Genomic DNA, 53,130 nt, shown 5'->3' with positions numbered 1-53,130 from the left:
GAGTATTTAAGTTGTTATATTTATTGATTTTGATTAAAAGAATTCACCCTGTGTACGGGGCATGATAGTAGGCCCTAGGAGTTCAGGAAATCTTGATGATTCTCTTATAAAAACCCTTATAAAAATCTTGATGATTTGAATAATGCTGAATACTTTCCCCTTCAAAAAGACCAAGGAACATGAAGCATTTTGGGGGAGCCAGTAATATTATTAAAACTTTAAGAAAACTGTTCATCGGCCAGGACTTACTGCTCTCTCCCCACCCCTCCACACAAAAAAAATTTAAGAAATAATATTACGTAGTATAGAATTATAATTCTACACTCAAATATCCTTAATATTTGCGATCCCCCACCCCAAAACACTCAAACATCTTTTGGAAGTAACATGCTAATTTCTAAAAATCTAAATCAATTATTTCTGTTCACGTACACTGCTGACACCATCTCGATAAGCCTATGATAGAAAATGACAAAATGAGATTTAAGTTTCTTTTTTCTTTGACCGACTAAAGAACAAAACAACTCTCTCTTACCCAATCTTCCATTTTTTTTTTTTTTACTCTTTTTATGTTCTTCACGGCATGGATACTGTTTTGAAATTGGAAAATTATAGAATTGTTGGCTTGCTAACAGCCATATGGGAGGAAATGAGTCTGATAGAGTTCAAGTGAAAAGTTCAAATGGATTTTAATAATTTAGTTTATTGTTAGATAACTATTTTATATGATTAATGTTAAATGTCGATATCAATCAGTTCTTTTGATTACTATTCATCCATACATACGATACATTTTAACAATCTTTAATTAATTTTACACACCAAATTTTAGTTTCAACCTTGCCTCAAAGTATGTTATAAATTAGTATCAGAGAATGTCATATAACATAACATAATGTCATATAACATAATATGGTGAAATTCGGGCTGTTCTCCAATATGCAATCAATGCACAGTACGTAGCCTGCAGCAGGTGGTCAGCACCAAATTAGATCTCTGGGGAAGACGACTTGACATTCTCCCGCATCGAAGCCTAATTAAAATATGTACTCATGATGTACCAAAGCCATTCTCTATCTCTATCTCTCTCTATGTATAAATATATTAATTGCCTTGACTAAAGATCAGGGTCGACTAGTACGTACTAGTATATATCTCGTGCAAATTAACACGTACATTGAAAAGTGAGCCAACTCCCAATGCTGCATTATGCATGGAGTGCACGCTACGAAAATGCAGTCAAATACATAACCCATGAAAGAAAAGGAGAGCCCCGTGATGAAAGATCTACGATCGATGCAGATTCACATGCTTTCTTCCTCTATTCACACATACATGCATATAATATTAAAATATATATATATACATGTAAAACATATTCTATAAAGTTATGTCAAAGTAACAGACATCTGATCATCAGTAATAACTTTTCAAAATGCGCATAGTACCCTTAATATTTAATATTGCAATTCAATTTGATTAATGCTGTTGGAAAAAGTTAAAAGAAAAATTAAGATTTATGATCAAATTAGTAGGTCATGGCGCTGACTTGATCTTTCAAACTACAGCTACTGTTCACACTAAATCAGATAGCTAGGGTATGCAACTTTTGCTTGTTGTAAATATGAAAGAAGCATAAATAGCTAGGAAATTAGGAGATAATGCCCTCCTGAGCCTCATCAATTGATATAATTCCTTTCTCCTGGCGGCCTACTTCGGAAGAAAAACAAATCAGAAAACAAAAACAAGCTGCAGACAACGTAGTATAATAATAGAGCATAAATTAAATGAAGAAAATCTTGTGGAACATAGGGCCGGCCGGGTGGTACGTAATATGCATTAAGTAACATTCAAGAAAGGAGAAGATTTTCAGAACCCAGAAGTTTTACGGCCCTCTGACTTCATCTATATTGTTGTTTGATAATTACTACCACCCGTATTTTCCTTCATTACAAGACCAACATTCATATATAGTATGATCGTACTCAAAGCTAGCTATCCTTTTTTATCAATAAGCTTGGCGAATTAGGAGACAAAAACTGTAACAAAAATCGCGAGAAGAAACATAGAAAGAAAGTGCAGATCAACAAAATATAGACCACGAGACGAACCCATATTCCTGATCATCTGGTTCGAGTGTCCGTCCACGGGGCAGGCCGAAATGTACATTGTTCCCTAAGGATTCGATGCAGAAAGATCGCAGTAGATGTCGGCTGAGTCGGGGTATTCATTGTGGCAAGGAGATGAACCTGATGGAGGGACAAAACCCTTTGGGAGCATGACTTCAAAAGGCCTGGTTTTCACGTTCTTGATCATGTTCTGTGATGATCTCCTCATGATCATCTTCCTTCTGTTCTTGGTGATCGGGTAGTCATGTTTGTTCAAGACTAAACCGTTGGTGTTCTTGATGTAGAACACAGCTTGGTACTTGGAGTTGGGAGGAGCTCTGACTTGGATTTGATGGGAGGAGGAGGCGGAAGAAGCTGGGGAAGGAAAAAAGATGGTATTGAGGAGGAGAAAAAGGAAGAGAAAGGTGCATGAGCACTTGAAGTTTTCACCCAAACCCATGAGGGATCGATCGATATAGTTAGCTTGGGCTATGGTGCATAATTTGTAGAGTAACTATGAAAGGGAAGTGCACTGAGATTAAGAACGGGACGTTATTTCCAAGAGGGTTATATATTGTGGGTTGTTTTGAGAGAAAAGAGAGAGTACGTGGATGTTCTGATCGGATTATCAGAATCTCTTAAGGTCGTCTATATTGATTTTTCTAACCGGAGGCGTAATGATACCTAACTTTCAATTTTTTAAGGAAAACTCTATTTGCAATCTGCTGGGAACCCCGCATAAACTGTAACGTTCTGTTTCTGAAGATCCAGAGAATTAGTTCTTAATACTTGATATCAACTTAAATAACACAACTATCAAATCCAAAAATCTCATAAAATATTAATTCATTTAATCAGTTCAAATATCTAAGTTCTTCCATGGGGACAATAAAGAAATTCTCAATAACATAAATTAGAAATTCTCCAAAAACTTGAAAATATCCTCAACTTATTAAATCAAAATACCCGAAAAATAAATCGGTTTACTAACTACTGCTCTCAAATTAGCACTTGTACCCTCAGACACTTATTCCACTACGATCATCACACATTGCTAAACTTTCTACTCTCGTTCTCCAGTTGAACCATCAAAGTTATTTGAAAAATATATGGACATAAGGGGTGAGTTATCAATAACTTAGTAAGGAGATGACATATACTAGTGTGTAAACATGAGCATTTACAGAAATCAGAATGCAGACAAAATATTTTCATTTTCAAAGTGCAGAAGCAGAACGTGTTATCAAAATATCAGAGCGAAAATTTATACATAATTTCATTAAAAAATATCCTTTAGCATGGCATAAATTATCATCATCACCATCAGAACATCATATCAGAACAGAGGCCATGTTTAATCCCCGTGGTAGGGTTGTGCATCTACAGATAGCCAAACAGAACTTAAATCACTCTGTCACCAATGTGTGCACTCAAAACAGAGACCACTACTATAACCCGTGACAGGACTATATCCACTATTATTACCCGTGGTTAGGCCGTATCCACTACTATAACCCGTGGTTGGGCTGTATACACTATTGTAACCCATGGTTAGGCCGTATGCCACTATTATCACTTGTGGCAGGGCCATAACTGAACAGAACGGAAACAGAATCAAATTTAGAATCAAAGAGTCATGCTAAAGGTTTTCAAAAATCACGTCTTATCTAAATAGAGTACTAAACAAAATCTTCAGAACAGAACAAAATCATATCACAACATAATTTATGCACAAATTTCATATTCGCTCTCTTTTTCAAAGTTCAGAAACAGAATGTCAAAACTAAGCTCATGTCTACACCAGTCATGACAGAAAATACTTTCTTCTTAAACAGAATCTCATGAACAATGCAGAACAAATAACTGAGGTAGTTCAACTTTCTTTTCATAACCAAATATGTATATTTTCCAAAAAATTCAACCTCAGCTCATTTTATTTTAATGCAAAGTCTAGCATAGGAACTCCGCTTACCTGGATTTCTTAACTTTTCAGAATTTTTCTCAAAATGTCGAACAATAATTAATCGTCATCTATAAAATAATCACGTAATTCTCATAAATTTCCAATTATTCACGTATTTCGATATTTAAGCCTAAGCTTCTAAAATAACCTATTTAATTCCTCAAACCCTAAAATTACAAATCATCACTTTCTAAAATCGTCAATGTTGATTTAATAATTATGACTAAAACATTTAAAAGACAGACCTATTTATTATTGAAAACCAACTATAAAGTTTAATACTGGATAGTATAATTATCCCAAAATATTTTAAATTAAACCATAACTATTTTTCAAATAGACTAAATCATATCTAAAGTGTAAAAACAACATTATTCCAATATTATTTACTCTTAAAATAAATCTTTACTTAATAATATGTTAAAATACTTAAGTGATTTTCTGTAATCATAATTAAAATGTTCAAAATAAAATTTTACACTTAATGTAAAAATAATAGGCTACCATTAGTAGAATTTACAAATTCTATTTATTTTCTACAAAATTTCTTATACCTCCTGCATAAACCATGTAAAAACAGATTTAATATGAACAAAAATTTCAAATTGAAACCATCCAATAATAAGGGTAAAATTGTAATTCCATATCCAAATACTATGCAAAATCTAAGTTTACGTAGAATTTAAAGAAAACGTTTCTTGCAATCTCGGTGCAACAGTCGGCGAGGACAAGGGTGCGAGGTACTCACCGCGAAGGGAGGAGCTCCGTGCGATGCGACAAAGAAGGTTACGGTGGTGATCACAGGGAGCACTGGAAGACACAGAGAGAGAGAGAGAGAGAAATACTGTGAGAGAGGGACAAAGTCAAGATATAAAGAATGAAAAATGGCGTGTGCATGGAGGTGTTACCGAGAGAGAGAGAGAGAGAGAGAGAGAGAGAGAGAGAGAGAGGGCGGTGGTTGAGGCAGCAAGGTGCATATCAGTGGCTAAGGTGGTTCTGATCCATGGCCATGAACGAAGGTGGTGTGGTGGCTGTGGTTCACAGTGTCGTCCAAAAATGCTCTATTTTTCAGACCCAAAACAGAGGAGTTTCGATTCACTCCGCAGATGGTTGTTCTCGACACTTTGGTGGTGGTGCAACGCTGTACGGCGGAGGAGCTGGACTTCCAGTGATGGTCAAGTGGAGGTGACACACAGCGAGGTCGAGTTGCGATTCGTGGAGATGCAATGTGCACGAGTTGCGTCGGTTTTACTTGGAGATGGAGGTGGCAGTGCAAAGGAGTTTGATGTGAACATACAAGGATGTAGGTTACGACAGTGCGGTGGTTGAGGCTTACGTTCGTGTGGTCTAGGCAGCGGCGTCACGGAAAATACAACCGTGTTGTGTTACGGCTTGGCCAGTGATTGGGTGTTGCACGGCTGCGCTGAAGGGAAGGCTCACAGTGAGGAGAAGAAGTGGCTACAGAGGGGAAGAGGTTGGGCAGTGGGGGTGATTCACGGTGGCAGCCCAAGCCTAGCGGTTGGATGCGAACATGCTGACGGCAGTGAACGAGAGGGAGTTAAAGTGGTGTGGAGGTGCAAAAAGGCACGTTGCGGCAACCCTAATCTAAGAGTTTCTTCATGCAATAGTGAAAAAGAGATGAAGCCCTAGGCGACAGTGCGTGAAAGCGTATAAAGTGGATATATATATATATATATATGTGTGTGTGATGAAAATCCTAAGGAAACACCGAGATGAAAAAAAATGCAAGCCACGGACGTGAGGGAAAAAGATAGCGGAGAAAATAGACGAAAAGAAAGAAAAAGAAAAAAAAACGTGCATGAACTGCGAAGTTAACGTGTGAAAATAAAATATAAATAAATAAAATGAGCTTGACTGAGTCCGGGTGTTACATAACCTGTGCAATAAAAAATTTTATTCTCTCTCTTTATTTTGTTCCCTCTTTCTCTTTCTCTATCAATTTTTTTTTTCTGAAAAACTCTATATGCAGGCCGAAGAAGACCTAGCATGACCAGCTAGAAAGTGATATAAGGCATTTTGGGGAGCTCGAAAAATGGGATGTATCTGAGTGGGACAAATGAAGAGAAATTTTGTGCGTTGAAATCATTGAATGAAAACGGTGGCGGAGGAGTGCAGATCATGCACATATTTCTCTCCCCCAGGGATACATTGATCTCATGCCTCTATAGATGTTTGCTTCTCTGTTTATTTCCATATCATGGTTAGGAAAAAAATGGTCTTTTGTCAAAATCCCTCGTTGAGAATTGCTACACCATCCATGTAAATATTATGGAGGATGTACCTGCACATGGAGAAGATTGCTATGTGATGCTTCATGTGGCCTTGAACTCAGCTTTCTATGCTCTTGTACAACCAAAATGTAAGTCTTTGTTTGTATGTATGTCATATGAGTTAAAAGAGCTTTCTATTTGAAAAATAGATTACAAGTTTCGTCTAATAGATTATAAGATAGACAAGTTTCAAAAAGATTAGAAGTTTCGTGCAAATCCTTTGTAAAAAAAAAAATGGATTCCACTAAAAGAGATATATATATATATATATTACACTTTTTGAGGTATGGTTCATTTTTTTACAAAAAGATTGAGCATGATTTGTCTATTTAAGCCTTGTAAAAATCAAGATTTCTTAGATAAATATTTGGTTTAGATAAAAATTTTATAAAACTGGATTTATAAATTGGTGTGGCTTAAGATTATAAATTCTTTTATTATAAAGTAAATTTAATATTTCATATTAAATCATATCAATATATAAGTTCATTTTTATAAAATATTTGTATACATTGACATCACACTTCTCTTTACAAAGATAAAAGAAGCCAGCTAGAAGGAAAAAATTATTAGAAAATTTAAAAGTATGGATGAAGTCATACTCTGATTCTATCAGTATCACTTCATATCAAATGGTTAAAATAAGTATTACTTTTAAGAATAATAATATGCGTAAAATTATATAATTATTTACAATTCTTTTATTAGCTTATTTTAATTGGCGATATTATGGATAAGGTAAACATATCACGCGTTGGTTCTACGAATGTAACACCCAAGCCCAAGTCCCGGCCCACGGAGAAGCCCATGCATCCCTCTTGAAGAAATGGCGTTGTTTTGTAATTAGTTTTTTTTTTTCTGTATTCTGTAATTAACTTATGTTTATATATTAGTATATGTTTACTGCTTATATATAACTGAATTGTCGATAACTCACTCAATTAATTTCAATATTTTCATATGATTTTGATGGTTCAGTTGGGAATCAAAAATAAGAACATAGTGGATTAAGTACCAAAAGTTGCTATGGATTATTGGAGTCTAATTTGGAAAGTTTTTCTGTTTTTTTAATTAGTATTTTGGAACCTTGATGACTTTATTAGACTTTACGGAGTTTTTTATTATTATTATATGTTGGAGAATTTCAGTGATAATTGTGGAAGAATGTATACTTTTGATTAAAGGAGTTTATGTGGTAGAGTTGTTTTCTTGTGTTATTTGGAGCCTATAGATATATAATTGTTTGGATGTGATCTTTTATGACAGGAACTAACTTTCTGATCGTCTGGATACGGGCCGTTACAACAAAATTACCTAATAATTACTCAACTAGAAGGGGTTTCAAATGTTGGGCTAATTATGATTTTATTTTTGTGGTATTTTTTGTTTTTTATTTTAGAATTGACAAGATCAGAAGCCCCATAGTCTGCACTACAAATACAAGGAAATGATAACAAACCTCAAATGGAAGTGAGTTGCTTCTAATTACAATTTGTTCTTTTTTAATGCCTAAGTCAATATAATAAGTACATGAAATGTAATTATAAAGTTGGGAAACTGATCATGATCATGAGCAAGAACATTAAGGAATAATAGATTGATCCCATACAATATTATACCATGAGGCATCATGCTCATCCATTCTGAATGGATTGATGCCATGAGCCATTTACATATTTTTGTCAAAACGCACCCTTTACCCTTCATTGTGATTGCATATAGTGATACGTACTGCGTAAAGGAACTGAAGAATTGCACCTGGAGGTCACACGATCGGTCTACGACTCGTCAGGATGGGCCCTCACCAAAGCTATCAACATCTCTAAACGGGCCTCCTCCCTCCGATTTAGTGTAAGTTACAGACTCTCTGAGGAAGGGAGGAACCACCAGAATGTCTGAACGGGATACTCCTTGTGGGTGACCTCCCCCTTGGGGTACTCCAAGTCCAAGCCCGACATGAAGAAAAACTTTCGTGACCATTCCTTTATGCTCGAGTGACCCTGCTTGAGTGAAGCGATCTTCCAGCCAGGAGCCCTGGACTGGAAACTGCAGATGTTCCCCAGCTGGCAGTTGATGCAATACTCCTCAGCAGTCTCACAAAGTGTCATCCAGAAGATGACGCAGCTAGATATCCAGAAGTCGCCAAACGTTGGGATGGAGCTGCGCCTAGGCCAACCCAAGGTAATTAAGAACCTCGCGAACCGGATGGCAGAATGGAAGGTGAAGACCATTGGCAAAAATCAATTGGAAAAGGGCCCTCGTGACGCCGTGCCATTAGGATTCACCATGTGCCCAAAAGGAATCTCCAAAATGACGGAGGGGGAAATTTTGGCACGAAACGCCCTGAGGTCATCACCAGAGAAGGAGGAAACCCAGCATTTCCCTCCAAAATACGGAGCAATGGCGTCAGCCTTGGGTGCCATGTCAGTAGTGAGAAGCGATAGGAAAATAAGAAGTGGAGGAAGGTCGCAGTGGAGGAAGAAGAACGAGACGGTGGCAGAAGAGAAATGAAAGGCCTGAGAAAGAGAGTGAGGCACGACGGCTGGAGAAGGAACTGGGAGAAATGGCAGGAACACAAAGAACGGTGGAAGGAAGAAATGGAGGAAGAAGAAGGAGAAGTGTGCTTTATATAGCAGAGAAAGGTTGGAGAGTGCGCTGGAAACGAAGCGTTCATTGAATGGGCAGATGGCCTTAGGAACTTAAATCAGCGAAAGCCAAACAGGTGGCCTCAAGAACTCAACTGGCGGACGGCCCATTAAAGACAAAAGACGGAAGGGAAACGGGAACAGGCAAAAAGTACTCATCAAACTGACAAATGGCCTCAGGAACTTGAAGCGACGGAAGCCAAACGGGCGGCACCATTATTAGGGGTGTTTTGAATTCCCACCACATGTATGTGATAGGAATTCGCGGGGTACCATGGGGGGCCCATCTCAGAAGGGCCCAGGCCAAAAGAGATCAAGCTACGAGAACCCCAGGCCCTCGAACAAAACCCTGACGTGGGCTAGAAGCCCAGATCGAGAGACTGCCCACCGAGCCCACAACCATAAACCTATCCGGAAAGGCTTTGGCACTAAGCTCAAATGCGCCAAAAGCCCCGTCTTGGGACTCAGTGACCTACCGATCCCTGCCATAAGGTACCGTACAAAATACCCCACTGTACACAGACGGTTGGACGTGCCCAATCGTTGGTGCATCAGACCCAAGGCACGTCGTATTCAATGAGTGTGACAGGAGACCCGACACGCAACGGTGCACTGCCAGAGTACGCAAGACGACTAGGCCACGACCTGACACCATGTCTTGGCAAGATGGTGGCAGTGGGTTTGACCGAGCACGACCTGACATGCCACGACCTCCCTCAGCAGTCTAAGCCACAAACTGACACACTCTCACGGCGAGGGGAGGAGTGACAACCTGACACTCCACGACCTCCCTTGGCAGTAGAGTCCAAATCAGGTATAAATAACAGACATCCCTCCTATGAAAATGCTCTCTGAAGCTTTTACCATTCTCTCTAGTTCTTTAAACTTTTCCCATCACACGAGAATTCTTCACTTACTTTGGCATCGGAGTGACCCCAGAAGTCACCAGAGTCTTTTCTCCCTCTCAATTGTAGGTATCGAGTGAGTTTGGTTGTTGTGGAGTTGCTTGAGCTATGAAACACGACATCAACACATACTCAATAAGAAATTATCATTGTATTTTTATATGCATTGTGAGAGACAGTTGGAGTAATGATTGGATCCGATCTGAAAACTAATTAGGATTAGAAATTTTTAAGTTTATATTTCCTATTTTAGCGTTTTAGTAATAATCTTATACAGTCTAGCTTATCTTAAAAAGTCTATAACTAATAGATGGCAACATGTGATTGGAGCGTGTAAAACCAATGTCCTAACCAAACGTGCTTTCAGAAACTACATAACCAATCCTCATATTCTATGGTAGCATGTTATGACATTAAGCTTAATCACTATGCATCTACAATTTATAATATTTAAAATATAGATGGTGTGTTACTCTTGTCCTATTACAGATCATCAATTTTAATTATATCCCAGTGCTCAGAGTGACAAATACTTAATCTGTCACAATGCATTGCCCCTGGAATCGAATTTCGTGCCCAAAGTTGAAATCGGATCTCGTCCAAGCCCGGTACACAATTTTCACAAGCAACTGAGATCTGGAAGTAAGATATTTGATGTGATGGAGTCTCTAGAAGTAAAGTGTACTTGAAGTGCGATGAAAGACAATGAAGAGGTTGGACTTACTGAAGCCGTGAGGCCCATTGGCCAGGCATTTTACCTCTTTTATAATGTAGCAAAACTTGTTATTTTACTAGAAACCTTTAGTTGTTATTGGGTACTGGGCTTACTCCCATAGCATTAGAATGTGGTTGCAGCTTGTTTATTTTGTTGTTAGTTTATTAGTCCAAGCCCATTACATGGGAAATTCTATTAGAGCCTCTACGATATATGTACAAAGCATTTTTCGACTTTAAAAGTTTATCCAAAACGTAAAAGAACCTTCTATTTACTTCTCACGTCTTCTTCTTCATAGAGGTTCTCACCCTCGAAGTGAGCTTTTCTAATTATTTCATTCAAATCCATTACATGTTTGTTACAGCAATTCTCAGAGGCAATGCCTCTCTCTCTCTCTCTACATTTGTGTCTTCAGGCTAGACCTGAGTAGAGCAAATTGCATAACCCTAGCCGATGATCTGGATCATGTCGTCTAAGGGCAGGTTTGGTAACCAAAACAAAACACAAAATTCTCATCTCATCTCATCTCATTATTACACATTTTTCAAATTTCCATACAAAATATAATAAACAATTCAATTTTTTCAAATCCCAATACACTTTTTTCAAATCTCAAAACAATAATAATATTAAAACATAATATTTTAAACTTCAAAACAAAACACAAAATTATCATCTCATCCCCCAAACCTGCCTTCTACCTTAGTCCATGAAAGATGTTAACTTAGAGAATGCCAAGTTCCGCCACTGAGAATTATGCAAGGTTTTAGGATCTATCTTTCTTTTCTTTTCTTTTCTTTGTGTGCTTCTTTTTATCTACTATGAGGTTTTGACTCATTCCTAGAAGTCTTGCATTTGGTTTATGATGTTTTACATCAAATTATGGTGCCTATTGCTAGCTTGAATTTTGAATGTAAGGCGTGGTAGTTAATAAACATTTATTTTTCCTGGTTCTTCTGAATTGTTTGTTTAGTATTAGAATTGGTTTTCTCTATTGACTTACTATGCAAGACAACATCAGCTCTATGCAAGACAATCTTTGGGTGTGCCGCATATTGCCTACTTAGGCCACCTGATTTATGCCCAAGGAGAAAGAACTGAACTGGACAAGTTGCAAGCCATGAAAGAATGGCCTCTTCCTAATTCCCCCAAGGCGAGGGGATTTTAAGGATTAACAAGCTACTATAGAAGATTCATTAAGGGATATGGAGGGATTTCTTCACCCCTCATAGAAATGTTAAGAAAAAAAAATAACTTGCATTGGATTGAAGAATCCAAGGTTGCAATCCATCAGTTGAAGAAAGTTGTCATGCAACCCCCGGTTCTTGCCCTATCAGAATTTTCCACTCCTTTCACTATTGAATGTGATGCATCAAGAACAACTATCAATGTAGTGTTAATGCACAGGGAAGACCTCTGGCCTTTTACAGCCAAACTCTAAAGGGAAGGACTCGAGGGATGTCCACTTATGAGTAGAAGCTCTTTGCACTTGTCTCAACAAGGCTCAAATGAAAGCCCTATCTACTGGACAAACCTTTGTGATTAGAACTAATCTGCAGAGCTTGAAATACCTACTTGATCGAAAAACGGGCACACTTGTGCAACATAATGGATCACTAAACTCCTCGGGATGATTTTATGGTAGAGTATAAAAATTGGACTGAGAATAGGGTACCTGGCGGCCTGTCCAAAAGGGAAAGTGAATAGGAATGTTATTTGTCCCTAATTACTTTTCCTTCTGTGAGTTTGGTGGAGGACTTAAAAGTAGCCTATGCTAGTAATGAACATCTGACAAAGGTTCATCATCACCCAATCCTGTGCGAACTAAATACCACCAGTATACTTTATGAGGGGAGAACTATTCTTGTACAAGAACAAATTTGTACCCAATCAGGAAGAATTCAAGAATAAAGTATTAGAGTTAATGCATAGTAGTTCATGGGGCAAACACTTAAGCTATGACAAAACAATACACATAGTAAGGAGGGATTTTTATTGACTTGGTCTCAAGAAGAATATTAAGCAGTTTATCAAAAAATGTGACTTATGCCAGAGGGTTAAGGTAGACAATACTCTTCCAAGTGGGTTGCTACAACCACTTCCTATTCACCTCCAACTTTGGACATATATTACCAGGGACATCATAAAAGGACTACCTAATTCAAATGGCTTTAACAATTTATGGGTGGTTGTAGACAGGCTCACCAAGTACAGTCAGGGTTGTAACCGATCCAGTTCAGTCCAGTTTTGTACATTTTTTAGAACCAAACCGATATACACTGGTTTTGAAAATTTAAAAATCGATATTGGACCGATTCACTATCGAAATCGGAATGGTCCGGTCCCATTTTTTCGATTTTACAAATTATCAATGTTAGTAATAATATGATGTTTACATATACTAAACTATTAGTCTATTTATAAATGAGTATAAATACATTATTTTATAAGAATTAACACATACTAGTATAGTATTAAATTTAACTATAGTCTATATAAGTTCTAGACTTTTTATATGGATATATGATCAAATCTGTAAAAATATATTTACAAAATAATATATATTATAATTTATTATGTCAAAAATGTATTTATCCTTGATATATATATATATATATATATATATATATATATCAAAAGTAAGTTTATATTAATAACTTAATATTAATATTTATGTTATATTAATTTTATATTATAAGATTAATATACTTGAATAATAAGATTAGAATTTTATGTTATATTAATTAATAATTTAGCATATAATATATATAATATAACATAAAAAAAATTTAAAATATATATACCATTCTGGTTCGATTTAAACCGGTTTTCAAAATATGAAAATCGGTACAACACCAATTTATGACCGGTTTTACTTCTTAAGAACCGATACCGCACCGGACCACTTACAAACCCAATCAAACCAATCGATTCGGTCCAGCCCGGTCCAGTTCAACCAGTTTTTTTTTTCTTACAACCCTAAGTACAATCATTTCAATCTCCTAAAACACCTTTACACAACCAAGACAATGGTTGAACTTTTCCTTCTGAATGTGTTCAAACATCACAGGTTGCCTATCTCAATCATATTAGATCGAGATAGTACATTTACAGATGATCGACCTAAGGATTGGTCTTCATTTGTATCATTAGTTGAATGATGGTATAACTCCACCCAACACCTATCAAGAAAGCTTACCACATTTGAAGCCTTATATGGGTATCCCCCTTCTCGGCTACTCAACTATGTACTGGGAACAGCCTGCTTAGAGGTTGTGGAAACCAACCATGATCCCGAAATCAATAACCACAAATCTTACATCACAACCTACATCAGGCATAGGAACATATGAAGAAATACGCAGATTAAAGGAGGAAGTAACAAGAATTTGAGATTGGGGACTGGGGACTAGGTATACCTTCGGCTTCAACCATATCAGCAAATTTTAGTAGCTCATCGACACAACCTCAATCTTGCCCCCACGACATTTAAGCTCCTTCAAGATTTTACATAACGTTGGCATCACGCATACAAGTTAGGACTACCCCCGTCAGCCCAAATACACCCTACCTTCCATGTCTCTCAACTCAAGAAAAAGTTGGGTGTTAAGTTTATAATCGTGCATGTGCTACCCCCAGTGGATGCTCTAGGGATTAGGGGTGCTACCCACCCCTACTGGGCGGGGCCACCCCCTCCCCGCACCCTCCCCGCATGGGACGGGGGGTGGGGTTTTCACCCCCGTCCCCCCAGGGATGCTGGGGCGAGGAGCGAGGCGGATACCCAATCTGCCCCGCCTCCGTTCACTTAAAAAATATACTACATTTCACTAGATTTAAAAATTATTCCTAAGTCCAAAAGTGATTAAAAATACATTTTTAGACCCAAATTGTAAATTTAAAATTTGTAAATATGATTATATTTTAAAAACTATGTAATTTTTAAATATACTAGTGCATATTTTGTATAAGTTGTAGTGTATTAGTTTTTAAATTTGTTAGTGCATACTTTCTAAACAAGTCTAATAAATTGTAATATATATTTATATATACATAATTTGTAAAATATAAATATATATTTATGTTTATATAATATATATATAAAAATGTAAGCAGGGGCGGGGCGGGGGAAATGCTAGGCTTGGTTGGGCCCTCCCCACCCCCCGCTAGGGGCTCTAGAAGTGGGGTGGGGCAACGGGGTGCGAGGCCCCGCTGCCCACCCCTACTAGGGATTCTTAAGCCAGAACTTGAAGACGTTTTGGGGGTGCCGTATGAAGAAAACCTAGAACCAAGCACGAGACAAAGAATGCAAAGATGCGACTTGGGAACCTTACTCTCATCAGAGGGAGGCATATCCGCACCTTGTGGACAAAGCGCTCTGAAGGGTAAGGACTTGCCACAGGCAGCTGAGATCTGGAAGAAATATGTTCAATGTAATGAACCCTTTGGGAGTAAAGTATGCTTGAAGTATGATGGAAGACAGTGAAGAGATTAGACTTATTGAAGCCGTGAGGCCCATGGGCCAATCATTTTACCTCTTTTATAATTTAGCAAAACTTGTTATTTTACTGGAAACATTTAGCTGTTATTAGGTACTAGGCTTACTCCCATAACGTTAGAATGTGGTTGCAGTTTGTTTATTTTGCTATTAGTTTATTAGTCTAGGGCCACTATGTGGTAAATTCTGTTAGAGCATGTCAGATATACGCACAAAGCATTTTGGCTCTGAAATTTATCCAGAAAGTAAAAGAATCTTCTATTTCCTTCTCATGTCTTCTTCATAGAGGTCCTCACCCTCGAAGTGAGCTTTCTTGATTATTTCATTCAAATCCATTAAATATTTGTTACAGCAATTCTCAGAGTCAGTGCCTCTCTCTCTCTGCATTTGTGCCTTCAGGCTAGGCCTAAGCGAAGCGGATTGCATAACCCTAGCCGGTGATCTGGATCATGTCATCTAAGTCTCTACCTTAGTCCATGAAAGATGTTAACTAAGAGAATGCCAAGTTCCGCCACTAAGAATTCTGCAAGGTTTTAGGATCTATCTTTCTTTTCTTTTCTTTTTGTGCTTCTTTTTATCTGCTATTAGGTCTTGACTCATTCCTAGAAGTCTTGCATTTGGTTTATGACGGTTTACATCAAATTATGGTGCCTATTGTTAGCTTGAATTGTGAATATATGGCGTGGTAGTTAATAAACATTTATTTTTCCTAGTTTTTTCTTCTAAATTGTTCATTTAGTATTAGAATTGATTTTCTCTATTGACTTACTATTCAAAAGATTGCTTATAAGGGTTCATTCAAGCTAGATAAATGTTACTATTGACTTACTGTTAAAAGAATTGACTCCTCACCAGGACTAAACATGGGCGAGTACTCACCCACAAGGGAGGAAGCCCCTAGAAGTTCCTCACCAAGAGTAGTGATAAGCGAGGATTCTTGCCCCACACCCTTCTCTAGGTTAGCGGGATCATGAATGGTACGTGACTCACCACGGAATCCATCACCCTCAGTATAGGCCCTCTTTTCTTTAGGGTCCAACAAAGTAGGAACAAATCTCTTCTGTCCATGAAAGGGCCTTGGAGCTGCCGAGCTAGGCATTTGACAGCCTACAACTCGTGACCGATTTGGTGACACCAAGAAACGGCCAATGTTCTCTCGAGTGAGGATCACGTTAAAGTTGGCAGAATTTGGGTTTTTCCTAACCCATCAATATATGAGGTCCAAACACTATATCTCTTCCTTGGTAAGAGTAACTTCAAAATCACGATCGTTGGGGAGCATGATGCCATAAGGCCCTCACTGGAAGCTCTTTGTGGCCGACCTCTCCCACAGGAACTCCCATCCAACTCTAGAAACAAAAAAGAACTTCTATCACAATTTTTGACGTGGGAATAACAAGGCTCCAAATGTACAAACCTATAGCCCGGCCCTGCATCTCTTAATTCAAGAGCCTCGTAAATTCCTTGGTTGTGGCAAGGAAGTCTATCTTTCTCATCACTATTATCACACTTGGATGCTTGGTGACATTCCTCATCTTTTTGCCTCCATAAACCATCATCAAGGTTAGCATGTATTCCACCATCCATTTTAAGATCAAATTCAAAATATAAGAAATGAGATACATTATCCAAAGCTTGGTTCACCAATTGATTTCCTCCTATTTCTTTTCCCCTTCCTCTGTCAAAGGGCCACAAGATTTGTTCCTCTATCACATAATATCCCCAAAGTTTTAGTAAATTTATCTCATACCACCCAAAAACACCCCTAAGTGGCAATATATCAAGCAACTGAGGTGCAATATTTACCCTTTCATCCAATTTATCACCACTCTTTGAAAGAGACTCCTGCCACTCAACAACCAGCAAACAAACAATAGTTATACTAATGGCCTTAAACTTAACAAGTTTCAACAACCTCTAAGTTTATATACAAGGAACTCAGGCTCACAACACTTTAAATTTTGGATCAGGTTATTCAAGGATGTGTCCCCTTCACAAATAAGGGATCCATTGAGAATCCCATTCAACACCTCAGAGCAAGTAAGGGAAGGGGCTTTTTTTTTTTTCAAAAACTCTACTGCAACCTGCTCAGGGAGCCCCACGTAACCGGTTGCATAACAAATTTTATTTTTTCTCACTCACTCATTTCGTTCCCTCTCTATCACTCTCTCAGTTTTTTCTTTCACTCATTTTCTCCTTCAAATTTTTTTTTTTTAATCTTTCTCTCCACTCTCTCATTTTCTCTTTACCCAACCAGATATAAAGCCATTTCTCTTTTTTTTTTAACAAGTTTTTTTACTTGAATTTCAATGCGATGGAGGTTAGCAGCGGGTTTGAATCTTTTGTGAGTGATGGGTTGTACGTAACATTTCTGAAACTTGAGAGAGAGAGAGTGTGTGTCTGAAACTTGAGCAAATTTTGCTTCTGTTCCAAGCAAAATCAAGGAGCTAGCGATGGGTTGTACGTAGCATTTCTGATATTGATTTGGTCCAAAATGACTCATTTTAATAACTTTCCACTTACTACGATGGGCATGCCGTTCTGATAAGTTTGAAAGAAAAGAAAAAATAATAAAACTCACCCCAGACTTCAAATATGGAGCTCACACCCTTCGCCCACCGTTTGCAAGTTTCTACGAGAGAGAAGTGTGGTGGCTTTTGGAGAGAGATACCGTGCGAGATAGAGAGTCAGTGGAATATAGAGATGAAAGTGGTGCAGTATGGTTAGAGGACTTGACCAGAGACCCCGAGAGAGAGAGACGGAGAGGTAAAGAGGCTGCGAAGCTCATGGAATTACCGATAAACATTCATCAAGTTTCTAAATTTTTATTGACAGACGGAAAAATGAAAGGGGAGAGAGAGAAAAAGGGAGGAAGAAACGATTAAAGTGGGACTCAATTTATCAGCCGGTTATACAACGGTTGTACTTAGCATTTCCCTTTTTTTATTGACTTCCATTTTCTTTTCAAACTAATAACCCCAAATTGAGAGTGGCTCTTTTTGGATTGGCTCTTTTAGTTCTTGGATTGTTTAATCGGTTTTGCAATTAGACATCCTGCAATCCTTTGGAAAATAAACAGATATGCCTCACAGCTCTATGGAAAGTCCATCCGCTGATTTTGTTTACAGACTGAGATGAAATGTATCCGCCCATGCTGGCTTGAGAATCTGTGGCCACCATAACCCTTTCCTTAAAACTAAAAGCAAGCGTAGCCTCCTTATGGAATCCATCAAATTCGATCTTGTATGGGAGCTCAAATGATGGGGATGCGGAAAACCCATTCCCGGAAAGCTCATTACCAACGTTAAAAAATGTAGAAGATGATTCAAGACCTCTTGTATCAAGCTTCATGATAATTATTTTGTATAAACCTGACAAGAGCTCACACATGGCCAAACAGGCCCAATATTCCCTAAACAAACACAGAAACAGAGATTGAGTGAAGCTTTCTGCCCATGGAGGATGCCATACGAGACATGACCATTTTTTAGGAATTCTTCCCATGGAGGAAATTTTCCTAGCGAAGGGTTGCTTCTCTTCTCTCTTGTAAACGTTCACAACCATGGGCTTGAATGGCCATTTGATTTTCTTCTGCGAAGGAATCTTACCCGTAGCTGCAATTTCAGCGCTCACGGCCTCCACGATGGTCGCCTTTTAAGTCCCCCATCCTGGTCAGGGTAGCAAAGTCAATGGTGAGGTCAAATAGAAAGGAGGAGCCACCTAGTTTCTGCTGAGCAGAGAGAATGAGAAGAAGCTCTAGATCGGCCTTGAGCAAAGAGTGGGAGGAGGCTTCCACCGTGGAACGTGGAACCTCCAAAATGCTCCACCTTGGGGCATAACAAGATCTGGCTGTCGAAGGTGAGGGAATAGCCAACGGTGGGTCGGCGAGGGGTGACGGCGGTGCCCATTATCCCTATGTCGTTCCATGCTCTGCGGGTTTGAGAGGGAGTGTGAATGCAATGCCAAGATCAAAAATCCACAACCCAGAAACTGATTCGTCCAAGAGTGAGGGTGAGGTGTGGAGAAACCGATTTTTGCTAAGTACAAGATTTAAGGGGAGGGAGGGAAGAGTAAATTCTTGCAACGGAACCTTCGTAAAATCACTCTCTTCATCCTCCTGCATCACAGTGACGTGGTCCTGCAACTGAACACTCTTTTCATCCTTCGTTGCATTTTCTTTGTCCTCATTCATGCTAACTTGGTCTTGCAACTCAACGAAGGATTCTGTAAAATCATTCGGCATTTCCTTTAATTGTTGCCGAAAGTGCTTGTAATTTGCATGCATTCGATCAACTAAATCTCTGAGCTGAAGCACTGATGCAAGAATTTGTTCTGGTAAATTTTCTTCCTGCAACTTGAACTTTGTCCCCTCCACCATAAAGGATCGTAGTGCTCTGATGTCAATTGTTAGAAACCTTGTAGTGGAATGAATTGTAATAAGAAGGATCTTGTAGAAAAAGTATCAGAAATTGTATTCATGAAATGAGAAACACAGAGGGACTGGTTCGAGGCAATCCCAACAGGAAGTTATTTTGGACAAAAATATAGACTAATTGCGACAAAATCACTCGCGAAAAAATGCTAATTTGTTGTAGTAGTGCCTCCGGAATTTTCTTTTACAATGCCAATCGATGATTCTCTTTCTCTGCTTACATTTCTTTTATATTCCAGTAACTGCCTATTCCAATAACTGCCTACTTGCCACTGTGTAAAATTACAAGAAGTAACACTACAGACGCAAAAAAGATACTACATTGCCTAGCTTTGAGTAACCATGATTAGGTCACTTAGCAATCCAATATTTCTCCATTAATCTCGTTATGAAGTAGAAACAGATGATCACCATCTCGAATGACATTTATGTCATCTATTTCTGCATTCTCCACGTTAATGACTTTTGCAGGTTTGTGTACTCCAAACTTCTCACCTGCAGTTTTACAAGACGCTAGGTAACCCTCAGGATAAATCTAGGGGAACAAACTACGCTTAAATGAGATTTAGTTTTCCTTCCAATTTTCGCTTCCTTTTCCTTTTCATTTTCCTTTTCTTTTCTGCCTTCTTAAATTTGTAATAAGCTTAAGAGTAATGATACATAAAGTGCACAAGTATCATGCAGTCGCTTTGAAAAATAGTGGGGTCTACTATTAAAAAATTAATTTTTTTCATGTGAGTTCCGTATTTATTCATTTTTTTCACAATAATTGTACAGCGCTTGCTTACTCACGACTGTAACTATCATTTCTATAAACTTAATTAGAATTCCCAATTTTCAGGTTAGTACGAGTATTTTTAATTCAAACAATGCTTACCTGCTATTTTGAGCAGATCCTCTATCGAATCAGGTAAGATTATTAGCTTTCCAAGTTGCCTCTGTAATGTACCATCAAGTTGAAGCCCCATATGGATGGTGATTCTCTTCTTCATTACTTTAGTCATGACTTCTGTGTCAATGGGAAAACTATATCTGCATGAGCAGGAGTTGGTGGGTTCTTTTCTTAAGTGGGAGTCGACAGATTGAGGACCAGTTTGCTTACTGTGTTTGCTTTGACTATACATGCTGTTGTCAGCCGATTCAGGCCCAATTAAATCTATTCTGTGCTCATCTGGTTTCCTTCTATTGTCATAACTTAGTAAAAGGTCAAATATGCTCTTGTTTCCTTGCTCTTCGGCTAGAGCTTTTGGTGTCCATCCTCTTGCATCTTGTTTGTTTACATTAGCACCTCCTTCCAGTAGAAGTTTGACCATCTCAAGATGCCCCCTGCGAACTGCAGCATGAAGAGCTGTTTGGCCATCCTCAGCCATCAAATTTACATCCATTGTGGATCTCTTAAAGACTTGACATTTGCCAGTTTCACTCTGCTCTATAGTCTCTGATCCTGTGCTATAAACATCCCTTGCTTCCTGCATTGATGAATAATCGTGTGAGTACTTATCTTGACATCCTGCAGGTGACAAGCTTCCTCCAATAGGTTCTCCATCAAGCCATTCTCTGGGGATCAGTTCTGGATCTTTATGTGCGTTTTCAAAGCCCAAGGTATCTCGACCCTTCATTTTCTGTTGAGTGCAGCATTGGTTCTCAATTATATGTTTCATGAAAGAATGGAAAAACTCATAATGGATACCTTTTTCCCCCTCTAGAGTATGAATAATGCTGTAACTACCTGGAAAAGATTGTTCATAATGATGTGCCTATCCTTGGAATTTGCTTGCATGACATTGATCAGTGAAGTTCTGTTGAGTCGCAGTATTTGACAAATCTCAGTCGTCCGAACCGTGAAAGGCTGCGGCCTATTCAATAAGACTCCAGACTCTCCGAACGAATCTCCTGCAATTGCCTTTCCAAGAACCTGCATAGTGGATGTTGGAATGTGATCTGTTTTATCTTTGTATTTCTGTTCAATATGAAATGTGTGTTATGGTTAACGACGTACTCTGTCGCGCCCATCGGTACGGCACAGGAAATGCTGCATCATTTTCGAACCAACATTATGTTAGTAGGCATTATTTAGGAAAAGTTGCATCCAGATTCCAAAATAAACGAAAATTAGCTCACCACCACGCCTGAGACCAGAATATAAAGATCTGTTGGAGCTTCATTCTGCAGAATTACATCTTCCTTGGGTGGAAAATACTCGGCCTCCATTTCTGAAACCTTTTTGTGAAACAGTATAGATTGACTTAGCATCTTTATGACCAATGCGCCATGAAAGAACTCCAAACTCATGGTTTACCCAATAATGATCTACTACTCGAGTTTAATAAGTCATGTGAACTTTTACCAATTGGAAAAGGAAGTCACGAGAAGCCCCTTGGAAGAGATGGACTTTCTGGACAATGGGGAAGAAGAGAAAGTCTGCGATGCTTGAGCGAATAGCTTTTGGTAGACCATTTAGGGTCCCTTGTTGATTCAATCCTTCTGTTTTGAACTTGAGACATATGTGTGACAGCATCTGATCCTGTATGCCGGGGGGCAACTGGTTTCGTGCTGCAAATTCTGAGGCAGCTCTCACTCTATCTCTCTGTAGAACCAAAGCATACTTCTTGATATTAGCATCCAGACCCCAAGGGAGAAAATAAAAATCACCTTTTTAAAGTTTTTTTCCAAATTTGAGACATAAATTCAGGCATCATGCTAGAGATAGAGACATTAAATGAGTTTTGCAATAGAGTAATGTTATATATAATCATAGAGTACGTAATCATTGTGTAATCGTTTTAAAAAAGAATTATCTATTATTAAAAAATTAATTTTTTTTTTCATATACATCCCGTATTTACTTATTTTTTAAAAAAAGATTATACAATATTTATATACTTTACGATTACAAATATCATTTCTCTTTTACGCAATATGAATTCTTATCCGTATAAGTTTTTTGGGCAGCATTAAATTAATGTTCAATAAGTAACTACAGGATTCACTCGGAGTCTCTATTTGTCGATCTCCCTCTAGAAGCTCTCGAGTTTGGACTCTTCTACTTAATTCCCTCAAGTTTGGATCAGATCCCTTCAAGTTCAAAAATCTTCAAGTTCTTATTTGAATTGAAGGTTTTAAACAAGAGAGAAACATATGCATGAAGTGGACTATGTAATATATATTATTTATTTAATGTTATCTAAAATATCTATACGAGTGATAATTAATATTGTAAATAGAGGTATAACCGGTCCAGTTCAGTTTAGTTTTAGACATATTTTAAAACCGAATCGATTTATATCGGTTTTAAGATTTAAAAAACCGATACCGCACCAGTTACATCCCTAAATCGGTACTTCCGATTTTACCAACTCCGATCTTATTTTTCCGATATATTATATATACTATATATATATAGGATTTTAAAATTTAATATTATTTTAATTAGTAATTTAGTGTATAATACAAGATTATTTTATATATAATATAAAAAAATCATATAAAAAGCATTTTATATAATATAAAAATTAAAATATATATTTAAATGAACCCGATCCAGTTCCGTGTTAGAAAAGAAAACCTGAACTCGGACCGACTTTGACCGATTTTGAAAAAAATAGAACCGATATTAAACTGGACCAATTTAAAACTAGACCGAACTAGAACGGAACCCCGGCCTGATTTACCGGTTGACCAATTTCTTTTTTCACCACTACTTGTAAGACTAGCTTCATGCTGTCCTTCTTTCTTCCACTTGACTCTTGAGGGCGTCAAAGTTCGGATAAAAACTTGAGCGGATCATTTTCCGTTCATGTTTGGTAGTTTTTATTCAAACTTGAAGAGATCATGTTCATGATCCGCCCCAAGACGCCATCGTCCTCTCTTAGAATAATGCATATCATGCATGTTTACAATTGTGTATTTAAGCACATATATAGTTATATATAATAAATATATATATATATATAATGTATAGATGCATGCATGTATTCCAATTTAAAGAACTGGACTGGAAGCGGCGGTACTAACAACGTAAAATCGCAAATATTATTCACGTGGTTTTTGAGTTGCTCCAGGAATTTAGCTTTCCCCATAAAATTGTCAGAAAGTCGGGGGTAGATAGGAAATCTTCCAAAAACAACTTTCGAGTTTTTCCCCCAAGAAATGGCCTGGGGCCTTTGGTGGTAATAGTACTACTGGTGTTTGGGGCTCATGATCATCACTCCGGCTTTAGCACCTAGTACTAGTAGCGTGTATATATATGCGTCATGTGTGCGTGTGTGAAGAATGAATATTAATTGAAGCGAGATATATAGATATATGGCAATAATAATATTAAAGAAGAGAGCAGATACAAGAAATTAAAGACCACATACGAAACATCGAGTGCGGCATGTCCAATGAACAACGAGGTTTGTCATGTTTCCAATGAGGTAAGCCGTCAATCCCAAGTTGAAGAGCATGTAGAAGATATCGAACAGCATCTCCCTGGGGTTTCCCGCATGAAAGTCCCCGTACCCAGTAGTTGTCAATGTCGTTATAGACCAGTATATTGAAGTTACATATCTTTCCCAAAGACCATCTTCTTTGAAATCTCGGTTTTTTTCCCCAATCCAGGTTCTACCTGGATCAGGGTATCTCGCTGCAATAAGATAGTTTATGCAGCCAGCAAGGTGTACAGTAAATAGGGTCACCTGGGATCCACATGAAATTGAATATATATCGAAGTTGCTTTTTAGATCATGACTTGGAAATTAATTAATAATTAAGGAATGAAAATTCTATACACTATATTGTCATTATATTTCATTCTATTATGTAAGATGTGGCATATTTATCACTATTGAATATTGATTATTTATTGAATAATTTTTTATTATTTAATAATTATAGTTAGATGAAAGTAAGATGAGAGTATGATGTATAACCATAATACCAAAACTTTTAGTGACTTACAGAAATGAGCTTTATGCACCTAGTCCAGAAATAATTGAATCGAATGTCCTTTTCAAGCCTGAAGAAATTATGGGGAAACTTTGCGTGTTAGTTTATTATATTGTGATTCTTCCACCTTGAGAATATATTGGGGATTCTGAAGAAACCAAAGGCAGAATATTGAACATGAAGATATATATATCGACCTTGCAAATAGGGAGCTGACTCGTCTGAGACGCCAGAGTCTGAGCATGTTGAGTAGTTTAAACCCAAGTTCGCCGCTATGATTTGTGAACAGAAGGCTGATTGGCTGAAACGGAGCGGTGGAACAGACATCGAAGATAAACCAGGTAGATATGTACCTGAATTGTTGGATTGGGATCATATATATGTAAGAAAGAAGCTAAGTGATTTCTCTTACAGAAGCAGAATCGTTGGTTTATGTAAAGCTAGCTGCGCGAATTAAGTCTACCACCAAAGGATGCAAAGATTGTTCACCTGACTGCAATTTTCTTGGGATCATCAACAAGAAGATAAGAGTGGCTGTCTAGATATGCAACAAAGAAGGTGAGAATAATGTCAATGGCAAAGAAGCCATTGACAATGTTGTCGAAGATGAAGAGTGCGTCTTGTTTGTAAGGCAGAAATGCAAACTCGAATGGGCAAATCCAGGCAAAATAAATGACTAAAACAACCAGTAACATCTCCCAAGCCCTGAAAACGAGGAATGATAAGACCGTGAGAAGCAGCAGCAGCAGCAGCTATGTAATTATGCAACGAAATATTAGAACGAACAAGCGATAATATTATTCCGGCAAAGGTCATGATCAACCTATAACGAGGACTGAAAGGCGACACTATGTATCTTCGAAGCTTAGTTGCCTGGTTAATTCTGGCACCAAGGGATGGTAAGAGATGATCACTGGAGATGAAGCTGCTACGGCCAGCACTCTCCATATGGAATTCAGCCACGCAGAACCGGTTGAAGAAGGTTTTTGCACCGGAAAACGACATCATGTACCTTTTTTTTTTTCGAGTTCCTCAAAGTCTACGTAGAGTAGATCATACCGTTAAAAAACTTCTGCCGGGGTTAGTGATTGATGATCCTCTTGGAACGGTTATAAATAGTGAGTTTTGTTGACTCTGGTGACACGTGTTAATGGCGTTTTTTTTTATGTTTTGTCGCTCTCTCTTGCTATGCTTGTGACAACTTTGGAACCATATGTATGTATGTTATGTATGTATGTATGTATTCATGCATGCAGGACGTAGTGCGCGTGTCATTAAAGTTTGTAGATGAAAGTTGTCAAAAGGTGAAACCGGAATTTTCCATTATATATGTTTGAACGAGAAAGGTAAACAATTAGCAGATGAAAGAAAGAAAATTGGGACAGTGGCAGACATGAGCTAGAGTTTCTGTAATGCAGTTGCAGAGACGATGAGTTCATGTCGAAGATCAGAGATATGAAAGAACAGCAGGACATGAGACAGAGAGCTGAGAAAACGGTATTAATGGTTTTTGTACTGATTGTGTTAATGGTGGTGGTGGTGGTGGGAAATCCATCATCTGTAAATGTGGAGGGAGGCGTGAATATCGATCGGTGCAGGAGGATCATAGAGAAGGATAGATGATGATGATGAGTTTGAGTGAGAATAATAGATGGTGTTTTCATTTCAAGTTAGTAATATTACTTAATATGGACCAGACAGCTAGCCATCATAGATCTACCGGGGAAGCCGGGCTTGATCGACTTATGGATGCCAGGTGGACCAATAACAGGTTTCTTTAGAGGCAGTGACACTTTTGGGAACATGCCCCACATGACTTGATAATTTCTAGAGAAGTATTTATCATTATTCCAATGCGATCTTTGGAGTACTGTTGGTGTCTGTCTATGTGATATATAACTTGAAAGAAAGAACAACACATGGAGTCTGAGCAGGCAAAGAAAAAGACATATATGCGCAGGAGTATTAACAGCAAATTTTGAATTTTTATGATATGAGCTGTATTAATTTACTCAGTTCATATTTCATAGTTCAGAAATCTTTGAACTCTGATGATCTGTACAAAACAAACTTCAAATTCATGAGTACTTCAGTTTGGTAGGGATTCAATTCTCATGAGCCTTGTGATCAGAAGTTGTTCGATCAGTACTGGTTGTGAACTTGTGAGACAAGAAGGATGTACGTACGTGGACAATACAGACAATCAATATTATATATATATATATATATATATATATATATTCTATAATATATAATCAGCCCCCACACGGTTAAAGGATGCTCTGCCTCATGAATTCTGTGAAGGGAAAACGAATGGTCATCTATCAAGTGCAACCTAATTTTTCGGTGTTAGTATCATTATCAAGTCAAACCCAATTCCCATTTATCTTGTTGCATTTTTTTTTTTTTTCCGTGTTCACAATCGGGAAGACTTTGGAATTAGGGGGAAGCTGGACTAGCCATGACGACGTTGGCTGTTGCATATAAATATATATATATATATATATATATTTATATAGTATAATTAATAATCAACTTTAGGCCTGATTTGATAATTTTTCATCTCATATAATCATTATAACTTTTTTAAATTTTCAGAGAGAGAGAAGGAAGGAAGATCAAAGTTGATCTTGTGATGGTTGGAAGGCCACGGGAAAACTTGTAGCTAGCTTTGGTGGTCCTGTACTTAAAATGATATATGGTTCATGATCCATGATCCATCATGATCATGAGATTGCCCCATGCAACTTTAATTCTTATAGTACTTCTCCATCGCGTGGTCCTTTATTTTGGTTACTGGTCTCGTGCTTCTTTGGAAAGTAGAGGGCTTACAAAGTATATATAATCTCATTAGGTCCCCCAGTTAATGTTGATGGATCGAATCTTCTGAGTCACATATAATATTATTAAGAGTCTTCAAGTACTTTTGGCATTTCCTGTCGAATAGAATGTGTTCAGATTACATATATATTCCAATTAAGTATCCGATCGAGTATTATAGTCAATGAAAATCATACATGATATATATATATAGATAGATATATATGTTTTGATATATAGCAGTACTTGAAATATATATATTTAATGGTCCATATCGACAATATGCATGAACTAACCCAGTATTGCAGATTAGTTTGAATTCCTCAACGTTTAGAACATGAAAAATGGGAGAAAAAATAGTTATGTAGGAAGCACGCAATATTTTAAGCTTTATAACTCGATCTTTGCTTCATACATAACTACGTACGTTCATCTTGTTTAGAATAAGTTTTACGTACAAATAAATTTACGTATTAAATTTACGTACAAATAATGTTATTGTCTTCATATTCTAAATTTAAATTAATATTATTTTTAATAAAATTTAATTTCTAACCAATCATATTAAATAAGTGCACATATTAGTGTGCAAAATCACTTGCAATTAAATTTTTTTCGTTTAGAATTTTACATGCAAACGTCAAAAATCAACATCATGTCTAGCTGGTTAATCATTTTTGTGGTATATGCATGCATGCAGGTTGCAGCCGTCCGCTTTCTTGACCACAAACAAAAACAGAGAGAAAATTAGTATCATTAATATATTCTATATATACATTGTACAAGAGATGAGATCATCTGAATTACGTATCCGTTTCATTTTGAATTAACATATATAGATAAAGAAAAATAATATTTGCAATCATGAGTGTGTAAACGTCGTGTAAACATTTTAAAAAAAATGAATAAATACGAGACTTACAAGAAAAAAAATTAATTTTTAATATTGAATCTACTTTTTTTAAAATAACTACACGACACTTATGCATTTCACGATTGTATTAATCATTACTCGTAGAGAAATAGGTTATATATAGATCAAGACCACACGTGTTTATGACCAAAACTCAAAAGATCAATATTCACGCATCCAGCTTAATTCTTGATCCTCGCATCTTTAATTTCTTTTTCCAATTGCTGGAGTTATATATACATTCTGCTTCTTCTCGAATCCTCTAATTAGAATATGAGGTCAAATATGTCAAAAACAAATCGCATGCATATGATAGAGTAACGCTAGATATAATCATACATTGGATAAACATCATGCATCACTAAAAAATAAAAAAAAATAAAAAAAAAAAAAAGTAGAGCTCATCATAAAAAAAATAAATTTTTTATGTGAATCACATGAGATTTTCCTTTCAAAGAAAATGCTAGGACTCAAACACCCTAAAAGTACTATAGTGTATAAATCATTTCCCTATTTGATATCTCAATTTCAGTTGGACAGTAAGGCTATAGCTTTATGAAAGGCTTTGACCAGATCGATTGTTAATATTCAAGAATATTACATAGCAATCTCCAAAATCAACCCGCGTGATTCCACTCCTCTCTTTTTCATTAACTAATTCGGTCGGTTTACCTAATTATTAGATTAGTAGATCATATCATGCCATGTTTATTTTTTATAGGCTAGCTATTATCATGCAATAATATAATTTAATTAAGGGTCGAAATTATCTTTCTCCCAAAAATAATGTAATTAAGAGATTAATCTAGAAAATTAATTAATTATATCATGTGAAATTTCGATAATTAGTGACCAAATTTTCACTATTTAATATGTAAGTCTTGTTGGGTACTATAGATCAAATAATATGGGAAACTTCAATTAAGCTTGATCATTTCATACATATTAATTGTACTACGTATAACGTACATGTGTCTCTAATTTTTTAACACAAAGTAAACATATCCGCATCTGAATAATTAATTTAATTATTGTAATTAATTAATAAAACTGAGGGCATGAGATGAGATCTAGCTGGCAACTTTCCCGACCACTTTCATGGTCTAGGCCCGACATCATGAGTTGGCCCAAATGTCTCACTAATAATTAAACTACTAGCTTTGTCCTACGTACTCGTGCAAACAAATTAGCTATGGCATGATATCTGCACTGCAAATTATTTTGTTTACAACATCATATATTGTGAGTCATCCATATATGATTCAAAACATGACTGCCGTTGATCAGCAAAGGGTTATCATATTTAATTTACATGATCTTCTAATAATTAAGAACATAATGCGATCGAGTAGTACTCCATGCCTAGTCAGTTGCATGCAGTATAATAAATAGAGTAATGCTACATGCAATTATGGAGTGCACAAGTATCGTGTAATCTCTTTGAAAAAAAGTAGAGTCCATGATTAAAAAATTATTATTTTTTCATATAGATCTCATATTTATTCACGACTGTAACTATCATTTTTTTAATAAATAAGAGCAATGTTACTTTCCATAATGGTTTTTGTCATCCTTGAACACACTTGATGATATGCGTGACATATTTCAAATTATTACTATTTATAATTACTTAAATAGCAATCGTTTGATCAAAATGTATCAGGTTATCAAGTATGTTTGAGGATGACAAAATTTGGAACAAAGAGAAACATTACAACTTATAATATATAGTGCACTTGTAGAAGACATGAGCGCCTGTCTTAGTAGGCTAAATGGCTTTTGTGATGAGCTAGAGAAGAAAAGAGAATATATGAACGTTCTTTTTTACGAACAAAAAAATAAAAGAATTAAAAAGAAAACGAAAATCATCCTTGAGCGAGCCATTCTATGCTTCATTTATTTTTTCATATAAAATGAAATAAGATTAATTAAAATTAAAAGTTGAATAAAATATCTTTTAAATATAATTTTTTAATATTATTTTTATTTTAAAATTTAAAAAAATTGAATTATTTATTTTATTTTATGTGAGAATTTAAAGAAATTATAATTATTAAATAAGATGAGATGCATTGAGAAGAACAATCGATCAAGACTAGCTGAGTCATGATCTTCTGACCTGATCTTCTCCAGCTGATGATCAGTCACAAGTGATGAGTGGAAACTTATACGGGACAAAAATATTGATCTGGCGCATCTCCATATTCCTCATCTTCTCCAGCTTTTGGGTATATATAAGGGCCAAGGCCAGCGGCCAGACAGTTCATGAGTGGTCCGTAAGCCATGTGCTTGATTCATTGATTAATATGAATTTAAGATTAATGTTCAAAATTAAAGAGTATCACTTATATTTTATTGACAAATGTTAGATTCACAAAAGTAAAATTCACAAACTAATATAGTTAAATATATACGTTAGATCTATTTTATACTAAAAAGAGTTTTACAATCTAATATACCTCAACAAATCTCATCAATTGGTAGGTTTTTTTTTTTTTTTTTTGAATTAATATTTTTGTGAACTAAACATTTTTTATTTGATTACATGGGGTTTGATAATTCTTTCGTAATTCATGCATTTATCAACACTACTATATATATATATAGATAAATTATTAATTATTAATAGGTCATTGATCAATTAAATTCAAAATAATTAGTAATTAATAAAATGTCAATTAGCTGTCTATTTGAAATGGAAGGAGTAATTTCTTGTCCTCATTTTTGGGTGAAGATACAACATGATCATGGATATATGTAATAACCAGTAGTACCGTACTTACAATATATATATATATATATATATATATATATATATATAATGCATATAATTAGGGAGGCCATGATGAATGTGACAAAAAATAAGAAAGTAACCCAAAGTGGGGTGCAGGCCGTAAAGTATATATATCTGATATTATTTCTATAACCAAGATTTGAGTATGCAGGGAATATAAGATATCTATTCATCCCCCACTTGTAAAAAGACTCACATGGAGTAAAAGGCATGCATGCAGGTACCTGAGTGGAGAACTGCAACTCAGGACGTATGTACCCCATTTGGCAAGCACGCATCCTGGTTAATTCAAACCATATCAAAACGTGCACACATACATAATATATATATATATATATATATATATATATATATATATATTATTCACTAGAAGTATTCTTTGATTTACCAAACAAAAAATCTTATAAAAATAAATTTATAAACTGAAGTAATTTGTTGTGGTATATCAGATTCTAAAGAAAATTCGGCAAATCGTATCTAATAATCAGATTAGTTAACTTTGATTTTATGAGATCTTGTTGTAAACCTAACGCTGTAAATCTTAAGTAGAGTTAAGAGTTTACCACTAACATGAGATGGAAGTGCTTTCTGGCACACCACTACATACATAATTTCATTCATGATGAGGAGATCAACACCCACCATGCACCTTGGTTTGTGCCCCCTTTATGCATATTTTGTAATGTCCAGTAGTCTGCTACGATTCTATGAAGGATATATATATATATATATATATATATATATATATATGAAAGATCAAGAACTTGTTATATATCTTGAACAACACGCACCCAGTTTACAGCTTGGTGCATGGTGGCAATAGTGGGCTAGCTCTAGAATGAGTGAAAAATAATAATAATAAAAGGGGGCTCGATCGGCTGCTAGACTAGCAAATATGAATGGTGGAAGATGCAATAATACTCTATGCCTACATGACGCAAGAAAGCAAAACATGACTTGGAGATCATTCTCTATCAGAGTTGACGCCAAAGTTTTCAAATCACAGAGAAAAATGGCCACAAGGAGATTAGGGAACTAATCCCTGCACATGATTGATGCAACCTCACCACTCATTCGCCCATCATGTCTCTTAATTCCACCATTATCTTTACTACCAAATCATATGAAATGGATCGATATAGATCAATACCAGGGGTTGGAAAGGCACCTTAATTTGTATGGAATATATAAATAAGCGAGTTTTTTTTTAGCTAACAATTTATTTATGTTGATTACGAGAAATTACAGAAGTTGAGAGTAAATCACAGAAATAATTTATAAGAAAAATTCAATCAAGTACTAAATTTGCTTTGTACTATGTTTTGTAATTGAGAAATGCTTTAGCCACAAAGAGATTTCATAAAAAATAAACACACGAACTGATGTGCCTTGATGTGGTACATTAAATTGTAAAGTTATTTTTATTATGAAGTAGATCTAACATATCATATGAAATCATGTTAATTTATACGTTTAATTTTATATAATCTATTTGTAGTTGTAGCATTTCTCTTTATAATTTGAGCCAAATGCCCAAAACTAAGTATATATATATATATATATATGTGTGTGTGTGTGTGTGTGTGTGTGTGATAGTTTTCAAACAGAGAACAGTGAGAATGCGCAACAATTTTGAGGTTACAATTAATGCATATAAACTGTGTATTTTGGTTGTTGGTTGCAGATGGAATGGACCAAAAACTAAGAGGATAGAAAGCGAGAGGGTCATAATAAGAGGAAATTGTTGCTGAAGATGGTAGAGGAGATCAGGATGAGGAACAAGCACTATAACAAAAATTAGTTTTTGTGATGATTTGTAAATTGTGACAGTGCCCAAACTGTCACAAAAAAAAAACATTTTCTATGACGGTTTGTGGAAACCGTCACTTAAGGTAGATGAGAAATTACATTACATTCGAACGTATACATATTCACGTTAGAACGTTCTCTGAATATTCGAACATGGAGGCTATTTATGTGCTAGCGTGAAAATTTTTTGCGCCAACATTCAAACGTTATTGATTCTCATGTGCAAACGTTAATTGATTTAATATTAAAGTTTGATATTTCAAATTAAAAAAGATTGAAAATTGAAATGCAATGATTTAATATTAAAGTTGTATAAGCTAACATTAAAAAATATTGAAAATTGAAATTCAAAAACATTAGATATATTAAATAATATTGTTCATTACATATGATAAAAATAAAGTACAAAATACTCATAACGTGTTGGTTACATATTTATTAAAATGGTTAGTCAATGCGTTGACCTTTGTGTTTAGAATATCTATCTGATAAAGAACATCAGTGACAAAATCTCTAACACTCTGTTCTACTGATGCGATCTTTCAGTCAATGTGCGCAGTAATATCTGAGACCATCGCATCAATCCAAAAAGGCCGTGCATCTCAGTACTCCCAACACCGGGCTCAGACTGGGTTGGAGGAACAAGATCTGGTACAGGACCAAGCTGACGTCGAGCATGCCCCTTCCATTGTCCAATCCTCCGACGATGTGTGGTAATGTCGATGGGGCTCATCTAATCTATCATCCACTCCTCCACCTTAGGTTGCATACTCTGGGGCAGTAATAGCTTGGTAATGAGGACTTCATATGGGAGGTTGTCCGTGGAGACAACACTCACCTCGTAACAGATCCTCTCAAAAATACGAAGTGGCAAGTCGATGGGCTCTCCACGTGTCACTCTTATAAGGAACTGTGCACGAGTCCGGTTAAATGCGTCCTTATGTCCCACAGGATTTACATTTGTCGCAACAATAAGATGCAACATGCGGAAAAAATAGAGAAGCTCTACCTGGCTAAAGGAGTTATTCCTATCAATCTGGTCTTGGTCACTCTTAATGAGAATGTAGAAATCCTCAACTCGGCTATCATCCTCCTCATCAGTATCCCCAACCTCCGACTAGTCAACTGGGCCAGTAGATGATGCAGAAGTGCCTACATCTGCATCTACTCAGGATCCATCCATAGGCTAAGCATCTCCTACAGTCGATATCTCAGCTACGCGAAAGATTCCCAAAAGCTCGTCAATGACATTCGTCGAGACCACAAACTGAACATCGCATATTATCACGGTGTGAGAGGATGCATTCTTAGGCATAGAGCACATCTGAATATAAAACTCCCGAACTGTTTAGGGGTATATGATACTCCTCAATGTGCAGATACTCATTCAACCTCTCGTAACGAACATGTCTCGAACGCTCTTCCGCTCCCATATGAGTCCGTGAAAGTGGTTGATCATGACTTCTCATTCAGACATCACTGTTCGAGCCTCGATTTGAGACGTTTCCTCGCTTGTTCCTTCTGTTTCCATTTTCTTAGTGGTCAAAAGATGAGCTATATCCTGAAAGAAAAAAAATTGAATAATATTAATATTATTATGCATATTATGTACTGTAATCTAAATTATTTCACGAACACGTTCGAACATAACATATTATGTTCGGACGCTAAAATTAAACGTGCGAAAATTTTGATTTTTACATTTGCACGTTAAATTCCTTTAGAATAAGCATTCCAACATAAGATGAGTTACATTGGAACGTGATGGCTAAAACACACATTCGAACGTACAAAACATATCACGTTTGCACGTGAGGAAGCTATTGAACGTATTTAATAAGACGTGTGAACGTACATAACTATTAGTTCAAATGTATATTTGGTTTATGGTACCTGAAAGATTTTACATTCGCACAAATTCGAAATAACGTTCGCACGTATGTGCCGCTCAAGAATATGAATGATCGTACATTCGAACGTTAAAAATATTCATTCGAATATAAAATATACACACTATCAATACGTTTGCACATACTATAGAACATTCACACTTTATATAACTAACGTGCAAATGTGTATGTCATTTTCCTCATTCGAAACATATAACATTCGAACGTTATAAGACATAAATGGCTGAGTCGATTCAATCATTCCCTAACACCTCAAACACGCAAAAAGTGGCCAAAAGTTATCGTATAAATGAAGTATAAACTTCAAGAAATCTTTCTATAGTGGCTGTTTGGCCATTGGCAACCCGTGGTGGTCGGAAAATAAAGATGAAGGTCTGGCCACTAATGAGTTTCAGAAACCACTAAAACCTCCATTAAACATCAAAAAGAATCTACCCAAAGGTTAAAGCTACCTCTTTCTTGACGTTTGGGGTGGTGGCGACGGTGCAAGTGGCAGTATACGACGGAGGGAATGGATGTTGGGTTTTGAGAGAAACTGACTTTATGACTTTTCGCGTTCGAACTTGAGCTTTTAAACATGTAACATTCAAACATTTAAGTATAACGTGCAAACGTCAAGGGATGAGTGAGAAAGACATCCAAATGTTTCAATTATAATGTTCAAACGTTCAATTACTTAATTCATGTGTCATGAGAACGTTATGTTAGTACGTGCGAACATTTGTTACTTAATGTCTGAGACATGGGAACGTTATATTGGTACGCTTAAACATCTCTATAATAGATTTTAAATAATTTATACTAGTATATAAGTTATAGTACTAATACATAGTGCACTAGTATAGTATATATACTATATATATATATATATATATATATATATACTAGTATGGTGTTGTTATTTAGTTTAATAAAATGTAATTAACAACTAATGTTATGTACTAACATATTATAAGCTAATAATATATGTTATACTAATAATACTATGTACTAGTATATAAGTTATATTAGTACATAGTACACTAGTATAGTATATATAAACTATACTATACTAATAATATATGTTGGATGATAATTGATTGTAAATATGTTTAGATATTGTGAATATGTTAGATAATTGATTTTGAATATGTTTGGATATTGTGAATATGTTGTTAGATAATTGATTGTGAATATGTTGTGAATTTAATAAAAATATGTTGTGAATACATTGTAAATGTATTGGTATTTAATTGTGAATATGTTGTGAATTTAAAAAATGAAATTGAAAAAATATCTTGAATTTTATAATATTGTGAATTTTACAATTAAGTAAAAGAATACTAAAACAAAGATAAAAGAGTACTAAATAAGAAATAGCATACTTAGTAAATAACTAATAAAAAATAACTAACTAATAAATAAATAATAGCTTTAACTTGAATTTAATTTATATATACTAATATAAATTAGATAATAAGATATTATACAAAAAACTAATTCATGATAACATACTTATTAAATAAAACAAATAAAATAAAAGAGTATTAAGTAAGCAATAGCATAATTAGTAAATAGCTAATAATTAAATAATATTTTTAACTTGAATTTAATTTATATTTACTAATATAAATTAATTAATAAGATATTATACAAAAAGCTAATTCTTGATAATATACTTATTAAATAAAACAAATAAGATAAAAGAGTACTAAGTAAGAAATAACATACTTAGTAAATAACTCTCGACATAGCTTGTGTAACGTATATATGTATATGTTATTTGTTAGATTGTGTATGATATTGCATGAATAACCTTATACCCGTTTGGGAATTAGTGTTCGCTCAAGTGCTCACTAATTCCTGAATTGTTCAGTGTGGATAGTTTGAGATTATATCATCTATATTGTACATTTTTGTTACTCCTACTTACACGTTTAGTATGAAATTTGGGTGTCTTCCTCATTTGTTATTCGGGTATACTGTTCACGGGGTGTGCTCTCTGTGAATATGTATAATTGGAGAACTATGAGGAGGTGCTACCGAAGTTTCTGCTGACATGGAAAGTAGAAGAGTGACAAAATTTGTATGAATGATATAATCTTAAATGGGATAGGTCCAACTACCGAATATCTAAAGAGTAGTGAGGATTGGAGCACGTGATGCATGTGAAATTAGTTTGCATTATACTAATCGATAAGTTTTTTTAGAAATGGATAAAAGCTGGATCCATCTTGGCGATAGACTTAGAAAGGACTATGTTGTGTATACACGTAGAGTTAGAGCCTTTATTGATTTTGCTCGAGCCTCTACTGTAGTCGTGATTATATTAAGTGTTCATATCGATGGTGCAAAACTATGTGCGCTATGTGATTGGATGAAGTAGAAAGTCACATATTTATGAATAGTATGGATTTGGAGTATACCCGATGGATATTGCATTGTGAGCTATACGAACGATCAACCGAGGTTATGTTCAGTCATGGTATTGATATGCAGTATATGGATGAAAATATTAAGCGGGGTGACCTTAATGAGCGGGATGACATGGAGGAGGAGATGTTGGGTGATATTGAAGCTGAGATGTTTATGGACGAAATGGATGAGTACGCCGCCTCAAGTGACCGATGGATTGACTCGGAGAATTTCTCTACAATGTGGGAAGATGCAAAGCGTGAGCTTTATCTTAGATGTACAAAACACAACAAAATGTCGTTTATTGTGCGACTGCTTCACATTAAGTCATTATGTGTGATGTCGACAAAAGCAATCAACATGATCTTAGACTTGTTTAATGAGGTGCTTCCTGAAAGTTTTGTATTGCCGAAGAATTTTATGAAGCATAACAGTTGAGAAAATGGTTAGGGTTTGAGTAAAGTCCATACATGCATACAAGAACGATTGTGTTTTGTTTTGGAAGAAGAATGAGGAAAAACAGGCTTGTCCCGTATGCGAAAAGTTGAGATGGAAGGGTAAGAAAAATATACCGATAAAGATTTTGCATTATTTCCCGTTGAAACCCAAATTGCAAATGCTATATATGTATTAAAAAAAAAAAAAACAGCTCAAAATATAAGGTAGCATGAGGAGAAAAGAGTTAAAGATGACGAATATATGAGGCATCCAACTGACTCATTTGCGTGGCAAAGATTTGATGATCAATGCCTAGAGTTTGGCAACGAAGCTCGTAATGTGCATCTAGGACTAACAACGGATGGATTCAATCCCTTAGGCAATACGAGTACAAGTTACAACTCTTGGTCTGTATTGTTGACTCCATATAATCTTCCACCATGGAGATGTATGAAGGCGCCAAACCTTCTGTTAACATTACTTATCCCTGGCCCAAGATCACCTGAGAATAATATTGACTTATTCATGCAGCCGTTAATTGAAGAGTTGAAAGATCTATAGAAACCAGGAGTCAGAACTTTTGATGCATATACGTCAACATCTTTTCAGATGCATGCTACAGTAATAAAGAAGATAAATGATTTTCCAACATATCGAAACCTTTTCGGTTTGAGTATTAAATAGAAATTAGCATGTCCCACGTGTAATAAAGAAATTGCAAGTAAGTTGTTAAAATATTAGTAGAAAATGTGCTTCATTGGTCATCGACGATATCTGTCAGCAAATCATGCATGGTGAAGGGAATGCGCTAAATTTAATGAGAGAGTTGAGGACAGAATTGCATCAAATGAGTTGACTAGGGACGAGATAGTCGAAGAGTTACTAGAAGTTAGAGCGAACAATTTTGGCAATGGTCAGGGAAAGAACAAGAGAAAACGAGATGCTGCATAATTGAATTGGACAAAGTGTAGTATTTTCTTTGACTTTCCGTATTGGTCATCATGCATGTTGAGACATAGTTTGGATGTAATGTACATAAAGAATGAAAATTAAACATAATCTGTATTTGCGAATGGAAGGCAACAGGGTAGTTATGCCACATGCATGTTTTATGACGACAAAGGATGAGAGGACATATTTTTGCAAATGGTTGCAAGGTGTAAAGTTGCTAGATAGTTATGCGTCCAATCTTGGTAGATGCGTGAGCCCTAATGACTGAAAAATAAGTGGACTGAAAAGTCATGATTGTCACTTATTTTTACAGAAATTGTCACCGACGGGAATTCTAGTGAAATTGACTTCTAATAGACGTGTCGCCATAATCGAACTTTGTATGTTTTTCAAGGATTTGTACTCTCAGGTCGTAAATCGGTATATGTTACGGAAGATGGAAGAAGACATTGCTACTATACTATGTAAATTCGAGCAGATCTTTCCACCATCATTTTTTGATGTAACGGTTTATTTAGTAATATATTTACCTCGAAATGTACTGTTAGGTAGCCCCATGCAATTCCTTTGGATACATCCAATTGAAAAATATTTGGGAAGATTGAAGCATACTATTAGGAATAAAGTCTGAGTTGGGGGTTCAATAGCATGGGCTTATATATAAGATGAATAGTTGACATTTTGTTCTCTATATCTTCGTGGTGTTGAGACACGATTTACTCGTGAAGAACGAAATGCTGATCTTGTTGCTGACATTCTCGTGAGCTATCGGTATTTTTTCAAAATGTACGACTCTTGGATGCAAACATGATACGACTTAATTAATAGAGAGTTAGGAAAATCTTGGTGGTACATGTTGAATAATTGTCAAGAAATTGATGACTATCTCAGGTATGTCATTGAATACTTAGAATAATTCTAATTAAAAATATTATTATATAATATGTTATGTACTGCACATATTATATTCTTTTGTACGTCCATACAGTGAACACATAGACAAACTTAGGACAGAAGCCATAGAGAATATAGATGCGAGACACGAAGAAGAATTTCTTGGATGGTTTGAACAACGCATATGCATTTTAAATGTCTCATGACTTAAAATCACTTTGAACCATTTTAATTCTTATTTACTTTTAATAATTTGTTATTATTTCAACTGTTAGATTTTGGAACAACATGCTAATGATCCCACATCAGTTTATTCTGAATTGCATCAATTGGCCCGTAGTCCCTCACACAAAGCACTTCAATACATTGCATGCACAGTTCGAGGTTATAAATTTCATACTATGGATCGTGAACATAATCGAAAAATGCAAAATTGTGGTGTGTTGGTCGAGGGAAGTCACGGACATATGACATTGTCTACTATGGTGTCATTCATGACATTATCGGATTAAAATACCTGTGTGAGAATGTGACATATGTTTTTAAATATGATTGGTGGGATATAGGCGGTGGTAGGGTTTCGATACATAGGGATAGTCACTTTATGAGTGTCACTACTGCATGTAAATGGTACGAAGATGATCCATTCGTATTGGCTTGTCAAGCTACTCAAGTTTATTACTTGGTTGATCTAATGAAAGGGGTCAATGAATATAATGAAGACATAACTTGGCGAGTTGGACAAAAATTTGTGTCTCAAAATTTATATGATATAGGAATTGTACCGGATCACGATCATAGTAGAGACGAATATAACACTCCTATCATAGAGGCCTACCAGGAAGATGGAGAGGGTATTAATTATTTGTTGACCTTGGTGCACTTAAACTAATCGTTTTATATAGAGATGACATCCCACCCGTACATCTCGACTCATCCGTATTATGATCATTAAGTTCATGAAGTAAGTGAAGAAGAAGAAGAAGAGTCCAAAGAGGAAGTCGATGAAGAAGACGAAGAAGAAAGATGATGATGGCGAAGATGTTATGGAAGCCAATTTTGAAACAAGCATGGAAAATACATTTGGAAATGAAGAATAAAAGTATTCAATATTTTATTTGTGTAGGTGATAATACAATACATTTTTTTATAAATTATTTTATAATAATTTTTTTAAAAAATATTAATCATTTTCAAGAATGCCACCAAACGAAAATGAAGAAATATGCCTCTTCTCCCAAGTCTCAAACCCGTTCACGACTTCCCAACTTAGGACTCCGCTCCTGAACAAGTTAATACACAGGATACAGATAGCCAGTCAACACTTACCAGTAAGAAAATTTTGTTGATAATTAATTATATTTCAATACTTTAAGACTGTATTTAATTATTTTTAAAGTATTAGTTGATGCATTGTCACGTCGCGGACGTGGCTACACACGTGGTCTTGCTTTAAAAAGAAATATAAGGTATGGAAAAATTAAGGTCAACATTACTGATAACTTTACTGGAGGAGTGGACGATAATGCAACATCGCTTTCCTCCTATGTCGGCACACTAGTCCGAGCTTATGCCTCATTTTATGTGCTATCATGGAGAGATGTTCCAAATGAAGTGAATGATCACATTCGGAGTCGTATATTGGTGAGTTTATATACGTACGTAAATTTTTTACAAATGTTTTGATTTCATATTTTTGATGCAATTCACTTCTTAAGATGAAATCGACCTCAATTTTGGTCGTAGCGATGATGTGCGAATTATGAACGAGTTGATGCCTACATTATTTTGGCGTCATAATGAACGATGTCATGACTACTTTAAGAAGTTTGAGACATTAAAAGAGGCTGTTCAGTTCCCTTTTCAGAAAATGAAGTAAACGATTGGAGGAAGTGTTGTGATCTTTTTGCAAGTCTAAATTATCAGCTATTCTAGATTTATTCCCTGTAAGTTATTTACATCTATATTGGTTTCATATATTATATTTAACATTGTTAATTTCTCCTGCAACACTTAAATTCTATCAATGTACAGAATAGAACGACTTTAACAATCCACCTTCGCGCCGTCTCAACGTCATTCCAACATTTTGCTGATAAAATGGTAATTGATAACTTATTAATTCTCACTAATTTTTATTATATTCTTTTATTGAAGTAATAACATTATTTTTTAAAATTACTAATGTAGTTTTGTTAGAAATGTTATGATTTTGAAAATTTCTCCTTCATTCATGTTTATGCTACTACTCATATTGATGAGAGCTATGAGTGGGTTGATCTTATCGCTAAAGATAATTATGTAAGTGAGATTATTTTATGTGAATAGATTATGTAACATGTGAATTCATATTATATTTAATTCCTCGTTTCTTTTAATATATTACTTATTGTGTGTTTTTGTTGTAATTGCAGGAAAAAATGATTTAGATCCAATCAACCTCTGAGGAATCCTCTCCTGGTGACATAAACATATTCACGAAAGTGCTCAGGACCAAATCTGGTTTGGTAAAAGGTTTGAGACGTTCTTTCAAGTGTGTGGATTCATCCTCTAAGACCTCGACTTCGGAAGTTAACAATCTTTCTAAAGATTAAATTCAGCACGCCAAGAAATTGAGCAGATGAAATCAAGGCAGCAGGAGTTGTTGTCTATCTTATTGCAACAGTCTGATTTAGAGACACGTTTGCAAAAGCAACAAAGAGACCGCGATGAGAGAATATGCATTGAAGTCCAGGAGCAAGTGTAGAGGGAGATGATGGTCTAGAAGGAATGTGTTATGTCAATTCAGCAAGATCGTAATGGGAAAGGGAAGAAGAAGAAATTATCAATATAGCATTATCATTATCATTATTAGAAATTTTTATTGTCTATTTTTGCAACTCTATAAGACATTGTTAGTTGTTACATTTATAGTGTAATATGAAACAATTTGTATGCTTTTTAATTTTATAAAATTACTATTTCTGATCATAATGTTCACATGTAAACAACAAACGTTCAAACATGTCTTCACGTTCAAATCAACATTCAAACAAAATACCCGTGTATTCAAACAAAACGTTCGAACATAAGGCACTACGTTCGCACATTTTAACACACAAACAATCTAAACATTCGAATGATTAAAATTGGTACGTGCAAACAACAAACTGACATCCAAACGTAAAATTCTTCTCCTTTAACATCTGAATGCTACATTTAATCGTCTTCGAGTTAACGCTCGAACATAAATATCATTCGTTCGAAGAAAAAACAACGAACGTCAATTTTTTTACGTTCGAATGTTAATCAATTGGGTTTACGTTCAAACGTTGGTTTATATATGTGAATATTACTTTTTGTGATGGTTTTTAACTGTTACAAAAAATCATTACGTTCGAATGTTACATCTCACAGAAGACTACTAAAAAAAAAACTTTTTGTGACGGTTGAACAGTAAACTGTCACAAAAATATTTTTTGACACATTTTAGTAATGGTCGTGGTGACAGTCTCAAATCGTCACAAAAAAGTTTTTGTAATAATTTGCTTATTTTTTGTGACGGTTTCGTCCGTCACAAAAGTTAAATTCTATTATAGTGAACGGAGATAAGGAGTTGCATTTGTTGGAAAAATACAGCATTAGGCAGAGATTAAAAAGAAAAGTGAGAGCATTCTAAGAGTCATCTAGCTATATACTTGTATCGATTTACATGATATACAAAATTATTCTTGTAATTTTTAATTTAAAATTTTAGAAAATTAAAACAAATTCATGCATTACCAAAAATAATAATCTCAAATTCTAGTGTACAAACTTTAAATGAAAAACTAAAAATATTTTGTATATCCTCTATATTATGTTTTAAATGTGCTGAGAAACTAAGCAATTTCAACAATTGTGTAAAAACTTATTTTTCTACTATAATTTTTCTTAGGAATTGAGAATTTTCTCTATATTAATTGTGAATGAAAAAATAATCTAAATAAAAAAAAAATATTTCCCAGTGTTTGTTACATGGAAATATCTCATAAAACGGCTGCTTTTCTGATGGCATTTTCTATGAGAGGCTTTGAAAAGAATCTAAATCCTAAGGGATAGATAGAAGCACAGGAAAAATGGTACTTTACCTAATCATTTTAATAGAATCCCCACTAAAACAATATACATTACGAACAATTACTCACCAGTAATATAATCCGACTTCTCCTTCCATCCACTCAAATAATCTGTCAAAAGGCATTGGTATATGGGTCTGGCTTGCCTTCTGTGCAAAAGTAATAAAAAAGGAAAATGCTAGGTCCACAGAAAGTCTTTACCGAAACCATCCCACCGAATGACCTGGCTGCTGCCAGGTGGAAAATTTTCCAAAAAATAAAAATAAACCCCCCGAACTCGTCTGGTTCCAGGCCTCATCTCCCTCCTCATTAATCCCATCGACCTCATTAATCTCCCTCGTCCAACTCGTTTGGTTCCAGGCCTCATCTCCCTCTTCTCCTACGAGCCCTCCTCTCCACTGATTTTTTTTAATATTTGTAGATAAAAATCTTAATATTTGAATAAAAATAAAGAAAAAAATGAAAGAAAGATTACCGCTTGGAAGAAGGGAAAAACGATGTCGGCTGGACTGTAAGTAGAGATCTATGCTGAAACTAAAGGGAGAAGGCGCCGAGACAGTGTACGCTGTAACGATACAGAGAGGCAGGGATGAATGGTAGGGACGGGCTTGTCTTGGATTCTTTTTGCTTTTTGACTTTTTTTTTTTTTAAATCACGTGAGCTGAATGGCAGGTTTGATTTTTTTTTTTTCTTTTTTTTTTTTTGTTAAAATCACGTGGGACGCAGCTTTTTATTTATGTTTTATTTTTTACTTTTCTTTTATGAAACGTGGCCTGCCAAGTCAACTATACATGTCATTCGGTAAAAAATTTCTGTGGCTATTTTCTGTGGTCGTAGCAGCTCCCAATAAGAAATCTCCTGCTTAAAAAGTTAATGTCTAGTATTGCATGTTGTTGAGGAATAATTTCATAATTCCTCATGGATAAAGTTTTGAGTATGTTTATAAGAAATGATCAATTTTTTTTTGTAAAATCGATTTTATGAGATGAGTTAGATTCATGAATTTCTTCACATGTTGACAAAAGCCACAATTCTTAATTTTTCCTTTAATCTTGCATACTTTTTTAGAAAAAAAATAAATAAATTTGAGATTCACATAAAAAATTATATTTTAATAGTGAAACTCACTTTTTTCAAAAAGAATATACGAAACTTGTACTCTAATACTGTATTTAACATTGCTCATATAAATTTTTTGTCAAAATTTTATTAAAAATAAATTTAAAGAGACCAACGAGAATGTCATTGCATTTGTTATGTTATTTGCAAGTTGGTATATAATATATTATTTATTATAAATATTAAAAAACAAAGAAATATAAGTGAAATGCCACTCTCACCGAGAGTGGCTACCCAAAAATAGTTACCGAATGACTTTTTTATTTTTATTTTTATTTTTTGTTTTTTTTATTTAATGATTAAGGAAATATTTTTTAATGAGTTTGTGAATTTTATTTTTAAAAATGTTTAAATGGGTATAAAAAAATATTTGAAAAAAAAAAAGAAACAAAACAAATTACATTGTTCGGTACAAAAATTCGTTGAGAGTCTTGGTGGCCTAGCACCACTCGAAATATAAATATTTTTTATACTAGTTGCTATGTTCAATGGCTAGATAGATTTTTTTTTTTTTTTTTTAAATTAGCTTAATGGATAAATAAACAATTTTATTTTTTATTGAAAAAGTCATAGTTGATCAAATGTGTTGGGAGAGATTAAAGTTATTGTAATGAGTGGCATGGCGTGCCACTGTACGGGAAAAGAAAATAGTAAAAAAATAAGGGATTCGGCTTGTTGATCAACAGGTAATATTGGCCATTGATCTTTGTAACCGGAGATGTCCTGTTATTTTTACACAGGAGGCAAGTCAGACCCTTGCTACTTTCTATGCATTTAGGATGCAATTAGTAGTATTATCCCATCCCTTCTTTTTCACTGGGGCAACATCATATGATGTTATTGAAACAAGAGAGATGCAAATAGATAGTAGATCCCAACAATAATGCCATTGAAGTTGAGACAGTGCTAACTAAAATAACAATAGTTGGAAATGGACTTTTTTTTTTATTGGCACCGGGTGTCATGAACAACGTCCCGACTAATCTCAAGGGTGCACAGGCCCTCGGCAAGAAATTTTCCGTAAGTGCACCTTGGGTAAATCAAGAGAAAAATCCCCCAATCCTATGGCCCCAAGAGATTGTTTTGCACCCAAGGCAATTTGAACCTTAAACCAGGGGAGAGCATACCCCCAAGACCAAGGTCTTTACCACTTGAGCTAATCTCCAAGGGTTTAGTTGGAAATGGACATTGTTGATAGTGGTAATCACCATTTGTTTCTCTGTATAATGGCAAACCAACATGTTTTCCTTTAAGAAAAGGAAAGGAAGAAATTGAAGGATAGCCAAATACATTAACGAGATCAACATTTTCCACAAATAATTTAACATCCCACAATTGCTAGAGTGACCATAGTAAGTAACAGTTGGTAATCGCAATGTAGTAGCTTTGATTAGAAACAGGGAACTACTACAGCACAAGCCTCCATAGAGATATATAAAGCATATCAAAGCTCGAATATTAGTGTGAAAGTAAACTATGCCTTGGATTTTCCAGCCTGGAGAGATTGAATTCTCTGTTGTAGCTTTAATATCTGCAAGATGACAAAATCGGTAAAAGCAATTAATGTCTGATTGAAATAAATGATCTCACACTCTATAAAAATAGCATATTGATCCAGCCACACCCTGTTTTTGTATTTAAGTTCATTCACAATAATTCATGGGATTATACATTAAAATATGAAAGAAAAGGGCATAAAAATATACAGTTGAAATTTAATGAGCAAAATATAAACAACTAACATATTTTAGCTACAAAGTATCAACACAAACAGGAATGTATTCAGTTCTATGGTAGACAACTCCACACACCAGAATACATCACTCTTCCTAAGTTTTAAGTTAGTTGAGGTCAAGGCTGGCTTAGGCCACAGAAAATATCAACATAAAAGATATGAAATAGAATATGGCCCCTTGATAGCTGAATGACAAAAACAAGAGGGTTTTAGGTTTGTGTTGGCCCTTACCATAAGCCATTCCAATTATGGTATAATGGCAAAACTATATATTTATTTCCTTTTTTCTTTTCCTTTCTTCCTACCAAACGTTGGGAGAAATAGCTCTGTAGTTAAGGCCACCTGGTCGTATTACTGTCTTCTATAATACACTCCTTACTGTACCCTAATGGTACTCTGCTTTGCACAAGGGAGTACGCATGATTTTACTTTTCCTTTCCCCCTACCTTTTAACTATATAACAAATAGCAACCTCCACTCCCCTTTCATTCCCCTCAGCCCCCTTTTCATTTAATCCAATTGCCTGAGGACAAGGACCAAATGTTGGAAACCCCTGTTAACAAGATTCATTTTCTTTTCAAAGTTTGTCCACTTCTTGAGAGAATTGAAAATAGCGAGGCCCAAGGAGGACCTAATTACTCCACCTTGACCTTTCCTTCCAATCCTCTCAACCAAATGACAAAATAGAGTGCCCCATCCGCCCCCCCTCTCTCTTTCATATCCCCCTTCTTTCTTCATAACATCAAAGTCCAGTAGTTAGCCACTCCTTTCTTAGGGAACAGTAGGTTTGACTTCCACATCATACCACTCCGTACCAAGCTTCCATCACTAGTCCTTGTCATTATACTACTATCTATCTATGCATGTATTTTCAGCCTAGAGTCTCAAATCTTTTGCTTCTCGGATAGCAGCAAAGGATGCAGCCTGCGTTGCGGGAGATGCCCACTCTTAGGGTTTATTTGACATTTTGCACAACGATTTTTCCAGAAAATCTCCACAACGCAAGCTTGGAACTACAAGAATGGAATTTTAGTGTAGATGTTGGTATTAACATCTATCATATGTCCTGATGACTAGGTATAAAATTCATGTTCTTTCAGACTTCCAAATTCTAACAAAATCAAAGTTGAATCAAAGTTTTCATCTTTGATACACATCAAGATTCTCAACTCATTATCATGCTACAGTGAACTGAAAAAAAAATATTGATATCACACTGTTCTGAAGAATCAGAGATATTTGGAATAACTTGGGCATTATGAGAGTGATGTGTGAGTGCTTGTCACGTGTGTGCGTGAAAGGAAGAATACAAACCGAATCTCTCTTGCTGTTTTGCTTCTCCTCCAAATCTTGAAGAGTTGTATCAAGTCGTTTCCTGTCAGGTAGAAAATGTTCTATAGTCAAATATCAACAAAAACAGAAATAATATGGCAACGGCAACAATGATGCTGATGATATAACAAGAACAACAAGAAAATGAAGATAAATAATTTGAAAGTATAGATAACAGGAGAAGATTGAAATGAATAAAACAGGAGAAGAAACATCACAGGCTCCATGAGTGGAAAACTCAAACCCCATCATGCCTGTTTTTCAGTAAATACACATCAAATTATTTGTTGGGATGAAGTGTAATAGCAGACATGCGAAATAGGTTTTGTCCTAACATTCTGTATTTCTCATTCAGTTTATTGCCTCTCTTACAATCCAATGGGGTTAATTCATACTTCAGGAGATTTGTTTGTCATGGATTGAACATTCGCAATGTCAGTAATATTTTACCACTATGATCCACAGACTCTTCCGAGCAAAGGACCTCCATTTCCATCCACAAAGAAGTAACTATAGAAGTCGTATCCCCTTAGTACAAGATGCATGATGCTACGATTCAAATAGATAAAGTGAAGCTTCAGCTGGGTTTGCCCATCCTATGAAGTGTGGACTAGGAAAATACCAAGAATTGTCATCTATATTGATATCTTATATCCTAATAAAAAAACCACAAAAGGACCAACAAAAAACATACAATTGAAATCAGATATTCAAGGTTGATAGTTCCATGAATCTGAATTTTCAAAAAGTGGATACAGATGCAAAAATTGATAGAATTAGCTATGGACAACGTAAAATATCAGAAGCTCACAATTCAGCAGACATATATTCGATCCTCTTGCGCACATTAGCATTTGCCTCTGCCAAATCCTGCTTCACAAGTACTGGACCGATCAATTTGTACACATTTGCATCTTCATTCAGCAGATCCAACTCCTACAAACACAAACAAAGAATTTAAGCCTAATTGTTACCTAATCTTTATCAAGTCATACGGATTATAATTACAGCCCTGTTCACTTACAAATAGAAAAGAAAAAACAAAACAGAAAAGAAAAATAGAATTCTTCATTCCATCAAATAAACCTTGATCAAATCATACAGATCACATTAAAACCCTGCGCAGAGTGTTCCCCCATGTTTAAACTATACTCTAACCTTGCAGCTGTCAGGAGTACTCTGAAAGTTGTTTATACAAGTTTTTATAGAGTGACTTTTGACCCATATCTCATTGCAATGTGGTGTAATTGCATCAGTAAAGTTTTAGCAAAGAGACTGTTACTTTGCTTGGATTCGCTTGTGAGCCATAATCTGACTGCTTTTACCCCTAACAAAACAATATCTGCAAATGTTTTATTTTCCCAGGAGATGGTGAAAGACTATCATAAGGATAAGAGTCAAGCTAGTTTTTTTTTTTTTTTTGATAAGTAGAGTCAAGCTAGTTGTGCTATGATAGTATAATGGATGAAAGCTTTTAACTCCTTGAATTGGGTGGTTCATTCTTCACTGCGTTCTTGTTTTGGTGCTCCTTCCAAGTAGGTGAATTGAGTAAGAGAATGAATAAATACTCTGAGATTTTTGTTGCATACTTGAAATAAATGCCCTTGTAGGCTATTTTGAAGAGAGAAGGGATCTAAGGCAAGGGATCCACAATCCCCCAACCTTTTTGTTTTAGCAGTGGACGTGTTGTCTAGATCAATTGATGAAGTTTCCCTTGGTTATAAAGCTTTCAATTTTCACACTAATATTTAGAAATTCAGCTCACAATTGTCACTAAATGTTAACTTATTCATACGAAGAAAAAAAACAACCACCTTGATCCAGTGCCAGCTCAATGATTAAGCCATCAAGGCAGTTGCCTAAGGCCCCCCTATAAATACCTCAGTACATTTAAAAAATAAAATAAAATAAGATCTGAAATAGGATAAATATTATAAGTTTATTTATAATTATGATGATAAAAAGCCCGTGCATTGATGAGTAAAAAAAGCCTACAATTCTTTCAAAATATAAATGATATTAAGTGATCTCATGTTAAAATCTAGCGGTCTAATTTTAAATTTTTCTCTTAGGCCTCAATTTACATTGAGCCGTCCTTGCCTTGATCCGCATTTTGAATATTTTTGCGGGTAGAACTTCAAAGGAAAGAAAATACTTACAAAAAGAAAACAAAAATATTTTCACTTGGCAAATATCATATCAGAAAATAATATAGCTGCTGAAAACCTTGAGGACGAGCTCGTTCTCACCGAGCTGGATAGTGTACTTTTTTCTCACTTGGTGATTCTTCGCAATATCTGAAAAAATATATACCGTCTAAGGCTCCAATTCAAGAAAAAAAAAATCATACACCTCAACACACATACATGATGCATATAAATGTATGTATTACTGAGAAATGGAGGAATTCTAAGAGACTTAGGGTTAATTGAAGGGAGAGGTAGGTAGGGATCGGAATATTACCTTTCTGGATCCTACTGAGATCGTTAGCTTTGGTCTCTAAGTCGCGCTGTAGCTCCCGAAGAGCGGCTGGGGAAGCCATTGGTGCTCGCTTCTCCTCCTTCTACTTCTTCCGCTACTACCGTTGGCTTCTCGTTTGGTTTTGAGCTCGGTTGCGGATCCAGGTTGGGCCTGAAATACATTAATCTTAGGGCCAAGTCAAGTATGGACATTGGACAAAGATTGCGATCGTTCGGGCCTGCAGCCCATCTGGGGATTAACTTTAAATCATTTACAATGTTTTGCGTTAAAAGTAGAGGTTTTGGCCTATCCACATTAGACTATTCATATAGAATTATCTATCTTAAAGTCAAAATAATAATATAATATTATATATTTTAATAATATTTTTTTAATAATATTTTTTTATACTTTACAAATACATTCTATATATTAATTAATAATTTAATTTTTACTTAAAATTATTATTTTTCAATGAAATTTTCCTCAAATTCTAGGTTTTATACTCATGATCCAAACACATAAAATTACAAGCAATGCTACTCAGTTCTTTATTATTTTATAATCTTTAATCACAACTAAAATAGTAAAACGTTTCAGTACTAGTAAAGGGAGCAGGGTAGGAAATAGTATTAAGAAATGTTATATACTGAAATCACTTTTTGTGATACGTTAGATCTACTTTACAATAAAAATAAATATACAATCTGATATATCATATCAAGCTATATTGATTTATAAATTTATTTTTATAAAAAAATTTGTGACCAAATCATTTCTAGTTTTGGCAATTGAGATCAACTCAATTCAGTATAAATTGAGACTGAACTGAAATCAACTCATTTCAACTCAATTTATTCTAATTTTAAACTGAGTCTAACATCCAAACATTCAACTCTCAAATCAATAAATTCATCTCAACTCAAAATTTCTTTACACGTAAAATCCATAACTTTTTTCAACTCAATACATTTTTTATATGCGGAACTCATAACTTTTTTTAACTTCTCATAAATATATCTAAATTTATCTTAACATCTAAACACATCTAAAATTTTATTAAATAAATCTTACAAAACTCATTTCATCATCTTAACTTATTATTATTTATAAAAAAATTTAATTCATCTCAATCGAGCTTTATCATTTTGGGTACGAGAGTAAATGCCATACAAAGCAAATAATTTGGATCAACTTTTTTGTGTGGGAATTCCAATTAAAGTAGGCAGACTGCCTGCCACGAGACAGACAGCAATCCGCTCCTCTATCATTCTTCGAATTTCTATGATTGCCCCTTTTAACCCAAACTTCATATCATCTGATGGAAAAAAAACTCCATTATTTCTCTCTCACAGCACTTTTATTGAATTAACTAAAGTTAAAATATATTTTTAATAAATATAAGATAAATTTAACATTTAATTATTATATTCATATAAATTTTTACATTAGAATAACTATTTTTTTATTATATGACAATAAAATAATATAAGATAAATTTAACTTTGACTATTCACATCAAATCTCCATATTAAATTATCTATTTATTCATTATATAATAATGAGTAATTAATAATTTTGAAAATTTTTTAATTTTTTTAATTATGAATTTATTTTATTTTATCATATTTTACTATTCATAATATTATATATTAATTAGTAATTATATTCTAATTATATTTTTTCAATTGTCATTTAAAATGGAGAGATAAATAATTGATATTAAAATAAGAGAGAAAAAAGAATATAAAATAGATTTGATGAATTAATAGTTCCTTTCAAATTTAAAAATTATTTTAGATATTACTGTAACTATATTCCAAATGGAATATAGGTATTTCAATGTGAGCTATTTTATAACTTAATAGCTAAATTCTCATTGAATTTAACTTTTAGCTAATCCAATGAGAATGTTCTAATTGGATACATTTTAGTTAATTATTTTTTATTACTAATATTAAACATTATTTAAAATGTGTTATGTCAAATAATATGATTAATCTAAATTAAAGAAACATTAGTACAGATGAAAAGATTGAGACTTGATGCAACTTTCTAATCAAAATACTTTCTGTAATTTACATATAGATAGACAGTATGTAAATATTGCTAGAAACGAAATGAGAAAAAGTAAAATAAAAGTATAATCAATCATACACTATATAAAATTTTATGTGATTTGATAACGTCTATACATTCACAGAGTTGCAAATTATTTTATTCAAATAATAATAAAATATACATTATAGTGGTCGTACAAGTGAGTAATACAATATATAATAAGAGTAATACTACATACAGTCGTAGAATGTACGTACAGTTGTTTTGAAAAAGAATTGAGTCTAATATTAAAAAATTAATTTCTTTTCATATAAGTCACGTATTTATTATTATTTTTTTAAAATGATTACATGACGATTACATACTCATAATTATAAATATCATTTCTCATATAATAAACCCTAATCGTTGTCGTCGAGTTGGGTCAAGAGCCAAAATGAGGCAAAAAAATATTCCCTGGGGCTTCATTCCCAGGCCCCACAAAGGCTTGTCCATGATATGATCATTTCAACCCAAGCTTCATTAAAAATCCATCAAAATATTACAATGGATCCTTATTTGATCGGATCATCACATCGGACTGCCACAAACACAATCAGGCTCGACACAAAGAAGCCTAACAAATATCACTTTAAAAAGTAGACTGCCAACTTTAAATATAGTAGAATCTATAGTGCCTCAATCTTTTAGAATTATAGAAAGAGTTTGTATTTAGAAATCTTTCTTTTAAATTATGATGTATCAAAGGTATTGATACGAGCCCTAAGAAAAGTGGCATCTTTATATTTATAAAAAAGATTTTGTTATTCATCATTTTGGACACCATACAAAACGATGAGTATAATTTTTCTATAAAAAATAAGTACGCAAGCTTTAAGCACTGTCGATACGGCGGTGAGGCGGGACCCCAACAAGACCAG

At 35.0% G+C, this 53,130-nt stretch overlaps 2 protein-coding genes across 2 annotated transcripts; both read right to left on the bottom strand.

Annotated features, from left to right (window-relative positions):
* Positions 1-19,672: 19,672 nt before the first annotated feature.
* Positions 19,673-25,591, bottom strand: LOC108990191 (potassium channel KAT1-like). The gene is made up of 11 exons (XM_018964076.2): positions 25,307-25,591; positions 24,973-25,188; positions 24,681-24,836; positions 24,496-24,553; positions 23,916-24,233; positions 21,902-22,141; positions 21,676-21,774; positions 21,554-21,586; positions 21,284-21,469; positions 20,432-21,176; positions 19,673-20,049 (listed from the first exon to the last, which is right to left on the bottom strand). Exons 1-11 carry the CDS (start codon positions 25,489-25,491, stop codon positions 19,910-19,912), a joined length of 2,376 nt encoding a protein of 791 aa, XP_018819621.1. The 5' UTR covers positions 25,492-25,591; the 3' UTR covers positions 19,673-19,909.
* A 20,290-nt stretch (positions 25,592-45,881) lies between these two features.
* On the bottom strand, positions 45,882-50,290 carry LOC108990178 (prefoldin subunit 6-like). Its single transcript, XM_018964062.2, has 5 exons — positions 50,153-50,290; positions 49,916-49,986; positions 48,501-48,625; positions 47,672-47,732; positions 45,882-46,153 (listed from the first exon to the last, which is right to left on the bottom strand). Exons 1-5 carry the CDS (start codon positions 50,229-50,231, stop codon positions 46,097-46,099), a joined length of 393 nt encoding a protein of 130 aa, XP_018819607.1. The 5' UTR covers positions 50,232-50,290; the 3' UTR covers positions 45,882-46,096.
* Positions 50,291-53,130: the final 2,840 nt, after the last annotated feature.

The sequence above is a fragment of the Juglans regia genome, chromosome 4 (genome assembly GCF_001411555.2).
Source record: "Juglans regia cultivar Chandler chromosome 4, Walnut 2.0, whole genome shotgun sequence".
Classification (NCBI taxonomy): Eukaryota; Viridiplantae; Streptophyta; class Magnoliopsida; order Fagales; family Juglandaceae; genus Juglans; species Juglans regia.
The sequence above is the reverse complement of the archived record's forward strand: the minus strand, read 5'-3'. Positions and strand labels throughout refer to the sequence as shown.

Coding starts and splice junctions, on each gene's coding strand:
- LOC108990178 (XM_018964062.2), bottom strand. CDS start 50,231: ATGGCTTCCCCAGCCGCTCTTCGGGAGCTACAGCGCGACTTAGAGACC. Junction 49,987..50,152: donor TCTCAGTAGGATCCAGAAAG/GTAATATTCCGA, acceptor ATATTTTTTCAG/ATATTGCGAAGAATCACCAA. Junction 46,154..47,671: donor AAAACAGCAAGAGAGATTCG/GTTTGTATTCTT, acceptor GTCATCTTGCAG/ATATTAAAGCTACAACAGAG.
- LOC108990191 (XM_018964076.2), bottom strand. CDS start 25,491: ATGATGTCGTTTTCCGGTGCAAAAACCTTCTTCAACCGGTTCTGCGTG. Junction 24,234..24,495: donor GGTGCATAAAGCTCATTTCT/GTAAGTCACTAA, acceptor TGTGGATCCCAG/GTGACCCTATTTACTGTACA. Junction 21,587..21,675: donor TTCTGGTCTCAGGCGTGGTG/GTGAGCTAATTT, acceptor AAAATGATGCAG/CATTTCCTGTGCCGTACCGA.